Here is a 72,089-nt window from a genome sequence, read left to right on the forward strand (position 1 = left end):
GGGACGAGTCCCAGCCGTGGGCCCCACCATGATGTGTGTGAACATTAAGGCCGTGCATTTGATGGCCCCTCCTTGCCGTGGGGCATCCCAAAAATCAGCCGTACTTGGGAGCTCAGGTGGCTCGCACGGCAAAAAACAGTGATGAATTGAACGTCTGCCATAGGAACTCTGTTCCAGACGTCTTGGAGAAATATAAAATTTATACTTTTATGTCTGTGTGACCGTATCTACAGATGGATGGCAAATAAAAGTTGTGGTGGGCCCTCGGTGGGACCCACCCGTGATGGGGTTGGTTTGGTTAGTGTACCACACATCAACCCTATAGCTGTTGACGTGGCAGGTCATGTGGAGCCCACCTTGGTGACATGTGCACCCAATGTGTGGGACCCTCTTGATGTATGTGTTGTATCCTAACCATCCATCCCATTGGCAAGCCCGTCTTAAGGCTTAGGACTAAAAATAAGACAGGTCAAGGATCACGTGGACCATACTGTAGAAACAGTGGGTTTGAACGTCCACCATTTAAACCCTCGAGCTACCGGGTTTGGACCTAAATGATATTTGTTTTCCCTCTAGATCCAGGCCTTTGTGACCATGAATAGGCTGGATGGGAAATAAACCCTATGATGGGGCCCACTACAATTTAACCGTGGAAAAATCATTATCTCTACTTGTCGCACCCCAAACTCGGTGACCAGATTCACAAGGAACCCGATGGCTGGTTCTGTCCGCAACAGCCTCCATAGTACCCCATTCTCGGTTCCTGAGGTAGGTTCCGATCCTAGGATCTTACAAGGAGGATTTCCATAATAGTATAATCATTCCAATACGAGCATACCCAAGATCACAGCAAGTATATCTGAGAATAATGAAGAGCACACATCACAAAATCCACTAAGAATTTGAACTTTTGCAAGCTTATATTAGGTCTGAAAGGACATACATAAGATAATGGGAAAAGAGAGAAAAGGGTCAACAACACTGGAGTCCTCAAGCTCAACTCTACTCCACGCTCTACTGCTACGTCGCCTGCCTAGAGCTTCCTGCACACATCAATTGTGCATAAGCTTAAGCTTAGAGGGTGGTGAAGGTGTGTGATAATAGTGCACAGAAGAATAATAGGGGATATAGGAAGAAAATATGATCAAAGCCAACACCACCAGTCTTAGCAGGGCTGTTATGAACGCAAGAAGCTATACCAAAGTAGTACAATAATGCAGGAAGTCATACCAAGGCTATATAATGCAATGAGTACTGTAATGCAATGAATACTAGGTGTCATGCTAAGGCTTAACATGAATACTATGCAATATGCAATACGAAGTAATACCAGTGCTTATATCCAATCCACATATCAAGTACATTTCCATCATAGGGAAATCACTGGGGTCCATTACACTGCTAGATGACTGCCGCTCTACAGACCCCGCATAGTCAAACGAGCGTAAGAGACCTCACTACCCGCCTGTGGACAGCCAATCACTAGCAAGGCCTGTCGGTAGCAGACCCATTCATGAGCTGGTCAGACTCAGCCTAGCAATGCCTCCTTCCATCAGGCGAGTAAGGCCACACCCTATCCAACCGACTACACGACAATGAGAGTCGCGGCCTAACAGTATAAGGCCCACATGCGCTCATATATTCCACCCGGTCACGGCGTTGGAGCAGATCCTTGGTACCATGGAAGTTTTGGAAATTTCACCCATGGGCATCCTATGCACCCGGTATGCTCAAGTAACATTTTTGGTATCCAAATATGGTCATCCACGATGTATTTGTGGAGGCTACAGCCCTAATGAAGCAAGGGCAATAATGCTCATATGTTATTCAATGCCAAATGCATGAATCACGCAATCAATCATGCATCAATTTCAAGCACCAACGTGCTCAAGAGGAAATACTACGTCCGTCGGAGAAGGTAACATACAATGCCCAATGACACAATATGACCATACACGCATAATGGTTTAGTGTCAACCAAGCATACAATGATGTACATGGGTCATGAGGATGAATTTAATCACACTATATGGTGATATACAATGTATATTGCATTCCTCCTATCCAAGAAGGAACCAAGACTAGGTACTTAGACAATATCCTTAAGGAATTAATCCAACTTCTAGTGGGGGCCCATTTACCTGGGGTAGCGCATGAGGCTAAGTATACAAGCTACGGGTCTAAGTAATATAACAATGAGCTTAGCAAGAGTCTAAGATGATATCCAATCACTCTTTAATACAACTGGGTCTAGAGGGGTCCATAATGGGGACATTTAACCACCATTCCCCAAAAAGGCTTATCAACCATGAACTATATGGATAAAAGGCCCCAGGCCTACATTTAAGATAAAAATAAAGGTATCCACATACATATATTCCTCATAATAGGCCATAAAAAGATATTGTACCACTTATAATAACATGGGCTTAAGAGGAGAATTAAGGCCCAAGGCTCAATTCCCAATGGCCATAGAATCCATGCATTAAGTTGGACTTTGTGGGTAGCCCGCGTACACAATATACGGCCAGAAAAATAAGTTTAAGTTTGGATGAAATGGGCCCCACTACATCAGCCCAATAACTAGCAATTTAAGTGGGCAACTAAGGGCCCAATATTATCCTTATCTCAGCCCACAAGTCCATCAAAATGGTGGAAGTCGGCCCAATATATGGTTGGGCCAAGCTGGGACGTTCCAACCCACTCTAGACCCATGGGACGCCCCAAAAACCTGATCTAAGATGGGGTCCTCATGTGATCACTAAAGGTGACCCAAAAGAATGCATTGATTAAGCCCAAAGATTGTAATAGAACATAAGCATGCAACACGTACACAAGTTCTCAATATGGTGGGCTCCACAGCCAAATAAAGTTTTAACCATACAATTGTATATTTAAGGACCTTTGATAAACTTTTGACCCGTTTGACCTCGTAGACCTGCTAAGGTCCAGAAATTAGTTAAGTCTGTGAAAATAATCTCATGAAGGCCAACTATACTCACTGGGGGACCCCACCAGATGGAGAGTGTGTATATATCATGAAAAGATCAAGTGGGCCAGCTAATGGTTTGTGAGTCCAGTAGCAGCCCAAGGCAGAGAGTGCTTCCATGATCGGGCGATCCAAGGCTTAAATGGCCTGGACCAACGAACGTTGAGGTAGGCTCCACATACATCCAGATTTAGCCTCAAATAAACGATCCAGGGTCTATGGTGGGCCTTTAACCATCCATAGAGAAACCCATGGGCCTACCTTAGGATCACTCAGGAGGACATTCAACCTCAACTAGGTCCCAAAAGGTAGCCTGTTACGTATACAAAGAAAGGTCCAAGGCACAATCAATCCATGGCCTAGTGGGCAATACACTAAGCCCCATACATAAGCAACCTGGTGGGCCCTTAAGCAAGGTTAGGGTCCAACCATAAGGGTCATGGGTTCACTCATTGTGGTGGGCCTTATGGGAAGCTCATTATCCCAAACATATGGAAATCCTTATTTTTAACACAAGTAAGTTGGGCCTCACATCTCGGCCTAAGTATGGATTTACTATAGTGGGCCAACAAGGGCCCAACTACTTGAGTATTTGGCCCATAAGACCCATCACAATGACATGGTAAATATATGACCCAAGGGTTCAACGGGCCTATCAAAAGTTTCAGCCCAACCAAGGCTATAAGGCCCATACTTAACTAGGAGACTAGCCCAAGAAGAATCTAATTGGAATGGGCCTTGAATCATGCATTAATTAAACCCAAAAATTTAAAATTAAGATGGTAAGATAACTATCTTAGTCCTCCTCAGATCTAATGGGTCATATTGCCCCAAAACAACATCTATAGGCAACAATTATTGGGCTCAATGCTAAATTCCAGCCCACCCAAATTTCTGGGTTGGTTGGAGTCCAACAATAGAAGTATTTCTTAGTATATTTAATCCCTGATGGACCACACACATCATTGTGGTCCCTACCAGATGAGAAAAGATATATAACACATATATCAAGTGGGTCAGGCCGTTGGAATGCAGTCTCGGCAGTAGCCTAAGGCAGGGATGTCCCATGTGTAGGCAACCCTATGGGCCCGAGGTATTTAGCTCAAAAATTCAACTAATGGACCCCAATTGAATACCAAAAAAAGGAGGATGATCAATCTCCTAAGGACCTCACATGGATAGGTGGTGGGATATACAACACATCAAGGTGGGCCCACGAAGTAGGCTGGACGCCCCAGCCTAGGTGTCCCTGCCTAGCGGGCTACTCCCGGCCACACCACGGCCAGCTCAAATGTCCGTTGGGTTTAAAATATTTTAAGGTGACACTTTCATATGTGGGACACACCTTCATAAACTTTCAGGATTTTTGAACACTTATAAATATTTCAATTAATTTAAATGATACAGACTGTCCAGAAAATCGGACTAACCTGGACGTCCCAACGTGGTGGGCCAGTCCGACCCTCGTCACGGTGTGCACAGGGGTCCATTAACCCTGAAATTTGTTTGGTGAGTCCTATCATGAGTGGACCACACTTTTAAAATATTTCAGAATTTTTAAACATTTAGAAATATTTTAATTCATTTAAAGAAATCAATCTGTCCTGAAAATTGGACTGATCTGGACACCATATTATAATGGCCCGGTCCAGCCACCACCATGGTATGTACAGAAATCCATTGGCCCAAAAATTTTGTAGGTGGGTCCTAAAATGAGTGGGTCACTTCTCTGTATATTTTTATAATTTTTAGACACCTAAAAGTATTTTAATAAATTTCAGAATTCCAACCTGTCCAGGGTGGATTGTTGGAATTGTATCTGTCCCTATGTTTGGGACCACATAGGGTGGGCCTGGACCTACCCAAACCCTTGAAAAATTAGGAGAAAAGGTGTACCTACATCTGGACAATAAGTGGGGTCTACTGGAGTGGCCCACTTCTTCCAAAAAGTCAGGTGAATATAGTGTTTTCCTCCATACTGTATTGCTGAACTGTCTAGAAATTTCTGGACAGTTAGCCATCTTTGGCCCAACCCATGGGCCTCAAACTTGGGAGGTAGGGTGTGGACCCCATACCACATAAAAGTGGGGTCCACACACTACAAAAATCCTAAAGAAATTTGAGATAAAAAGGCCTGCAAATACGCCTAAATAGTAACTCAAAATACATGCTCCAACTGGGCCTGAAATCTGGACAGCAACATAGGCTGTCCATATTTCAACCCATGCAAATAAATCAAGGGGTCCATAGCCCTGATTCCTCATGTAGGGTACACCCTAATAGGTTTACAAAATTTCAGACCCATTAGAGCTCTCAAGCCTCCATAAAAATCCATTTTAGAGGTCATCCAAACCATGCATGCATGATTGGGCCTAGACGTCTAATCAAGGTGGGCTTGGACGTCCCATCTTGCTGGGGGCCTAGGATGTTGTTGACCTACGTTGGTGGGCCACACATCATTAGATAATATATAGAAGTAGATAAGGGAAATGAGAGAGAGAAGGAGCAAGATCGGCCATAGGTGGGAGGTCCCGCCACTAGTGGGCCACACACACACAAATCCACACCATCACTACATCATATACTTACATGCAAGCCAAGATACATCAAAATAAGTTGCTGGATGGTAAGGATCCCTTCCCTACATGCATGCAAAGGCCTATGTGGCCCATGTGATGCAAGGATTAAGAGGAAATCATCATAGGAATGGGTTGTGAAGGATCTAGGCCCTTGGCCTTCATCCTAGGAACCATGTAGGACCTCCACCATGGATTGGTGGGTCTTACATGCTTCCATGCATGCAAGGAAAAGAAAGAAAAAAGAAGAAAGAGAGAAGGATCTAAGGAGAGCACACACCTAAATGGATCCTACTCTAAAGTTACATCAATCTACTCTTCATGCTCCAAGGGACAAGTTTCAATGGGTGAGATGGATTATTGAAGGCTATATGGGAGAGGATTTGAGGGAGAAGGGGCTGGAGAAGAGAGGAATATGGAAGAAAAGTTGCTGGAAATTCTAGCAATGGAGGGAAATGAGAGGGAGGGAGAGAATAAAGAGAGAGAAAAATGCCATCATTATTTTGTAAGAGAAGTCATCATAGCATAAGGAGGAGATTACAATGTTTAGGCCTTTAGACTAGGCTTAAATAGTGTTTGTTGAGATGGGTGGTGTTTCCATAGCATTTGTGTGGTGTGTGTGTGTGTGTAGTGTGCATGGGGACTTGTGCCATGGGTGATGTGGTCCACATGCATTTCACCTAGGTGGACCACATGATCAATGGTCATATAATGAAATGTACACAACTTTTGATCTACATATCGAATTTATGCACGAAATGCAGTGTTGGAACCGCGGCGATGATGCGGTCGCAATGGCATAAGTCTCGGGTCAATCTGAGTCGGGTCTATGTGACCGAACTCAAGGATGACCACAAATACTATCCGAGGGTCGCGGGTCACCAAAATTTGACCGGTAGGACTGCGGGACCAAAATGGATAAAGTGCATATATACACGCACACATGCACACATGCGAACTCGGGTCAGGTCTCACACTACTGCTAGTTATTGTATAGTCCAGTTGATCTTTTGATATGATTCATTATATATATATATATATATATATATTGATTTCTAAAAATAGATGAGTTGGGTTCGACCTATTTGAACTCGGCCCATTCGACTTGGCCCATTGTTTCGGCCCATTTGACTAGACCCAATGTGATATACGAGGCCTGACGTTGAGGCCCACATGGATATACATGAGGCCTATGTGATGCAGCCCATTTGATGTATTTGGAGCCCTTGGGTCGAGGCCCAACGAGATGTACATAAGGCCCATTGCAATGTATGATTTCACCATGGGTTATGTAATAATGTTCATGATAGATCATGCCTTGGGAGCAATGATGGTTTGATGCCCACATTGTAAGGATGATGTTGGTTAAATGTCCGCATTGTCACTCGCCCTAGGGCCCATTGATAGGCCCATACTTGTAGTGTGTAGGCCGTCTAGGCCCATCTTCGTTATGAACAGAGCCCATCACCATATAACATGTTTAGTATAGATCCCTGATTCAGGTTCATACACATCATATGTATGCTTGATATGAGGAGTGACTGAGCATAGCATATGCCCTTGGGCAGATTGTTTATGGGCTCCCTGATAGGCGGAGTTGCCTCGCATGAGCGTTCGGTACGCGCAGGATTGTTACATGTCTGATAGTATGATTCATACACTTGCATTTATGTGATTGTGATTATTATATGGCCTAGCAACATCAGGGTCATAGTCTCCATAGACACATCGTGGGTGGCTGGATTGGATACCGAAAATATTGTTACTAAGCATCGGGGCGCCATAGATGTCCCTGGGTGAAAATCTCTAAACCCGATGGTACTAGAGGATGACTCCAATGTCGAGACCGAGTGGAGATATGAGCGCACGAGAGCCGAATACTTGGAGGCCGTGTCTCCCACTGTGTCGTGGTCGATTAGAAAGGAGTGTGGCCTTACTCGCCTGAGAGTAGGGGGCAATACTAGGCTGAGTTTGACCAGCTCGTGAATAGGTCCATTATCGACTTGCCGGATAGGTATTGGCAGACTATTAGCCAGGCGGATAGTGAGGTTTTTTACGCTCACTTGGAATGTGCGGCTAGGAGAGCGGCCGTGCCATTTGGAGTGTATTAAACCCCGGTGATTATTCAAAATGAGAACTGTACTGATATATGATGAGGATTGGCATGCTTGAGTTGCATCTCACATCGCATGGCCGTGTTATGGCCAATAGCATTCATACCTTACACCACATACCTTGGTACGGCTGATTGCATTCATGTACTCATCACCATGATTCCGCATTACTCTGACCTTGCATTCTGAGCACGCTTATATTGCGCACACACTTACACCACCCTCTAAGCTTTCTATAAGCTTATGCATGATCGATGCGTGCAAGTGACGCTAGGACGCAGCCATAGCCTCGTCAGAGTTGGAGCATACAGTCGAGCTTTTGGAGTTTCTGTTATTATCATCATCTTGCATTTCCCTTTCGTACGCATTGTACTCAAAAGTTTTTTATCATAGTAGATTTTGTGATGGTGTTCTTGTGGTTATTGTTCGTGGGTTATGCTTATGGTTATGCTTGTACAGAATCAAAATCATGTTTGAAATCCTCCTTATAGGATCCCAGGATCGGAACCTGGTGTATGGGTGCCAGGAGCCGAGAATGGGGTACTATGGAGGCTGTCGACGCTGGATTCGACGATCGAGAATTTTGTGAGCCCGGTTTTCGAGTTTGGGGCGTGACAAGGTGTAAGTTTAGGTTAAGGAGTTGAGATTAGGATTAAGTGTAGGTTAAGGTTTAGGGAATTGAGAATAGGTTTAGATTAAGGTTATAAGTTTAGGTTTAGGAAATCGGGTTTGGGTTCGGGTTTAGGTTTGGGTTTTCAAGTTTAGGTTTAGGTTTAGGTTATGGAGTTGAGATTACGATTAGGTGTAGGTTTAGGTTTAGGGATTTGAGAATACGTTAAGGTTTAGGAAATCGGGTTCGGGTTCGAGATCGGGTTTACGTTTGGGTTTTAGGTTTAGGTTTAGGTTATAGGTTATAAGTGTAGGTTTATGTTTAGGTTTTAGGTTTAGGTTATAGGTTATAGCATTCGGTTAGAGGTTTAGGTTTAGGTTTAGGTTATAAGTTTTGGGATTTGAGAATAGGTTTAGGTTATAAGAATAGGTTTAGGTTTAGGTTTTATGTTTATGTTAAGGTTATAGGTTTAAGTTATATGTTTAGGTTTAAGTTATAAGTGTAGGTTATAGGTTTAGGTTTAGGTTAGATTATAGGTTAAGGTTTAGGGAATTGAGTTTAGGTTTTAGGTTTAGGTTATAGGTTAAGGTTTAGGTTTAAGTTTAGGTTATAGGTTTTGTGATTTGAGAATAGGTTTAGGTGAAGGTTATAAGTTTAGGTTTAGGAAATTGAGTTCGGGTTCGGGATCGGGTTTAGGTTTGGGTTTTCAAGTTTAGGTTTAGGTTTAGGTTAGGGAGTTGAGATTAGGATTAGGTCTGGGTTAAGGTTTAGGAAATTGAGAATATGTTTAGGTTAAGGTTTTAAGTTTAGGTTTAGGAAATCGGGTTCGGGTTCGGGTTTAGGTTTGGGTTTTCAAGTTTACGTTTAGGTTAAGGAGTTGAGATTAGGATTAGGTGTATGTTTAGGTTTAAGGATTTGAGAATACATTTAGGTTTTAGGTTTAGGTTTAGGTTTTAGGTTTAGGTTAAGGTTAGCTTATAGGTTATAAGTTTTGGTTATAAGTTATAGGTTATAGGTTAAGGTTTAGGTTATAGGTTTTGGTTTAGGTTAAGGTTATAGGTTTAAATTTAGGTTAATGTTGTAGGTTATAGGTTTAGGTTATAAGTTTATGTTAATGTTGTAGGTTATAGGTTTAGGTTTAGGTTTAGGTTTAAGGATTTGAGAATACATTTACTTTTGAGGTTGAGGTTTAGGTTTTACGTTTAGGTTAAGGTTACAGGTTTAGGTTTAGGTTTAGGTTTAGGTTATAAGTGTAGGTATTAGGTTTAGGTTTAGGTTACGTTATAGGTTAAGGTTTAGGGAATTGAGTTTAGGTTATAGGTTATAGGTTATAGGTTAAGGTTTAGGTTATAGGTTAAGGTTTAAGTTTAGGTTATAGGTTTAGGTTTAGGTCATAGGTTTATGTTTAGGTTATAAGTTTAGGTCATAGGTTTAGGTTTAGTTTATAGGTTTAGGTTTAGGTTTAAGTTATAGGTTTAAGTTTAGGTTTAGGGAATCAGGTTCAGTTTCGGATCGGGTTTAGGTATTCTCTAGTATTATCTATTATTGAACCTAGTATTATCTACTACATACTAGTAACATACAACCAATATTGGGGCACCATACCATAAGCATCAAGAATTTCATGTCCCCCTAAACAAGATATCCTACATTGATAACATATATATATATATATATATATATATATATATATTATAAGTTCTTTATTTTCATTTACATTCGCAAATACATTCATCATCCATCGAAGAAAATTGAAACAAGTATTGTCACTTTATGACTAACGGTTGAAAAGGAAAATCATGCATCTTATCTTACCGTCGCAATTGACGGCACGTCAGACTAGCCTGGGGAACCATGATACATCCATCCCCAGGATGATTGTGGGAACTCCAAAAATCGAGGGAATGGAAAGTGAGCGTTCAACTACAAGTAAAGAATTCATTCCACCAAGCTGTTGAAAAGAAAGGAAATGAGGTCGTCAGCTAGACAGAGAGATCACACCTGAAAGTCCATAGGGAAGGGACATGATATTTCAGTGACAGTTCACCTTGGCATTTATCTTCAAAAGAACATTTGTCAGGCATTGGTCATTGACTCTTTGAGGTGCAATGCATTGAATGACAATACCCAATTTTGGCAGGTTCTTTTTCTTCCATGGACCTTCAGAAATGGCACAAACTCATACATTAAATGTAAAGTTTAGGTTATAGGTTTAGGTTTAGGTTAGGTTATAGGTTAAGGTTTAGGGAATTGAGTTTAGGTTATATGTTATAGGTTATAGGTTATAGGTTAAGGTTTAGGTTATAGGTTATAGGTTTAGGTTAAGGTTTAGGTTTAGGTTATAGGTTTTGGGATTTGAGGATAGATTTAGGTTAATGTTGTAGTTTATAGGTTTAGGTTATAAGTTTATGTTAATGTTGTAGGTTATAGGTTTAGTTTATAGGTTTAGATTTAGGTTTAGGTTTAAGGATTTGAGAATACATTTAGATTTTAGGTTTAGGTTTAGGTTTTACGTTTAGGTTAAGATTACAGGTTTAGGTTATAGGTTTAGGTTTAGGTTATAAGTGTAGGTTATATGTTTATGTTTAGGTTAGCTTATAGGTTAAGGTTTAGGGAATTGAGAATAGGTTGAGTTTTAGGTTTAGGAAATTAGGTTCGGGTTCGGGTTCGGGTTTGGGTTTGGGTTTTCAAGTTTAGGTTTAGGTTAAGGAGTTGAAATTAGGATTATGTGTAGGTTTAGGTTTAAGGGAATTGAAAATACATTTAGGTTTTAGCTTTAGGTTTAGGTTATAGGTTTAGGTTTAGGTTAGGTTATAGGTTAAGTTTTAGGGAATTGAGAATAGGTTAAGGTTTAGGTTTAGGAAAATCAGGTTCCTGAATTTCTTCAACTATCTGTTTTGGTCTAGATGGTATTCTCACAATCCATCTCTAACACCAACTCCACCACCACCACCACATGGTTCTCAGGGGGAAGGAGAATCGCACTACAGGTTCACCTCTTCAAAGCATGTTGGAGTTGACAATATACCTTAGAAAACATTATCTTGTCTTTTGATGATTTTTCCCCTCAACTTATCTTGACTACTTTGTAATTATAAAAGAAAAGATAGAAAGAAAGAAAAGTAAAGTAAAGAAAGAAAGAAATATCATGTTGGTCGTGTGGGGCCCACTTTAGTGGCAATGCCAGGTTTAGAAACATAAAAACAACAAGGAGAACTGATAAAGAGTACTTCAAGGTGCATGAAAACATAAAAACCATGTAGACTAAAAACAACAAGGAGAACTTCTCACCATGCACTGATCAAGGATATTTGAAAGTGATCCACCTTCAGTAATCTTGGGGAGCATGGTCTTCAAAGTGTTCAGGTGAGAAGTAATTTGATGCATAGCCTAACTAAAAAGAAGGCCACCATCATAGTTCTCTTCACTTCCAGATGTATCACGGAGAATATGGCTCTATATTGATTAACAACATCAAAAAGATGCATCCTATGACAATTCACCATTCCTTTTAAGTACTCATAAACATTTCTTTGTCCAAGTCATCAAGAATGCTTACAAGCCACATCTCTCACACACATGCAAGCACACATACACGACACCAAGGACATTGCTCATTAAAAAACGCGCATGTAAAGGATAAGGTGTTGAGGATCAGATGACACCAAGAGCATAGTTGATTAAAGAATGCACGCCCACACACAATCATCATAGCTAATTGAAAAAAAAAAAAAAAAGATTACAAGGCACAATCAAGAACAAGAAAATCAAAATTGATGATGGTAGATTAGTGAAGTAGAGGCATATTGAGAAGAACTCAAATGAGCCTGATTAACTTGATTCTGATATCAACAGAGTCATCCATAAGGGACCTCAAACACCATCAATACTGGTTGCTCATATTTCTTCTGTACTACAGAAAGGAATATATCTAGACTTGCAGGTGCTCTGGATGGCTCATATGACAACATGGCTCACCTATGTAAGATCCAATCCATTCATCAGGCAGGACCCACCCCAAGAACCATCCACACCCATAAGTTGGAAATGGGTCATCAGCAATCATTTCTAACAATCCATTGCCATCACACGCGCATGGACACCCAATGAAGGAAGAATGGCCCATGCTATTTTTAGACCAGAGCATCTGCACGTTGTGGCCCACTGATGAACAGTTCAGATTCCGTACACATGTGACACATTGGCAGGTGCCCCGTGAGTGCAGCTGCGAGTAGGACGTGCCAGTTAAAAGTCCCAATCCATCCAACACAAAATTACCAATTTCCAGTCTGAAACCGATAATCATATTTCACAAAATAGCATAATAAACAGACAACTACAAATCACAATCCAACATATATAGAAAATGACATTCTGCATTTCTACCCATTAGAAGCACTGCCATAGCAGAAGATGCTCGGAAAGATTATCCCGCATTAGTCAAACACCCATCGAAACCCAACAGCATCAGCTTGTATAATCTCAAAAATCCCAAAAATAAAGAGAGAACTAAGAAGAAGAAAAAAACCCAACAACAGAAATAACAAGAAAGCAAACAGAACAAACCCAACAAGAAAAATAGTTCTTCTTCATCTTCAACATACAAAAGCAGGATTGAGAGGGAATGGGAAAAGAGAAGCTTACGTTGCTCGATGGAAGGCTGAAGACGCTGCCAATGGAAGATGACTTGCTCAATGGAAGGTTGAAGACGCTGCTCGATGGAAGAGGCCACTGCCAATTGAAGGTTGAAGACGCGCTCGATGTAAGGTTGAACTCCCGCTCGATGAAAATGGGAAAATAGGAAACGACGCTCAACATTTTGGCATTCCTCTTCTAAATCACGTAAACGTTTCAAATCTGAACAAGTGTTAGTTTACCATTGTTTATAACAAACAACTTGATAACAACCGTACATGCAAGAAGGACCATTTTCTGGATAGTTAAGATGTATTAATAATAAAATTATAAATATTAAACATTTATAACTAGACGAATTATTTGAATGGTCTGGATAACTCTATATGATTTCCACTAATTTCATAAACAAGTCACCACCATTTTATATTCTGTACAAAACTCGCAGTTTTTTTAAAGGAGAAAAAATGGTAAAAATAGCTTTGGAAATGGGAGGGCTTTATGAGCCCCACCATGATGGATATGTTTCATCCATGTCGTCCATCCATTTCTCTACATCATTTTAGGATAGATTCCCGAAATTAAGCCTTAATTAAGTCTCAGGTGGACCACAAAAGGAGAATATGTTGGACGGTTGGACGTCCACCATTCAAATATCATCTTGATATAAAACTTTTATTGCCTTTAGAAGTTTTTAATGGTGGGCACATCACTGTCCCACTGTTTTTTGTGCTAGGGTCCACTGGAGCTTTGGATTTAACTCGTTCTTTGGATATTGCCCTAAAATGATCTCTCTAAATGGATGGAAGGTGTGGATATAAAACATACATCATGGTGGGGCCCAAAAATGAGAGGTATATAAATATCAGGTGGACCACACCACATGAAAACAATAGTGATTGGATATCCATCATTTAAATCCTTGTAAGGCCCCTCATCCAAGTGGGACACACATAATGCGTGGGCTGGATATGTGAATCACATTTAGGTGGGCCCAATATATGATTATGAATGTTTTAAGGAAACCCCTCTCTAATACAGTTAGGTGTGTTACTCAGTACCCTCAGCATACTGAGTAAACTCTATGGGGTCCACCATTATTTAATTTATCCACTCCGTTCATCCATGTTAACAGATAATTTTAGGTCTAGATAACAAAAAGGAAGCATATCGAAAGCTCAAGTGGACCACACCACAAGAAATAGTGTGATTGAACCTCTACCATTGAAAATTTCTTGGAGGCCACAGAAGTTTTGGATCAAGCTGATGTTTGTGTTTTCTTTTCATCCATATCTTTTTGATATTATGAATAGGTTGGATGACAAATAAACATTACTATGGGCCTAAGGAAGGTATCAACGGTGGAAATCATTATTCCACACAATTTCATGTGGCATCGTCACTTCAGTAACGAGCCTGACTACTCAACCTGTCAGTAGCTAATCCGCGTCCCTCTCTCAAGTGTTTTGAGGACTGGTTAGGGCGCCGACCCTAACCAGTGCCTATTTCAACCTCTCTCTCTCTCTCTCTCTCTCTCTCTCTCTCTCTCCCTCTTGATCTCCCTCTCGATCTCGATCAGTCTCCCTCTCTCCCTCTCCCTCTCCAACTCGGAGCTCGACGAAGAGAGCCTCAACGAGCACAACCAGGTAATTCTTGGTCTGCGTCTTCTAGGATTTTTTTTCCACCTGTTTCTCTCTTGGTAAAACCCTCTATAGCGAAAATGGTGAAAGGGCACAAGGGCGAGCATGTTAGGTTGTACGTGAGAGGAACAAGTACCCATTGACATCTCTGGTTCAGATCGAGGGTGTGAATACAATGGAGGAGGTGGCCTGGTATTGCGGCATGAGGATGTCATACATCTACAAGGCCAAGGTCAAGAAGGATGAAAACCCTCTCAATCCTCTCGATCCCTCTACCCATCTGTCTCCCACTCCCTCACTGTCGATCGCCCGATCTCTCTTTCTCTCTCACTCTCTCTATTCCCCTCTCTCTCTCTCTCTACATATGAGAAAGATATTGGGCAAACAAGATTGATCAACAATTTCAATGAAATTTGATTTAAACATCTAAGTTATTTACTCTTCAATCTGAACTGATTAGATTGTCTAAAAACAATTAAAGGTTCCATTAGTGGATGTGCCTAATAATTTAGTAATTTTATTTTTTGTCTCATGCCATAAGCTAATCTTTAAAAATAGATGGACAGCATGGATTAAACACATACATCATGGTGGGGCCCATACAGCACCAACCACCAGCCATTAGATGGTGTAGGGGGAGGAGTTGATCTGTTCCCCTTATTTGTGGTGTGGTCCATTTATAATCTTTGGATATGATTCATTTTTTGGATAATTCTATAAAATGATCACGAAAAATGGATGAACGATGTGGGTTTATCCTAAATTTTCGGTAAATCCCAAACTCAAGTGGAGCATGCTACACAAAACAGTGTGGAATAATGATTTCCACCGTTGATATGTACCTTCCTTGGGCCCACAGTAATGTTTATTTGTCATCCAACATGTTCATAATATCAAAAAGATATGAATGAAAGGAAAACACAAACATCAACCTAAATGTGGGCCACACCACATAATATAATGGAGAGGGGTTTCCTTAAAACATTCATAATCATATATTGGGCCTGCCTAAATGCGATTCATATATCCAACCCACTCATTATGTGTGTCCCACTTGGTTGAGGCGTTAGACCAAGTTTCAACCGCATCCAAAACTCATGTCGGCCCCACCAAGTGCTTTTATATTTTTTTAGGATGTCTTCAATTAGTTTTAGATGGTATGGCCCACTTGAGTTTCATTTACCAATGATTTTTGAGATATCTCATAACCTAAAGGGGACACATCAAATCCACGGTGTTGATGTTTGACACACATCATGATGAGGCCCACAAAACTTACTAACATCAATTCTTAGGTTCTCACGAGGTCAATAAGTTGGGTCACAATTTTGACCAGAATATTTGACCCATTTTACATGTCTGGTCCATTCACTCTATTTTACTGATCACTACCCTCAATTTGACTAGTTACTCACCCCGATCATGCTACATATGAGAAAGATATTGGGCAAACAAAATTGATCAACAATTTGAGTGAATTTTGATTTAAACATCTGAAGTTATTTACTCTTCAATCTAGACTGATCAGATTGTCCAAAAACAATTAAAGGTTCAATTAGTAGATGTGCATAATAATTTAGTAATTTTATTTTTCACAGATAAATTTCAATTTCCTTTTAAAAATAACAATTTTTCTTTTCAAAATGTATATTTTTTCTCTTTTAACAAAATATCATTTTTATTAACAAATATTTCAAAAAATATTTAAAATGCAAATTCTGAATTTTTTTTTCAAAATCTCAAAAATTTTCTCATATTTTAATTTTTTATCAAAAATTTCAAATTGCCGATTTTTTTCTTCGAAAGCATCATTTTGTTCTCAAAATTTTTCTCAAACATTGTTAAAATTTCTAAACTTCTCAATATTTTTTTTCATGTGATATTACAAATCAGTTAAATATTACATTTTAATTATATATATATACAAAAATTTTCAAAAATTAAAACATTTTTACATTATTATCGACAGTTTTCAGCCGTCGGGAAAAAGATTTAGGAAAAACATTTCCCAACGAACATTTCCATCGGTAAAAGTCTTACCACAAACATTTCCAAGACAGCACGAAATTTTTTTTGTGAAAATTCAAAACACCCTTTAGTGAACATTTTCGTCGCTAAAGGTGGCTTTTAGCTACGAAATTAATTTCGTCGGTAAAATTAAAATTCTCAACTTTTGTCTTTTCAAAAATTCAAAACACTCTTTAGAGACGAATATTTTCGTCACTAAAAGCACCTTTAGCTACGAAATTAATTTCGTCGCTGAAAGGAAACTTCTCGACTTTTTTATCTTATTAAAAATTCAAAACACCCTTTAGCGACGAAAAATTTCATCGCTAAAGGTGGTTTTTAGCTACGAAATTTATTTCTTCGCTAAAAGGAAACTTCTTAACTTATTTGTTTTTTTGAAAAATTCAAAACACCTTTTAGCGACGAAAATTTTCGTCGCTAAAGGTGGCTTTTAGCCACGAAATTAATTTCGTCGCTAAAAGGAAACTTCTCGACTTTTTTTATCTTTTCAAAAATTCAAAACACCCTTTAGCGACGAAAATGTTTGTCGCTAAAGGTGTCTTTTAGCTACGAAATTTATTTCGTCGCTAAAAGGAAACTTCTCGACTTTTTTGTTTTTTTCAAAAATTCAAAACACCCTTTAACGACGATAATTTTCGTCGCTAAATGTGGCTTTTGGGTACAAAATTAATTTCGTCGCTAAAAGGAAATATCTCGACTTTTTTATTTTTTCAAAAATTCAAAACACCCTTTAGCGAAGAAAATTTTCGTCACTAAAAGCCACCTTTAGCTACGAAAATAATTTCGTCGCTAAAAGGAAACTTCTCGACTTTTTGTTTTTTTTTTCAAAAATTCAAAACACCCTTTAGCGATGAAAATTTTCATTGCTAAAGGTGGTTTTTAGCTACGAAATTAATTTCGTCACTAAAAGGAAGCTTCTCGACTTTTTCATCTTTTCAAAAATTCAAAACACCCTTTAGCGACGAATATTTTCGTCACTAAAAGCCACCTTTAGCTATGCTAAAAGGAAACTTCTCGACTTTTTATTTTTTTCAAAAATTCAAAACACCCTTTAGCAATGAAAATTTTCATCGCTAAAAGTCAATTTTAGTGATGAAAAAAATTTCATCGCTAAAAGTTTCGTGGGTAAAAACCCTCTTTTTTGTAGTGTATGTTTTATATCCGCACTGTCCATCAGTCTTGTCTGCTCATTTTACAGAAGGAGTCCAAACAGAAAGTAGATCTGACACTCAAGTGGACCATACTGTGGGAAACAGTGGGGAGGATGACACCCACTGTTGAAACATTCTCAAGGCCCCCCATAATGGTTTTTGTTTTTTTTTTGTTTTTTTTTTGTTTTTTTTTTTTGTTTTTTTTTCATCGAACCCATTGATAAGATCACATAATGGATGAAGGGAATGCACAAATATCAACTCGATTCAAAATTGTGGCCCTCAAGAAGTTTTTAATGGTGGGTGTTCAATCTCCACTGTTTCATGTAGTGTGGTTTACTTGAGCTTTTGATCTGCTTATTTTTGGGTTCATGCCCTAAATGATGAAAAAAGGATGGATGGTGTGGATAAAAGACATACATCATGGTGGGCCCACAGCACTCAACACCACCTAGCTGAGTCACCACCCAATCCGCTTTCATGAAGTGTGTCGTGATGTTCCTGTCCGCACCAGTAAGGCCCGTGAGTATGGTCTGACCCAGGTTTTAAAAACTGTTGCCGTATCGATCACTGCCCAAACCAGGCAAAATCGGTGGAATATGAGCCACTGTACTTTATTCCATCCAAATCAGATGGCTATTATTTTTTATAACTGTAACCTATATCATCCACCACTTGTCCCACTATTTAGACAGTTTGGATGTGCCATTGATGAGAAGGATGAATCATCAACATGGTTTGACGGTCCTGATTAAACAAACTAATATCTATGAATCAGATTTTAGGATTCTTCAGTGAATCTGATTTTGGACTGGTAATCAGCAAAGGTGGTTTCCACATATTAGTTGGTTTGATTTGGGACAATCTACGTCCACAATTTTTGAATGCCTTTGTATCAAATGTCATGCTGTGTTAAAGCACCGAAACATGAGGGCCTAAATATTTCGCTATGTTTGTGGGCTCATATTGATGCACGTGTTTATACCACTATAGATATACAATTATCACAAAAAACAAGCTATCTAGAACTGCAATGGACCACACAATGGAAATGGTGCAAAAACTCCCGTTAAACATCCAAAATTCAAGTGGTCTGAACCACCGAGCCTTGCATCAGCCTTATATTTCCGGCATTTCTTAGTCTTGATAAGGCATGCCTGATAATTAGGTTTGTAAGGTGTAATCTATATTATCCACCACTGTGTCCCACTATTTAGACGGTTTGGATGTGCCATCGATGAGAAGGATAAATCATTACCAAGGTTTGATGGTCCTAATTAAACTAACTAGTATCTATGAATCAGATGTTAGGATTTTTCAGTAAATCTGATTTTGGACTGTTACTCAGCAAAGGTGGGTTCCACAGATTAGTTGATTTGATTTGAGATATTCCACGTGTACAATTTTTTAATGCCTGTGTATCAAATGTCATGCTGTGTTTAAGTAATGAAACATGAGGACCTAAATATACACCATGTTTGTGGGCTCATATTGATGCACGTGTTTATGCCGACCTTAGATATACAATTATCACAAAAAATAAGTTAATCTAAAATTGCCGTGGACCATGCAACAGGAACGGTGTAAAAACTCTCATCAAACATCCAAAATTCAAGTCGTTTGAACCACCGAGCCTTGCATCAGCCTTATATTTCCAGCATTCCTTAGTCTTGATAGGGCATGCCTGATAATTGGGTTTGAAAGGTATAAAGTAATCTATATTATCCACCACGAGTCCCACTATTTAGATGGTTTGGATGTGTCATCGATGAGAAGGATGAATCATCACCATGGTTTGATGGTCCTAATTAAACGAACTAGTATCTATGAATCAGATGTTAGGATTCTTCAGTAAATCTGATTTTGGATTGTTACTCAGCAAAGGTGGGTTCCACAAATTAGCTGGTTTGATTTGAGATATTCCCCGTGTACAATTTTTGAATGCTGGTGTATCAAATGCCATGCTGTGTTAAAGTAATGAAACGTGAGGGCCTAAATATACACCATGTTTGTGGGCTCATATTGATGCATGTGTTTATGCCGACCGTAGATATACAATTATCACAGAAAACAAGCTGATCTAAAACTGCGATGGACCACACAATGGAAACGGTGTAAAAACTCCCAATAAACATCCAAAATTCAAGTGATCTAAACCACCGAGCCTTGCATCAGCCTTATATTTCTGGCATTCCTTAGTCATGATAGGGCATGCCTGATAATTGGGTTTGAAAAGTGTAAAGTAATCTATATTATCCATCATGTGTCCCACTATTTAGACGGTTTAGATGTGCCATCGATGAGAAGGATGAATTATCACCATGGTTTGACGGTCCTAATTAAATGAACTAATATCTATGAATCAGATGTTAGGATTCTTTAGTGAATCTGATTTTGGACTGTTACTCAGCAAAGGTGGGTTCCACAAATTAGTTGGTTTGATTTGAGATATTCCACGTGTACAATTTTTTAATGCTTGTGTATCAAATGTCATGCTTTGTTAAAGCACCGAAACATGAGGACCTAAATATACACCATGTTTGTGGGCTCATATTGATGCACGTGTTTATACTGACCGTAGAGATACAATTATCACAAAAAAACAAGCTGATTTAAAACTGTGATGGACTACACAATGGAAACGGTGTAAAAAATACCATTAAACATCCAAAATTCAAGTGGTCTGAACCATCGAGCCTTGCATCAACCTTATATTTCCGGCATTCTTTAGTCTTGATAGGGCATGCTTGATAATTGGGTTTGAAAGGTTTAAACACTGTATCTTGGTTTCACAAGTTGATAAGAGCATGCTATAAACCCTAAAACCCAACCAAAATGCATCCAAAGTTCAAGCCCAAGTGTAAGCTCATTTCAAGCCCAAGCCTAAGCCATTAATCTTTAGGACTATGATAAGACAAATTTGAGTAGATAAGAGAAAATTATCACCCAATAGGGGGTTCTCATAGAAAATAGGACCCACCATGTGGCATGATGCGCCACCCACCTCGTAGAATCCTACAATATTTGATTATGGGATTAGATGGGGTATGACAAAGCAAGCATGCGTTGAGCATCTCCCCGAAGCTCGAAAAACTCCTATGCCCTCACTTTTGCCTAAATTATACTATTTGCCACTGTCCCATCCATCCATCCACATTATGTCTCATGGTGCTCACATTTTAGTAACCAATTCCAACCCTTAGAGCTATTTTACCCCTAAACTTTATAGAAATAACTATTCGACCAGGGGCATTTTAACTCGACTCGACTCAACTTGGCTCGATTAATAAATTTTATATATATATATATATATATATATATATATATATATATATATATATATATATATATATATATATATATATATATATATATATATAAAAGTTTTAAGTTTAAACTTAAAAATAAAAAAATAAAAAACAAACCTTAGAGTCTCTATCCGACTGCACGCACCCCCTTCCCTTTCCCTTTCTTCTCTTTCTCTCCCACTGCCAACCACACGCCCGCCCCGACCACCACCACCAGTTTTCATTTCAGCTCCACAATAGTATGATTTCAATATCTTAAGATATACTTCTTGGGCTAGAAATCCAAGAAATCTGAGATGAGTTCTTCTCAGATTTGTTAAAGCTTTAAGGAAATCCAATGATCTGATTGGCTAGAGCTCTTTACTTGGATTTCTAATCTGTGTTATGCTCTATTTCTTTTTTAGCACTTGGATTTCTGCTAGCGGAAGAAGATCAAGAACAGATCGGTTCTTACAGGTTTTCTCATCTGATTCAAAGCTTTGTTTGATTTTTTTTCATTGGGTTTTGCTTTGATTCTCTTAAGTTTTTTGAATTTTTCATCAATGGAGGAGGATCAAGAACAGAATCCGTTACTCTATCACCCAACATGCTCGAGCTTAACTCGAACTCAACTCGGCTTTTGACAAAGCAAGCATGCGTTGAGCATCTCCCCGAAGCTCGAAAAACTCCTATGCCCTCACTTTTGCCTAAATTATACTATTTGCCACTGTCCCATCCATCCATCCACATTATGTCTCATGGTGCTCACATTTTAGTAACCAATTCCAACCCTTAGAGCTATTTTACCCCTAAACTTTATAGAAATAACTATAAAGTTACTCCAAAACCCTATAAATATCCCTTCCCATTTTATGTTTAACCATCTCTTATCATTCACCATTCACTAAGAAAGCTTAAGGGAGAGAAGAGTGAGAGAAGAAGAGTGAAATCTACCTCATCCATCCATGAAAGACAATAAGACTACAAGAGAGGAAGCCCTTCTAACATTAGGTCAACTTAGTCAAACCCCTAACCTTCACCACTTGAGCCATCAAAAAGCTGATCTAGTCTGCCCAAGTCAATCCTTGCAACAAACGCATTCACCCACTCGCCCAACTGTAATCAACTTTATCCATACTTGCATTCGCACTGTGGATCATTATCTCTACTCTCAACCCACCTGCTCATCTAGTCGGCCCAAGTGTATGCTCTGTGGCTCACCAATATACCAAATCTTGCTTATCAAAACTTTACATCGACTAAGTTTCGACCTCTTTCCAAGTAAGTGAGTCCGGGTAGACTTGTCTAAGCCAATCCATTGCTTACAGTAGCATTGCATCACCACACTACATTCCACACACATTGGCATCATTTGTTCAGAAGAACTGATTCAATCCCTGATATTTTGTCATATCCTATGAAGTAGAAACCTTACGCTTGTAGGACAAAGAGAGTGCCCATCACCTTCTCCCTTTATAACCATGGTCCCTTACCTACAATTCCGAGCGCACCGAGTTGCATTGTCTTTGGATCCTTTGGATGGTCCAAATGCAGCCCACAACTGAGAACTTAAGGAAAAGCGAGTCTTCCTCTGAGACTCTCGATTTAAAAAGTCTCCACACATGTGTCTTTGGCCCGAAATGAATGTATGTGGTTTATCCACGCCATCCATCCATTTTTCCAACTCATTTTATAGGTTGACCCCAAAATTGAAGCATATCCAAGCTTAAGTGGAGCACACCACAGGAAAAAGTGTGAATTGAATGTCCACCTCTGAAAATTTCTTTGGGCCATAGAAATTTTGGCACAAGCTAATATTTGTGTTTTCCATTCATCCATGTTTGTGTAATGTTATTTAGTAAAATGGATGGCGGAGTGGATAAAATAGGTAAATCATGGTGAGCCCCACAGAGTTTACTCAGTACCGTAAGCATACTTAGCTGCTCAATACGCTTACAGTCCTCATGGGAAGCAGATTGGCTTGTGTTCCACACACCAACGATGTGGCTAGTGTGTTGACGTTACCCAGTTCTGTGGGTCCCATCATGAGGTATGAATTATATCCAAACCATCCATCCACTTGGTAAACTCGTCATGGGGCTTGAACTGAAAATAAGACATATCCGAAAATTAAGTGGACCACATTGTAAAAGGCAGTGGGGGATTGAACGCCTGCCATTGAAAACCTTTTGGGGGTTAACAGAAATTTTGGATTAAAATGATATATATATATATATATATATATTTTCTCTTCATCCATGTCTGTGTGACCTGATGAAAAGATTGGATGGAAAGTAAACACTATAATGGGCCCTACGAATGTTTTAACGGTGAGAATCATTGGCCCCACTGCTATTTGTAGTGTGGTCCACTTGAGCCTTGGAAATTACTCATTTTTGGGAGAAGGATCTAAAATGATCCCACCAAATGGGTGATGAACGGTGAGATATGATAAATACATCATTGTGGGGAAATGTAACTTTGATCTCCTTGAACCGTTCATGCAACTCGGCGTACCCACACCAGCTGGATTGGTGGTGTGTGGTACACCAACCAATCCGCCCATCCTGATGGGGGTGGTACCGGACGCGGATTCCCTAAGAAAGCCTTTCGCAGGAACTTCCTGTGTTGGGATGCTACGTGGGGCCACGATGTTTATGAGAAATCTACACCATACATCCGTTATTTCAAATCATTTTAGGACATTAGAACAAAAATTAGGTGGATCCAAACCTCAAGTGGGTCGCAGGAGAAGAAACAATGGAGATTCCATGACCACTATTTAAACATTTGTATGGCTACAAAAGTTTAGGAAAAGGCTAATGGTTTTGCGTTTTCACTTCATCCCACTGGCAATGAACTCAAGAACAGTTTGGATGGCATGTAAACATCAAGGTGGAGCCCAGTAATGTAAGCCTTTAATTTTGGATCCACCTAATTTTTGGTATCATCTCCTAAAATGACATGAAAAATGGATGAACAGGTAGATATTTCATAAACATCATGGTGGCCCCATGTAGCATCCTAGCGCAGGGACTTCCTAGGAAAGGCTTTCGCTAGAAATCCACATCCGGGTGGTACCCATGCATCCAAGGGACACGGATTGCCTCGTGATGCTGCTAGTCACCAGGTGGCTACCGCAAAGAATACTATGGGCCCCACCATAATGTATGTGTTTAATCCACACTGTCCATCCATTTTGAATGATTATTTTAAAGGATGAGCTAAAAATGAGGTGTAGAACTAAATCTCAAATGGACCACACCACAGGAAAAATCGGTGATTCAATGCCCACCATTAAAAACTTCTTGAGCTCCACAAGTTTTGGATAAATTGGGTATTTTTATTTTCTTATCATCCAAGTCTGTGTGACCTAACAAACAGGTTGGATGGCAAATGAACATTATAGTGGGCCTTATGAAGTTTTTAACTATGGGTGTTCAATCACCATTGTTTTCCTGTGATGTAGTCCATTTGAGATTTAGATCTACCTTGTTTTTGGGTTCATGTTCGAAAATGATATGAAAAATTAGATGAACAGCATGGATAAAACACATACATCATGATCGATGCACAAAGCACTGTCCAATAGCTACCTAGTTACCGGCATCGTGCAATCCCCGTGAGCATGCTGGAGTCTCTCCTCAAGTTATTATTTTTCAAGAGTCATTCTCAATGCTATTGAATCTCAGCTGTGAGTGTAATATTATATATATGTGTGTGTGTGTGTGTGTGTGTGTGTGATGTTAAACTCTCTATCATACACAAATTAATGCACTCAAAATCTATGTATGTGCAGTTTGATCCCAAATAATAGACTTTTAAATTTGCTAATCTCGATCCAATGCAAATACAAGAATCCTCCAAATTCATGAATTTGAAAAGAATGCGTATTTGGTAAAACCATAAAGAATTGAAGTTAGATGGGCCACAACAATGGAAACAATGGGGGAGAAGGCCCACCATGAAGTAATATCCAATTGTTTTTTTTTTTTTTTTTTTTCATTTTGAAAGCTTCACTATAAGATATATTTGTTAAGTACTACCTCATTTAAGTGGTTATTAGATGGTGCTTTGTGGGTGCCACCATGTTAATATGATGTTCTGAGTTGTTGCCTCTTATGCTCCTAGCATGAGCTTGATGTGCTCTGTTAGAATCCCCTCCACTTGCGAGTCTACCAAATATGGTGTGGATCTCCCCTGTCGGTTCATTATCGTTCCGATGACTTTTCTGCTCAGCCCTTTGATCTGGTCGCTCTTCCCTCCTCCTATGGACGTATTCCCACAAATGTCCATTATGGATTAGAGCTTCAATTTCTTTCTTGAGGTCGAAGCAATCGCTGGTGGCATGGCCATAGTCGCAATGGAAGTAACAATACTTCCTCTTATCTCACTTCTCAGCATCGGTCTTCATCCTGTTCGGCCACCTCAGGATCCTTTTGCCACGAACTTCCATAAGGACCTGCTCCGTGGTGGCGTTTAAAGGAGTGTAAGACTTGCTTTAGTTCAGGCATTGGCTCTTGCTCGAGTCCTCATCCCTTCTTCTCTTGTTGTTGACAGCCTGCAGCTGCACCTCTTTACGTTTCTTATCCTTAGCCGAACTCCAGGCACTCTGGGCAGCCTTTTGCGAGCTGAAAAGCTCCTCAGCGTTAGAGTAGTTCTGGGCCCGGTTGAGGAGGTCGGCTAAGGTCGTTGAACGGTTTTTGTCGATCGAGAAGAAAACCCTTCCTTCTCAAAAACCGGCTATCATTGCGGCCAGAGCTATCTAGTCTAAGTAACCTTTTACTTGCATCGCTTCCGGGTTGAACTGTGCAATGTAGTCTTTCAACAGTTCGTTCTCCCTTTGGGTAATAGTGAGGAGATGAGTCGTTCGTTTTCGCATGTCCTTCCCACCAATAAACTGCATGATGAAGGTTTTACTGAGAATTACGGACGAGCTTATAGACTTCGGTTTCAGTTGTCGATACCACCTTCGCACTGCTCCTAACAAGGTTAGGGAGAAAAATCGGCACATAACCGAGCTCGAAGCAAAATAGAGCTCCATTCAAACCCTAAATGATTCGAAGTACCCGGCAGGATTGCCAGTCCCAGAGTAGGAGGTGATCTATGAATTCCAGAATCTAGGCGAGAGTTGGCTCCCATGATATCATCAGTGAACGGAGGCTTGGTCTCTTCCAGCATGGCTTTGATGGAGGTCAAGACTTCTACGCAGTAGGCCTAGCGGATGTCACCGATTTGACCTTGTATTTCAGTTGAGTGTGAAATATTACATCTTTCCCCCTATTTATACCTTGGTTTTATAAACATGATAGTACTTAATCAATCTAATTATGCATATTTCATTTATGAGGTGATTTCAAGAGTTTAAGGTAAAAGTGATGCCAAAAGAAAGATTTATACTCAAAAGATTACTAAATGAATATTTAGATATTTGAAAGTCATTAATGAAGAATTCACATACCAAAGATTGAAGGAAACCAAGTGAGGGATGAAGAGAATCGAAGATTTGAAGTGAAGAAAAGGAATCCTGAAAATTGTCCTGGAAAAAGAAAATTACTGAAAAATGTCCAGAAAAAATATATTCTAGAATTCTGAGTCTAAAGTAGAATTTTCTTGAAACAGACTTTTGGTTTGACCGAAGTGTAATTTCGATCCAACCGAAATCGGACAAAACAGTCCAGCGAGAAATAGAATTTTTAGCCTTAATTCAGTCCAACCGAAATCGCGCAAATATGTTCAGCAAGAAAGTGTAATTTTTAACTTTATTTCGGTCCGACCGAACCCAATTTCGGTCGTAACTTTTTTCATAAATTTGAAACGGTTTCAAAGTCGGTCCAAGTAAATACTATAAATATGGGTCTCTTAATTATTTCTAAGCACGAATTAGGGTTGGAAGAGTGGAGCAAAGTGTTGGAGAACTTCAAGGAGTCATTCATTTTTCCTCAATCTTCTTCTTCTAGTTAGTTTTTATGCTTTGTTTAAGAGTTTTTAGTTCAATCATGTCTTTGGTTGCTAAATCTCTTAGCTAGGGCTAAGAGGTGAAGCTTGGAACGTGTTTGGATGTTTATTTTACTCTGATTCTTGTTTATGTTAAATTTCATTGACTTATAGTTTGAATTTAAGAAATATTTTCAATTTTTTATGATTTATTGTGACTTAAATTATAATAAATATTGTGACAGTTTGAGTATCTTCTTTTCCATTTTAAAATTGTGAGATTGATAAATAATTTTGTTCACCATCATCTCCTGGGCATGGTAGGGTGATGGAATCCCTTCCAATCTTCACAATTCTCCTCTATTGAGAATTAGGTCAATGAAAAGTTCAAATTTGATTTAAATTGCTTTATCTTCCAATTGGATATGATAAGACTCCAATTTGATTTGTGTTTATTGAATATAGCAAGGCAGCATCTTAATAGCTACAAGTGGATCTTTGGCACCCTAGTTCTCACATTTAATTGATAGTTTAAACATTATTCATAATTACTTTCTTTTATTCCAAAATTCAGTTTTAGATCCTCGTCTAGTTCTAGTTCTTTTCAGAATACATACAAGTTTAGTCCATGTGGATTCGACTTCATTCTCATAAGTTATTACTACATCGTAATCCTACACTTGGGGTTGTGAACAATTTCCTTGAGCTTAGCCTCCCAGGGGATCTCATTCTCTCCTGTCTTGGAGAGTATCTCGTGGGCCTTCCCTCATCTCTAATTTTTCAACATATGGCGTATATCAGAGTCGTCGAGCCTGATAGTCTTCGCGGTCCTGGCTAACGCTTGGTTGTGCCCTATTTGTGTCCTAGATCCACAAGGGTTCTGGGGAACTCGAAGTGGCCGGGACTGCACGGTAGTAGCGCTGACCTTTGCCCCATGGCCAGGAGGAAGATCTTCCCTTTCCAGAATTTGCATTAATCGGTTCATGTTGCCATTTAAGGACTAGACCTAGTTCTCCAGAGAGATGAGTTGACCACTCTGGCTACGGGACTTCGGAGTAGGTGCTATGGGGGCAGATCCTGCCTAATGTTGAGATGGTGCATTTCGAATGTCGACTGAAGCCTATGCAGGTACTGCAGTAGCGGCCAAGACCTTCTTCTTTCCTTTTTCCATTGTAAGTGAACTGGTGATGAGAACGGCTTTGCTATCGTTTCCCACAAACAGCACCAACTGTTGATGTTGAAATATGATTGTCCTGGCCATGCCTTTAAGGATTGCACAAGTAGAACTCCAATGGAGACCCTGGCTAAGACAAAGGACCCTCCAATGGCTAAGTTAGATAGGGAATATGGGTCTATATGTGTGTTAGGGTTTAAGAGCGTACCTTTCTCTATAGAGTGGACCTCTATTTATAGTCATGGGACACCCTCCTTAGATGGAAGGCTCCCTTACTTGACAAGTAGCTGTCCTCCGAGATCCTCGGCATGGATCTTGGGACAACCTTAGCGATAAGACCAACAGGTCGGAGCCCAAAGGGGATTACACTAGATAGTCGAAGTCGACTAGACAATACCAACCTTAAGGTTGAAAGTCTGAGGCCGTCCTAAGATAGATGTTGGATCATAATTGAGATCAGCCTCAATGCGTACCAACCAACCAATGTATTAGTTCATCGGCTAGTCCGAGCTTGGTAGGAGCTCAGATTTCTTCACCGATAATCGAAGTATTAGGGCTTGGGTCTAGCGGTCGGAGCTGAACTCTTCCTCTAAGGGCATTGTAGTTCATCTCACACAAGTCACCCCAGTCGATCGCTTTTTATCCATAACACAAATGATTTGGAAAAACATTAAGAGAATGAATTAATCAAGCAATTAAACAGGATCAATATTCATCAATAATCAATAGTTTCAAGCAATGCACTGTCATCCAATGCTACTTCAAATGCCATGGAATTGTCACAGTAGAAGAACTTTCACACTCAAAATCCTCAAATCAAATTACTAAAACCCTCAAATGCAAAAGGCCTAAATCAAATGCACATGTTGTAACTTGATCGATATAAGAGAAGAAGAAATAGATCCGATCTAATAAGGAAAATAACCAAAAATCAATCGGAAAGAGAGAAGAGGGTTTTCGATCCGATCCGTGCCCGGATCTGGGTCACATGATTCGGACAGATCCGATGCATGGTTTTCGTGACTCGAACAGTGTCCGACTCGGTTAGGAAAACCAAGTCAGATCGGGTTAGGTAGAATTCGGATATATAAATTTAATTAAATTGTTTCATGTGGTATGATCTACTTTAACCTTTAATATACTTACTTTTTGTACTCAATGATTAAAATAATATGTAAAAATTGATGAATGGCTTAGATAAAACATACACATCAAGGTGGGCCCCACATGGGTATGAAAGAACTTCCAATCTAACGTATACAGCGTTTTTATTGAATCTTTGACGTGCAGTGCACGAAAATCAAACTACTTGCCTTTCACGCAAGCAGAGCTGAACAGGGTGATTTTTTAATCCAAGTGAGTAAGGTCTGTAGATCTAATCATAGGGTATGTGTTATATCAAAACCGTTCATCCATTTTCCAAGCTTGTCTTAAGGCTTAAGATGAAAAATAAGACAAATCTAACTATCGAGTGGACCACACGAATAGTTTAACAGTGAAAATCATTCTCTGCTACTATTTGTGGTGTGGGCCACGTGATCTTTGGATATTATTTATTTTTTTGCATAAAACTCTATAATTATCTCTAAAAGTATATGAACGGTGCAGATATGATAAATACATCACTGTGGGGCCCATAACTTTGATCTCCTTTGAACTGTCCGTACAGCACGGAGCTCGAGGAGCGCCTGCAGCTCGAGGCGGCCAGACGTATTACAGCTGGAAACGGACTGGCTACTCCCCTGGACACCGGACATCCGTGCTCTATGGGCCCCACCATGATGTATGTGTTTCATCCATGCCCTCCATCTATTTTTATAGATCTTTTTAAGTCATTAGAAAAAAAAACTCAGTATATTGAAATCTCAAGTGGACCACATTATAAAAAACAGTGTTGAATGAATTTTGACCATTAAAAACGTTATGTAAGCCATAAAACTTTTCGATCAAGCTGATATTTATTTTTTCCCTTCATCTGGGTCCTCATGACTTGATCAACATAATTTATGCAATCTATATGTTTTATCCACATCGTCCATCCATTTTTAGGAAAATTAGGGTAAAAAATAAAAAATATACTTTACACTACCCACTCGCCTATCGGTTCGGGTCTGTTTGGTGCAGTTCGAGTCCCATCGGTTCGGGTATCCGGGTCAAGATGGTCCGGACAGAGGTTTATCCGGACCCGACCCGAAAAAAAATTGGATTTGAAAACCCTCAAATGCAAAAGGCCTAAATCAAATGCACATGTTGTAACTTGATCGATATAAGAGAAGAAGAAATAGATCCGATCTAATAAGGAAAATAACCAAAAATCAATCGGAAAGAGAGAAGAGGGTTTTCGTTTCCCTCTCTCTCTCTATACGGAAAAAATGGAAGCCAATTGCGTCCTGCCCCCGCCAGGCAGCGTTCTGCGAGACCCACCATGATGTCTGGCTTTCATCCACGCCGTCCATCCATTCTGTAATATCATTTTAAGGTATAAACCCAAAAATGAGGTAGATAAAAGGCTCAATTGTACCATAACATAAGAAGTAGAGGTGACAAAGAGGCTTACCATTGAAACCTTCTTAGGGCCCGCTGTGCTTTTTATTTATCATCCAACCTGTTAAAAAGGTAACATAGACCTGGATGAAGGGAAATCATAAATATCAGCTTGATCCAAACTTCCGTGGCTCCTAAGAATTTTTTAACTGTGACCCTTCAATCTCCACACTTTGGTCCACATGAGCCTTGGATCTAACCTCATTTTTGGTTTCATATCCTAAAATGATCTAAAACAATGGGTGGACGGCATGGATGAAAGCCAAACATCATGATGGGCCATGCAGAGCCATGCCCGGATGGATTAGCGTGGATGCGGGTGATGACACAATCTGCTTATGGGAATACGATGGCAATGGGCATGTGTTAACCAACTAACGTTTTAGCGGGTGTTACTCTTACTGTGTCGGGGGCATACCATGATCATTTTTTCTTATATCCATGCCGTCCATTCATTTTTCAGCTCATTATAGGACCTGCCGGCATAACTTAAGAAAATCCAAATCTCAAGTGAACCCACCACTGAAAACAATGGTGAATAACCATTAAAAACCATTTGGGCCTAAAAGAAATCTACGCAGGGTATGGATGGAAAATTAATATTATTGTTGGCATTACAGTCTGGTGGACCTTATCAACAGGTTGGATGGCAAATAAATATTACTGTCTGCGTTACTGTGGGCCTTATGAAGATTGAGTGAAGGATACCTCGTTTCAACAATGAGGTCTTGGTAATGATTCCCTAGTGGGGGTGGCTAACTGTGAACTGACAGTGGAGTGTACTAACAAGATAACAAAAAAAAAAAACCGTTGGCCTTGTGAAGATTTTAACTGTAAGCGTTCAATCCTGATGGTTTCCTATGGTGTGGTTCACCTAAGGTTTGAATCTACCTAATTTTTAAGACCATATTCTAAAATAGGCCGGAAAAATAATGGACAGCATGAATATACATCAAATCATCAAGGTGGACCCTAAGGTAAGGGTAATATATGGTTTTGTCACCGACGACTTTTCCGACTGCTAAAAGCTGTCAAGGAAACCACCACGATTTTCAGTGTCCAATCATCCATCTGGACTGTCCATTAAGTGCGGGACACTTCCATGGGGGTTATCAGCCAAAAATTAGACCGATAGGGTGTTCCAATACATCCTTTCTGTGTAAAAGATCCTGACCGTTAATATTAAATGCAAGGATCAGTGACAAGGCGTCTATCTTGACGTGGACGGTTAAGATCATACGCCTACGTCTATAAATGACAAGCGCTTACATTGTAACTTGGTCACTCATCTATCTCAAGAAAAATGACTAAAGCATCGACCCTGCTTGCTTTGATGAAATTTGTCCTGATGATGCTCCTACTGCTTGGGCGACCAGCCGCCCAAGCACAAACACCCCGTGCGCCATTCCGTCCGCCGCCTAGTCCGAGACCATCGCTTGGTCCGAGAACACCACCATGCTGTAGCTCAAAAGAAAAAGGCGAGTAGAGTAGAGAGAGAGGGAGTGAGGTGGGGAATGAAAACTCTAGGTTTTGTGTGGTTTTTAATTTTATTTTCTTTATGTTCTTGTAAGAAAATATATTAGTTAAATGTTTGCAATGAAAACTCATTTTCCCTCTCAATCTCTCTTCTTTATCTACTTCTCTATTATTTATTTATTTTTTTTAAAAGAATGAGGTGATGCTTACCACCAGTTATAGGAAAAATGGGTTAACCAATAAAAGGTCAGGTCGGAGGAGTTAAGCAAGTCCAATCAAACAGTTGACTCGGTTTAAGATCACTTCCGACTGAAGAACCAGCTCGAACTTGGCTCCACAACCACCATCAAGGGTGAGTCGGGGAGCCTAAGGTCGACTAAGCATCGCCCGCCCTTCGCAAAGCAACCAGGTCGGCACAACATCGTCCTCAAAGGTTTCAACCTTACTCCAACTGGACTTACCTGACATCCTAACCGAAGATCTCAGGAGACTACCGCAACACGGATCTCTCCGAGATCTTGGAGAATATCTACGACGTACTCGGGATTCGAATCCCTCTACAGTACGTCCCTACTAAATAAGGAGATCTCCTCCACATCACCGCCTCTCCTCAACTATAAATAGGAGCATCTCTAATGATGAAAAGTACATACCATTTCTAATCCAAAACTCTTTACTCAACCAGACCCAGATTCCTTATCTGACTTACGCATTGAAGGTCTCTTGCACTAGCAAGGGTATCCTTTGTCCGTCTCTCGTTCAGCCACGCGAAGGTCCAAAGAATGCTAGCCAGATTTTTACGTCAACACTATCATCCCATGTTTTTGTATCCTATCACTGTCAAGATTTCTAGAGTTTACAGGAGCCTTATGTTGCGGTTGTGATCAGACAAATAATGGAAATCCCAAACAAGAAAACTAATATACCACGTACGTTCTTGTCAGAACGCCATAGCATTATAACAAAGCAAAAATGAAAATCGTTGTTATTTTCCCCCTATCTTTTCAGAAAGTAGAATCATCTACAAAACAGTGCTCTGTCCACTTTTCGATATGCGGTGTATTCGTTTTCCAGTTGCACTACCTGCAGTAAGCACACTTGTTTTTTTTAATTTTGAGACAAATTCACCCATTACTACTATTGTGTTGATCCGATGGGGTAAACACATGGGGCTAACAATGGTGTTTGTGAGAAATGCACGTGTATGTGTTTTATCCATGCGGTTCATCTTTTTTTCTAGATAATTTTAGAACATGAACCCAAAATTGAGTCAGATCCAAATCTCGGGCAGACCACACCACAGGAAAACAGTGGTGATTGAATGTCAACCATTAAAGACTTCCTATAGCCCATATTTTTTCCAATCCAACCTGTTGATCAGTTCACACAGACCTGGAGGAAGGGAAAATACATGTTAATAAAAACTTTTGTAGCCCCCAAGAAGTTTTTAATGGTGGGCATTCAATCACCACTGTTTCCTATTGTGTGGTCCACATGGATTTGGATCTGCCTCATTTTTGGGCCCATTCCCTAAAATGATCTGGAATATGGATGGACGGAATACTTAAAACACATACATCATGGTGGGCCCCACAGAGCACGCGCTTCGATCCAAGCCATTCTTCAAGTATGATACACTGCATGCATGGGACAATGCACGTGTGCCACACTTGATCATTGTACTACCATGCTTTTTAGTATATGTTCACTATCCCCAACCTGACGAATGGCCTGGATCTCTAACTAGGGCAGTTCATGAGTCGAGCTAGCTCGAAAAGCTCGATCAACTCAACACGAGTCAGCTCGGATTGACTCAGCTTGAAAGGTTGACTCTGGGCAAGTCGAGCTTATTTTCTAAAACTCGAGTTGAGTTCGAGCTGAGTTCAACCATGGCGCATTTCAACTCAACTCGACTAGACTCAAAGAATATATTTTAATATTGAAATGACAAAAATGCCATTAAAGGCTGCACACATCCCATTTGCAAGGGTAGAATTAGAGCCGTACATGAGCCGAATTGAGCTTGGCCCAGCTCGGCTAGCAGGCTAACCCAAAATTCAGGCCGGTTGCTCATCAAATGGGCATGCGCCTGTGTGAGAAATGCCGCTAGAAAAATGGCACACCATCCATGTTCAACACTAAAAACAGACCTGATTACTGAAGCAGCCTGATTTTCAGGCCATTTGTGATGGGTCCACAATCATTTGGGATCTCAAACGTACTCCATGGGCACCTGTGCACCAATCATGTTGAAATTTCCCACTTATAATAGGCTCACATCCACAAGTCACTCCTATGCTTCCATCACAGAGATACTTATGATAGAAAACAGAGAAATGCATGACGAGTGGGCCAGCCTAACATTTTTTAGCCTGGTATATACACATCACGGACCACCTGATGAACAGCTAAGATCTTGCACATGTGCACTGCACTGGCATGTGACCCCAAGTAACCTCTGCATTCCACCACAACAGATTTCTTGAAAGGAATGGAAGATTTAAAAGAATAAATACATGAGCATGGAAATTCAATGTCTTAAACAGTCCATATCTTCATGTGTACAGACAATAATTACAGCTGCATCTCCTGATGCCAAAGCCTTGTAATTAACAAAAATAGCCATATAGCTCTGGCCCATCTACATCAGGTTTGCACATAACATCTTCAGTTTCACTTCTCCAAAATAGCTGAGAATTCATTCTAGTGGTAGTCTAAAGATATTTTAGGTGCATTTTTTTTTCAGTCTCCCAGAACCAACACTCATGTGAAAACTCTGTAAACAAAGTCATTCTCGTGGTATGTGGGAAGCTAAAGCCCAGACATGGGCAGTTGGAAAGAGCTACCAGCGCACCAGATGAATCGTCTGGTCCACATGATCGATGGCTCAATATCGTCTTGATGAAAATATCCTCAGCAGTCGCATGTTTTGTTCAGGTAGACCAATCTGTGGGCCAAAGTGCTATGTATCAATATCGCACCATGTATCGCATAACGAACTGTAGTCAGAGGGAAGGATAGGGGAAATGTTAAGAAAATTGTGGAATTTTTCAATGCAACTTGAGAGACGTTAAAAGACATTGATTACACACTTAAAACATAAAGAAAAATAAACTAAGGTGTAGTAGTTTTCCATTTTTTAAAGGGACAGAACTCGGCGTTATCTGCCATAAGTGATGCAATTACATCAAAATAATTAATATTTTTAATAACACAAATATGTAATGGTCTCCCCTTTTACATATTTATCGTATTAATGAGAATTATTAATATTCTCAATTTTTTTCAAAAATATTTTTAATTAATAAATATGTGCACTATTTTTTTTTAAAATAAAAATATTCAATTATTTAAGAAAATGATATGACTGCATCATTGTCATCATCATCGTCTAAAGCCTTATCCCAACTAATTGGGGTTGCAAAAAACTTGTTCATTCCACTCTATCAAGGACCATGTCCTTGGTAAAACCATTGGTCAGTCATCAAGTCTTTTCTTACTACCTCCCCCTAGACTTTTCTTAATAATTTATTCACTTCATATATCTATTTACGTATAAAAATATTTTAAATACATTTTAATTGAAAGATATATATATATATTTTTTTCCAAAAAAGAGAGTAGTGAACATGATATGCCCCGTTACGAGGTCGTAAAGGCCATTACGTAAAGGCAACAACGGCAACCGTTACATGCTATGGGGTTGTAATGGCCATAACAATCATTTTGGAGAAAAAAAAAAAGGGGGACCCGTAACAACCTGTTACGCCCTCCATAAAGGCCGTAACGGCCCCATAACGGTCCATTACGGAACCGGTATAGGTTTTTTGGATTTTTTCTTTAAAAAAAAAAAAAGAAAAACTGTAATGGCCCATTACAAGCCGTATCGTAAAGGTAATGGTGGTGGCCATTACGGCCGCCATTACCATTATGGAATACCTTGGTAATGAATCTGTATGACTCATCAACATATATCTTTTCTACACCAATATTATAATTTAAAGAATGAAAAGGGAGGAAATTCAGATTTCCCCAATTCCTCCATTTTCCTTATTCAAAATTGAAATTTCTTGCTTCAAATCCATGTCAATGCATGAAACTCATGCATATATATGGATTTACACTTCTTTTTTTCTTAATATATATTCAAAAAATGAATTTAAACAACTAAAATAAAATAAAAAATCACCTATTGGGTTCTGACCAGATTCTGCTCTCGGATCATGATTTCTCCACCAAAATCATGTTATGATGAAAAACAACTCACCTGAGTGGAGTTCTCAAGACATGCCCAGAAACAATTTCCACCAAAAAATCTGACATTTTTCTTCAATTTCCCACAATATAAGTGTGTATCAGTTTGGACTTTTATAAAGGTGAGATGAACAATACATATGTTACATGCAATATGTGTGAGAAAGCGTGTGATGCATGCAATACATTGACCAACTTGGGGGACTTCTGTGAATATACCTGAGTTTTGAATCACACCTGATATTGATAACATCAGTGGATATATCAGCCAATGTCATTGAAACATTGATCATGGGTTGACCATGCATGTAGTAGGGCTTAGCATTCTCTGCGAGTGTCACTTTTAGCCTTACAGGAGAAAGGTAGATGTTCCACCAAGGCATCCAAAAGTGGGTCCACCCAATCTCCAGCATCCATGAGAGAACAGAATCCATTGTGGATTGACTGATTGGATCACGCTTTCAATCTGACCCATTGCACTACAAATGATGGTTGAAAGAAAAGAGACCTGGTTCATTGCATGATACCACTGAGGTTAGGATCATTCAACTAGTATGAATTTTGCAATGTGACCAATTGACAGTGAGGCACACCAGATGGGAAATTAGATAATTGGACCATTCACCCACATGCAATGCTGATGGACAAACAGAATATGCTGTCTTACTGGGATGGTAGATATAAAGAAGAGGAATTATAGGATCCTTGCGAATCTAAATGGGAATGGTGTCAAAATGAGATTCCCCAAAAATCTCCCTAATCAAAGGTTCTAGGAAAATGGCCAAGGATTGGAGGTCATCATCCATTTGCTGCAGGTACCACAAGACCTGCAGCCCGAATCGCTAAACCATGAAAATTGCTTGGCACAAAATGAGTGCACCATGAAATTATTCACTTTTTCATGCATCAACAGTATAAAATTCCTCTGAAAAACGTATCCAAGACTCCTGTTAACTATCTCAGTCAGTTAAGCTGTAGACTATCCATGACTCAAGAGCCTTAATTTTGCAAACTGCCCCCAGCTCATTGATATAAAATGTTAATAGTGTTTTCTGTTACAGTTTTTGAAATGTAGCATAATTTAAATAATTTTCAAATTTTCCAGATTTTAATTAATCCTAATTCTAAGAATCCCCATCTAGATATCATCTAGTTTCTATAAAGAAAAAACCAAAATAAAGGCTACAATTTGGTTGTAGATTGCCGCCAGTCACTTTTGTGTAAATTGTTGCAGTCGATCCTTTAATCAAGAAGGCTTTCACCCAGACCTATCCTAGATAAGAGAGAAGAAGAGCCAACACCCCACTCCCTAGAGCAAGGCTAGGGCAGCACGCGAGAGCCGTCCAAAATGGACCCTGTGCGTGGATGTGTGGATGGAATCAAAGTAGAGAGAACATTGATTCTCTCTATTCACTCTCTCTTTCTCGCTTTTCACTCTCAATGCTCTATACAATGAGGTTGGAACATCAAGAGCTCTCTCTCCAATCCCCTCTAGCATAGGATCTGTTTATAAGAAGGAATTTGACTTACAAGGAGAGACACCAGTACAGTGCTCCACCACCATGTAGACTTTGGAATGCCCTCTGCCCTATTGCATATAAAGTTTATAATTTTGCCTAACAATGTACCTAAATTGACCCAATCCCTCCACTTATCATCGTCATCCACCCTTGATCTAATACCCATGCAAACCAAGTGGTGGACCATAAGATCTCAACTGTAGGAATTACCATAAAGTGCGATTAAACTTTTTAGTAGTTAAAACAAAATATCAATGGTTAAAAAGATTTTAAAAACCATTTAAAACCTTTTTGGGTGCTGGCACCAATGAAAAACCACTCCATGGATGGTCTGATCTACCAAATCTTAGTCATAAGAATGTTCCTAGGTACAATGGATCCCTTATTGGATAATATGGTCATTAACTGTATCCTAATGCATGAACCTGACAACACCCACAAATGAGCCACTACAATTGACTCCCTAAGGTGGGCCAAAGTACATTACATCAGGAACTTGAACTCCAAATACGTCCTTATGTCTAAGGATTAGCCAAAGCTAGTACATACATGAGTCAATCTAGACCAAGCATAATGGGTCTCACAATCCAGAGACTTGAAGTGATCCTCTAATGCAACTATCCAACAAGTCTAATAACAAGATCCCATATCCAAGAATACTAACACTCCCAAGTGGGATAGGACAAAGGCACCGACTCATCGTTAAACCCGATGGTAGAGACCTTCCATCCCGATTGACATTGGTTACCTCACACAGGATGACTGCATAAAACAACCATAGGTTCGTCCTAAAACGTGCTAGGTAGTTACGGAACACATCTCTCCCTTGACCAATGGTTGTCGTGCCCAAACTGAAGTTGCAAAGTATAATAGAAGAAACCCTCCATTAACCCATCCATATACACATGATTAGGATGTACCCACACATTAGCTATGAAATTAATACCATGTCCACATAGGAACCATGGTCACCATGATCTATGATCAAGATCATCAATTCAATGGATAAGATCATCAAATTGGCTTTTCAAGGCACAACAAACATTTTCCTTGCATCCGACTCTGGTTCATCAACATGATGATGTCGGTATGAGTTTGATCCACTTCAATTGTCTCATTTACAGTTTCATGAAATGTATGCTCTTTACATCATAGTTCAAAACCCAAAAAACTCGACTCGACTCAATATTTAATAATTATGATCTACAAATATTAGTAATAGTAACAAATATTTAACATAGATTAGAATTTCTACTTATAATATAAAATAGAAAAATTGCTTGCTTGAAGATGCACTGATTAAGTGCATCTCTTCCTTTACGTACGGTTGAGGGTTTGATTCCATCCCTCACGTCTTCACATTTTATTACACAGACTCACTAAGTAACTCGATTTGAGTCACCACGAGTGATGTTGATTTAACAAAGTGGTTGAGTCGACTCAACAAATCTTCTCGAGTCCCGATTGAGTCCAATATAATTCTAATTTTCCCAATGATCTGACTCAAAATCTCGCTAGTTCGAGTTGACTCAGCCAAGTTTCATGTCAACTTAGCGAGTTCTACAATAATGTCAGTCATAGCTACACCATTAACGATCAATGCATTTGTGAAGTATGAATGTATTATGAGACATTATTTTAGGAGGCAATATATCATGCTCCCTGCGTCAACATTACAGCGAGTTTTCAGCAATCCAAGACTTTGATGTAATTGGCCCCACAGTGGATGGAAATCTCATTGATGGAAAAATCCTAACCAAGGCATTCAATAACAGTAATGGAGGACATAACAGCCAGCCTTATGGTCGTAACGGTACCTAACGTAGAGGCCATTATGGCCCTGTAACAGTCAACATTTTTAAAGAAAGAAAATGCATTGACCCCATATGAGCCCTTCATGGTCTTGTAATGGTGTTATTGGGCATTCAGAATGGCCATTACAGCCCCATATCGCATAATGGCTCCCACCATTCCCATTACATAATGGCCTTTTACTACCATAATCCTAACCCTTCAATAGGTGGCCGACAAATCGATTAGTGAAAAAATACAACAACAGTTCAAAACAAACAAAAGAAAAGGCCAAAGATTCAATCACTAGGAACTTATGATTTTAGTGTCTGGGTGATCATCCATGTTGGCACCATCATATCAACAGCATGGATCATTGAACCATGGTTTCCACTTGTACAAACTTAAATCATGAGCATACTATAGAAACTCACAAGCCGAGCGTTATATAATAGCTCGTGTATGACTTTTAAGATAGATTTGTCATTTGAAGAGACTAGAACCGTAGAAATCCTCTTCTATAAAAAGATCTAGAGATCTCATACTTGTGTAGCACTTCATGAGCAGATCAGCCTAACTCTGGGGCAAGAGCATCTACTGATACAGGACATGAAAATTAAATATGATATGTAAGATTTCAGGCTTTAGATCATACTAATTTAGAAACAATCACATAAAAATTTCACATCCCACACAAAAGTTCCAGCACTCAAAAAACAAGGGGAATCTTATGCGGATCCAGGCCTACACATGCTAGGGCCGGATCAATCAAAATTATAGACCAAATGAGAATCAAAGAAAGGTAAATTCATCCACACATGCGCAGAAATAATTCCCCCAATCCAAGGGATTCAGAAATTTCAATTCGGGGAACCCTAAGGTTGAAGAAATGGCATAAAATTGGGGATTTGAGTAATTTAGGGTTAGGTTTAGGGATTTTGGGTGAAAGAGGAGTGAAAGAGAGGAGAAAGACGAACCAGAGAAGTACTGCACGTGTGGACAGCAGCAACGGCCCAGACGCACGTGCGTGTGATCCCGGCCGCACATGTGTGGGGCCCACTATTTAGAAAAAGGTCACTTTGGCCCCAGTCGTACAGGGATGGACTCCAAAACTCCCGAATCTCAACTCGATCCGACGCATGGTTTGTGCGTGGTGCTCCGCCGAAGTTTCAGCCCTCCTGCAAGGCCAGATTTTGGAAATCTGCTGTAGAAAGAAAAACGCCGGCAAATATTGATGGATTTGCACATCGAATGCTTTTAAGAGGAGAAATATGGATGAAAGAAGATGAGGGCGAGTCGGGATAGGTGTGGCTTCGCACCACGGTAGTCGGCCCTTCGAGGAAGGGAGGGTTTCGCACCAAATTGAATCTCCAGAACTCAGAAATTTAAAGGAGAAGAAAAATGCAGCAATTTTATTAATCTTCATTGATTTAAAAAGACTACAAGGGGTGCCTATTTATAATAAAACCCTATATCCCAGTGCGTAACCTATTACTTGGCGACGAAGTAATAATCAAAGCAATCTAAACCGTCCATGATACTCCTAATAACAATAATAAGCAAAACACAAAGTACTAAATTAATTGGAATAGTGGGCAATGATCATGAGAACCCATGGTGGGATTCATATGACTATCGGGTCCACTCCAATTAACCAAAACGCAGCCCTCTAACTAGGAGGCCCTCCCTGGACGTCGTCATTGATCCAGATCGATGGTGGGGCCCTCCTCCTCCTTGCATACGTGCATAGGGGGGCATGCGTGTGCACGTGATGTCCCCATCATCTACACAATGAGTTCCATCGTATAGACAGATTGAATCTCACGCATGAGTCACATTAGCACATAAGGTGTGTGGATATCCACCATTGAATTGGATTGCAATAACTGCTCTCATGAAGTGGAAATTACCGAAAAGTAATGAGTTCTCACACATAGAACTAGGCTCCAAGTTGGAGACGAAAGTAATGCTACTACAATTAGGGGTGCAACTCAGGCAGGTTAGCTGACCTAGAAGCCAAGACAAGCCCAACCTCAAGAGGACCAAACCCGCAACACAACCCGACCGAAATTCCAACCGAGCATCCGCAACCCAAAGTCCTCCATACTTGATCTATAGTTGCACGAAGCGTGAGGCAAAGCAACAACGAATTCAAATGCAGGAGTGGGGAAGCGTCTCTTTCAAAATGTAAACAAATAAAATAGGTGGAAAGCAGGAACAACAACGAGAGTCCAAAATGGGGATTTGAAGCGGGAGTGAGTGGCACCTAATCAGAAGGATCATGCAACTAAGACCTGACCCAAACCAATCGGTTTCAAACCAACCTGACCAAAATGACCAAACCTGAACCGAATTTGCTTAATCGAACCCAACCTGAATTTGAATCAGGTTGGAGATTTCCAACCCTAACCCAACCAAGAACCTTAACAACACAACACGACCCGACCCAAACTCGAATTGCATCAATCATGTTCAGGTTGACCCAAACTCAAGTTGCAGGCCTAACTGCAATTTGAGAGCTACTAATAAATTTGTAATGAATACTCGGGGATATCACTAATTTTGGTTACTACCTCTTACTAAACCAAGCGATCGCAATTGAATTCACTTGTTCATCCAAAGGCAACCTTAAGTGAATTCTCGAATGAAGATGGTCAGGCAATTCAAATGTAACAATAAAATCATATGCAAAAAACACTATGAATAAGAATCAAGAAATACGTGTAGTCAGAATTGGTTGCACATACAAAAGTAAGATCTCAGGACTTCTTTCACCACTCCCATTGATCTCTAGGCTGATTGCAAGATCTTTCTCTCTTCCAGTGTGAGTCTTTTGTGGAGGCCCTGTAGATGCTGACAGAACTCCATGAACAATTCACTTAACTGCTTCCCCTTCTCATACTCAATAGTTCCCTTATGCACAACCTTTATTTTGTCAACATGGTCTTCATTTTTGTTCTGTGGTTTCTTCTGCATGTACCACACAAGATTTAGTCATGATTTCATCAATAGTAGACCATTAATGCTAACCAGTCAAAGGTTCCAAGTCTGACTGATCATAAGTGGACTTCAGGCCTTAATTTTTAGGGCCGTGGGTGGGGGCTAGTCCTGAATTTCATGCCTAATTGGCAAATGTGTGGATCCAAGCCAAATTTTGAAAACCATTTTCAATTGACGCCCACTCTAGTCCAGGCCCATGCCTACTTATGATAGATTTAGGTCAACCAAGGCCCTAAATTCAGGTCCAGTTAATAGTGGGCATGGCCCAAACCTGACTCTTAGGCCTGATTAGTAAATTATTTGATCTAGCTTCGCATTACAAATCCGAGGATAGACCAACAATATTGTGCTTTAATTTAAATTAGAGGATGGACGGTTGAGATAAAAGCTCATATGCTGACACCAGGCAAGGATCAAAAGCATGTCTAACTCCAACTCCACTCACCTCAAAAGAGTAGAAGAAGAAGAAGAATGCTGACACCAGGCAGGGATCAAAAGCATGTCTAACTCCAACTCCAACTTCACTCACCTCAAAGAAGAAGGGGTGCATGAATGGTACATAAAGAAAAAGGGGGGCATGAACTAACCACAGTTGAAGCATTGGATGGACACCAAGTAGTTGATATTATACCTCCAGGACCAGAACTAATTGTTTCAGAGGGTGAATCTATCAAGCTTGATCAACCATTAATGTGTAATCCCAATGTAGGTGGATTTGGTCAGGGAGATGCAGAAAGTTTTTTTTTTTTTTTCCTTTTGGTTTTGTTTTTTATACCTACAAATAGTTCGATATCAGAATGCAACCATGAAAACTAACCTTGGGTTGGTGCATCAAGCCTTCAAATTTGCCTAGTCTCCATTCCTTCTCAACTATCACCCATGGTCTACAAACAATGAAAACAAGTTGTTTTTACAATCAAAATATGAACATTAAAACCTTGTAAACATTTTTTTAAGGCACTTGTAGTTGCCAAATTGCAAATGAGATACAAAATGCTACTTAATGTTACAGGTACATTTGGAAATTCATAGGAATTTTCAAAACCAAACACAGTTTTGGGATTATCTATCAAAATATGGACCTGCCTTCAAAGTTGTTTTCAAACTACTACTTTTTATAAATTGAAAAAGCATTTCTGACCAAAACTTTACGATTGGCATAGTGGCTAGGAAAGGGGTTTTTACTGCCAAAGATCATTTAGGTCTTAGACTCTCAATGGGTTATGGTGCTGCTCGGGAACCTTTGGCGCACTTTGCACTTGGTTTACAAATTCCAACAACCTTTCTCTCATTGAAAGTTTTGTTTTCAAATGCCCCGATTTTGCTCACATTTCCTGATGCCATTTTCATTGTTTTGAGGCTCTTCTTTTGTCCATGTAGAAATATAATAGTCATATCATTTTCTAATCTCGTCCATTGTTAGAAGTGTTTGGGTCAATTAACCAACACTGCTTGCTAAAGATCAATGACCGAGATGGGCTCTCGCGTTTCATGGGTATGAATTTCTAGTGACCCAAATTGCGTACTCGAAATTTCACCCACAGTGGAGGCTAGCAACGTGGGAACCAATGGTAGTGGGAATATTTTCCACTAATCAAACGAATATTTCATTTCCATTGCAAATACTAGTCGTGTAAGCTAGAGTGTGGGACCACATTTGAGCTGAAAGTTTAGGGGTTTGATAGATCTTGATTTTAGACGATTTGTCATTATTTTTTGAAAATTTTTAAGACCTTTTTTATGGTGTTTTGGCCAAAATTGAGAGATTCGAAAACCGAGCCCCAATCAGATTTTCTTCGATTTATGTCAAATCGGTTAGTGTTTCTCCAGTTTATTTTCTCAAGATGGATTGAAATCTTCCTCCCAGGCTAATCATGGAGGAGGTTTTAGTTAGGATTGATGTTTGAGTGGGTTTTACCCCCAAATAGACATGCGACCATGTCGTTTTTGGCTTGTTTGAGTCAAATCTGACTGCATTGTGTGTTGGTTTAGAGGATTGTTTTTTGTTTGGGGTTTGTGTTCCATTTCCTTAAAGGATTGAGTGAGACGAAGTTAGTTAAAGAGTTTTAAAAAAATAAAAAAATTTGGAGCCCTTCTATGGATGACAATGAGCCCTCGTCTTTTGGCATGGGCTCTCCGAAATCCAACCCCCTGCAGATCACTTCCATTAAGTTGAATGGTGACAACTATCTTCAATGGCCGCAATCTGTAAAAGTGTTCTTGGGAGCCCATAAGAAACTGTCGTATATTTTGGATGATCCTCCAAGCTCTACAGATGCCACCTACAAGTATTGGACAAATGAGAACAATAAAGTTATTGCATGGTTGTTGAATAGTATGGATTCTTCAGTTAGTCACTCAGTGAAGTTTTTATACTCAACTAAAGACATTTGCGATACACTTCATGATATGTTCTCCGAGTCTCAAAAATTTTCACAGGTATTCCAACTTATTCAAGAAATTGGTCGATTCCAACGAGACTCAAAATCATTTAAAGATTACTATTCGACACTTCGAGGCATGTGGGATGAGCTGGAACTGTATCAACCTCTTCCTTCCAAATGTAAATGCGGTCATGAACATGCACGTAAGCAGCGGGATGACACTCGCATCATGCAGTTCCTAGTCGGGTTGAACTCTGATTACCTCAGTGTTCGAAGTCTGGTTGTTGTGAAGGATCCTCTTCTCCCGTTGACGACAGTCTATGCCATGTGTCAGCGCGCTACTATCTCCGCTCTTCCTTCACATTCATTTATGCCACCAGAGCGTTCGGTGCACCTTGTTGGTGATCAATCTTCTCTTCTTCCTGGCCTTCGGTCACCATCTTTGAGTTCGGAGCACGCTTTTGGTTATGGTGGTCGTGGTTGAGGCCGCGAGGGAGATCACAGTAGAGGCGGTCGTAATCTTCATGGTCGTGATGGACATGAATGAGGAGGTGATGATTCCTGCATTTATTCACATTACAGTGGAACCAATCACACTATTGACTATTGTTGGCAGCTCCATGGTCGTCCAATGTGTACCGCCACTTCTGTTACTGTCATAACTGCTCCTGAGGGACAACCTTCCACCCTTGCATTTGAGTAGCCTTCCTTAGGGGAGTTTCTTATCATTTCTCGAGCTACATATGATGCACTGATGCGGCTTCATGTTCGTGATGTTGCTGAGCCTTCTCATGCAGCTTCAGCTCAGTTAAGTACCACTCTTCTTGCATCTTCCTCTCCTACCTCTTGGGCCATAAACTCTGGAGCATACTCCCACATGACTGGTGAGTCACAACTTTTTTCCTCTTATTCTCCTTCTCACCACTCTCAGTATGTCATTATTGCAGATGAAACCCAAACTCCCATTTGTGGAATTGGTTCCATCTCTCTATCCTTCCTTACCATTGTCCCCAGTCTTGCATGTGCCTCATTTTCCATTAAACTTATTGTATGTTAGCTCTCTTAGGGCCTATTTGTTTTTGCGGGTAGGGTGAAATCACCGCGAAATGGGTATTTATGATCATTTCGCGCGTTTGATTGATAGACGGGCGGCGTGCAGATAGCAGGGGTGATTTCACGTTTCCAAGACGAGGGATTCGCTAGGAAATCTCAGCGATTCGGGCGATATTTGTTTCAAGACTACAAGATTGGACGGAAGGGAGGGTGGTCCGCGAGAGCACGTAACACCTCGGGCTCATCTCCATCTATATATCAGTGTCCCCGCCCAAACCGCATATCCATCTCTCGCAACCCTCCCTCACAGGTACGTCTTCCTAGAAACCTCATCTCGCATGTACTCCCGCTCCGCTCCGACTTCGCATTTGCAATCCAGCCTGACCTATCGTCTTCCTCTAGACAGGTTGCCGTGCTTGGGCGGGAACAAGGCCGGTCGCAACACTGTGTGCTTAGAATTGAGGGAGAGAGAATGTGATAGCAGAATCCCACAGAGCAGAGCAGAGGTGAGGAGAAAATCTCTTGAAGATTCCTATTCTCATTGGGAAATCAAAGCTTCAAAAACAGCAGGTTGGTTTTTGAAACTTCGTTTTTTTCTATTTCTAATTTTTTATTTGTTTTCTCCTCTATGGTGGGTGGGAGAGTATGGAAATTATGCTCGTTTTTAGTTGTTGCTTTGCATCTCTCTCTCTCCATTTCTATTCATTTTGGTTTTGTTGCTATGAATTTTGAATTGAGATTCTAGATGGTTTTTTTTTCTTTTTCTTTTTGTTTTGTTTTGTTTTGAAGAGAAGGATTGCATGGAAATTGTGGTTTTATAGATGTCGGTTTTCAGTTTTCTGTTTTATTTTCTTTTCTGAGATGGGCTGTGTTATGGAAAATGGTGCATTGGTCTGGTTATTTTGTTTTTCAGATTCTGTTACTCTTATTTATTTATTTAATTTATTTTCTGCATTCTAGAATTTTCTGGGGTATTTGGAGCATTTCTGATGTGGGGTTTTCTTTTTATACTCATTGCTTTTCCAAGTGCTTATTATTAGTAAAATCTTATCTGTGGTTTAGAAAAATCTTATCTGTGGTTTAGTTATTAAATATCTGTGGTTTAGTAAAATTGAGTCTTTGAGTTCACCCAACCTAACTGGATATCAAGTCCAGTTTTTAAACTATGTTGTTGTGTTGTCCCTACCTAAACATCATATTCAAAAGGGTAGAAGATGCCATATATGGCCTAGTCATTATCCATGGAGAAGTGGGCAGAGTTCAGTAATGGAGCAGATCATTAGTCAATGGAAAGGTCAGTTGCCAGTTTGTTCTGGCCCATTCTACAAAATCCATGCATTGTATCAGGTTCCTATCTTGACCCAGTTATTTGCTAATTTAGTGGATGTTGGCAACTACAAAATCCATGCATTGTATCAGGTTCCTATTTTTTTTTTTTTTTTTTTATTTGAGTAATTTGGGTTCTTGTATTGGTGGATTACTACAACTTTTTGCTTCTGATTGCTGTTGGGTTTTGTCGTGCTATTCAGGTTTTTCTTTTTCTTTTTCAGGTGGGTGTTTTGAAAATTTGGGATTACCACAACTTTTTGCTTCTGATTGCCTTTTCTTTTTCTTTTCTCCATCTCTTCAAATTATTATTAGTGTTTTGCAAAGTGCCTTGACTCACTCAAGCGATCCTTTCGTTATACCCAGTGGTAAAACCCATGGACATCAAATACTCTGATGGCTTTATAACATCAAACGAATAAGAATTGATATTGATCAAAAATTATTTTTAAAATGTAAGTAAATACTACGTAGTTGATGCAGGATATGCGCACTCACCTGGTTTCATGGCCCCATATCGCGGTGTACGTTACCATCTCAATGAGTATCGTACCGGTCGGAAACCATCCAATGCTCGGGAGTTATTCAATTATCGCCATGCACAACTGAGGAATATAATAGAAAGATGTTTTGGAGTTTTGAAAGCCAGGTTCCCAATTCTGAAGACTGCTCCACAATATCCGATACAAACTCAAGTAAAGATAATGCTAGCTTGTTGTGTGTTACACAACTTCATAAGAATATCTAGAGACGATGACATGTTTGAGGTTGAGGAGTTGTCAAGTTGTGGTGCCGATGGTGTGATCCCATCACCTACAGAAGTATCCGTCCTCGATGAAGGTCGTGTGCTGTTGAATGTCACTCCACATGAAAGAGAGGAGTGGGCCAGAAAACACGATGAAATAGCTTCCAGAATGTGGAACCAAGCTCATCTAGTGAGTCAAACAAATTAAATGCATTGTAATGAGACGTACATCAAAGATGGTTTAACTTAGTATCATTCAAGACTGTCAAATTAGATCACTATTTTCTGTTTGACATTTTGTTTTATTTAATATGCAAGCTTTTTTGGACTTCATATTATTTACTCATGCGGTAGAATAATTTTTTTAACTTGTTGTCGCATCATTTATCTTCTCATAGATTGAGGTAGACCAAAGTGGCTCCATGTCATCGAATAGAGACTCTGTACTATCTACTCCGACGAAATATCACGTGGGATCACCTACTAGTACCCCATGGAGATCGCCCAGGAAACATACACTGAACAATGGAACTGAGGACCAGTCCTATGGAGGTGTCCTTCATTAGACGGACGACATGGACGACATCCTAATTGACGAATTAATGGAGTTAGTCATTGCTGGAAGATGAAGTGGTGCTGGATTTAAAATAGAACCATTTACAGGAATCGTTGAAAATATGATGTTGAAGTTACGCCTCAAGATCACTAATGCGAACGTAAAAAATCGCATCCGCACAGTGAAAAAAAACTTCTTCACTGTCAAAGATCTACGGAGTGTGTCTGGTTTTAGATGGGACCCAGACCTACAAATTGTCGTCGCATCAGATGAAGTGTGGATGGACTACGTTAAGGTGTAGTTTCTTTAACAGTTACATCATATCTCATCATACAAAGTGCAATGTTAATGACTGGTTCTTTTTTTTGTGTTATGTCTAGTCTTATCCAGATGCTGCCCAGTTTCGCGGCAAACCCATGCCCAGATATGATGATCTTGAGTTCATTTTCGGAAACGACAGGGCTACTGGTAAAGCATCTGCCACTGGTAACTTCCCTCCCTGTGCAACCACTCCTCGATGGAGAGATACAGATGTGTCGACTAACCACACTGTTGATCTGAAGGATGATATTAACATAATATCTTCTGAAGAACGTGGCGATGATGCACCGCATATCCATTGGTCTGACGACAGCCCTGGAGGCGACAACATTCCTCGTCCGAGTCCGACACAGCATGGGAATGCCTCCCGCAACACGAATTCCATGGTTAACTCTAAAAAGAGACCGAGGGTGGAGCGACCTGAACATCAGATTGGCACCGGGATGGTCGATATTGAGGGTGCCATGAAGTCAATTGCCATTTCCATCGACAGGGGTCCGAACTTTGGTCGGATGGCACAAATTATACTGGCTTTGGAAGAGTTGGAGGGACTGACGGCTGATGAGGTCTTATGGGCAACGAAGTTGCTATCAAAAGAAGAAGCGTATGGGGCCTCCTTCCTTAACTTTGCCAAAGAGAAGAGAATTTCATTCATAAGAATGTTGCTGAATGAGGGTGGACCGCACGTATGAGAGAACATTTTCCCTAGTTTGACTGGCTGGAAGCAATCATTCGTAGGCTTTGCCTTTAAGACAAGTCATTAACTATATTATTTTTTGGACTTGTAAAACTTAATTTTGGATATTTCTACTTGTTTCTTGTTGCACTTTTGGATAACACATCACTTGTTATTAATACTTGAACACAACACGTGCATTGATAGAGATTATTGTTATTAAATTGAACTATATGCAGGCTTTTGTTTCGCGCAAGTTATGGTGACACTTGCATCACTGACATATTACCCAGTAGGTAATTGGTTATAATTATGAATACTATAAAGATCATTAATGACTTGTGCCAATTAATGATATGTCAATGCAGATGGGCAAGGAGAAGTATTACGTCGTGCTGGTGGGACGTAGGCCTGGAATATGTCTTGGGACGACGCGAGGTTGGAGGTGGAGGGATTTTATGGAGCAAGACACCGCGCATTCAAGAACTGGAAGGAGGCAGTTGCATACTGGGACGGTCACTTCAGTAAGGCATGTGCACCGTCGAGACCTTGCACGGATTCTCATACAGTTCAGTATGCTGCATTTTCTGATGACCTGGACATCCGTCATTGTACGTCGTCGTCCATCCGATAGACGATACAGACAACACCGGCGACCCCGGCCATGGTTTCCAGGGACATGTCGACTGATGATCTTCACCCAACAGACAGAGAGATATTCTGTGCCCTTGTAGTTGGCGTCGGTGTCCTTTTTCTTGCCTTGTTATTTTTAAATTATAGGATGATTGTATATCTTTATCCGCCACTTGTTTCTTTTCTATTCCATCTGATCTCGCACAACTTATGATAGACATTGTCTTTTGCTTCTCATGTTTTCATATATTTGGACATTTTCGACTGGCGTACATCTGTTATGACATACCTATATCACACCACCATGTCTGATGCAGTCCATGCGGATATACGGCTATGTTCTATGGTGACAGTGATATTGACCACAATGCATCCATCCATCCATTGAATTAGTTTACTTTCATGACTGTTCATTTTCCAAAGCATCCACGGTATAGTTACCATCCACATTCCACACAGCAGTCGAATTGCCAACAAGAAACACGTGTACAAGATCCGAGCTTTCCAAATGGTTGGACATAATGCTTAGATCTTTTGCTTCAAAAATCAGGCCATTTCACACCTTAGGTGGGCCACACTATTCAAAATAAATGGATACATACTGAAAATTATTAACAATCAGTTTGAAATGTATGTTCAAATTGATGGCTGAAATTTCTGAAAATTTCCAAACAGTGTGCCCTACCTAATGGAAAGGTCAGATCTCACACGTGTTTCAAATTGACACGTGACATCCTTGCGTAACAATTCAAATGGTCTAAATCATGAGCCACAATGTGGATGGAACAGATCCCTAGTCCATCAATCCCTTGCAGTCTAATCGATGACAATGAAACTATGAGATTAGTAGGACGGTACACCGCAGTGGGCTAGATAGATGAACGATCTGGATTACTGAAAGGACGGTTGCTAGGACGCGAGAACCCTGCCCATCTACACAAGCACACGTTTCCTGTAATGTGGTCCACTTGAGATTGAGATATGATTGCATTTTTTTCTCATATCATATAATAATATATATAAATAGATGGACGGCATGGATGACACACATACATCATGGTGGGCCCCACAGAGAACCGACCAGCCGCAAAATGGCTGGTGTCAGGGTGGAGTAGCCAATCCGTTCCCACTCATTTTCCTTGCCTCAGCAAACGCGGGAATTGCCATTTCTCTCCTTTTTAGAAAATTTTCAAATACGTGAAATCCAAATGATGGCTTCCGCCACTTCACTGCATTTACCTAAGCAAGTAATAAATGCTCAAGGAAAATGCATTTACCAGCGCATTGAAAAAACAAACAGGCCCTTAGTAAATCATTTAATTGTTCCATTACCTTCTTCCATTCTCATTGTCTTTTTTCAGGATCTACAGACGAAGAGAATGATTGGTGGGGGCATGAGTGAGGAGGCATTTATCTTCTCAATGATACACCTGTTATCGCTTCTACTACCCTTTTTCTAGATCGAGAGTCCATAACACAATGGCACTATCACTTAAGCCATCCATCATTAGCTAGATTGAGACTTTTATTTCCCTCCTTTGTCACTAAACCTTTATGTTGTGATATTTGTGAATTGTCTAAACATCATCGCACTACGTTTTCTCATAGCTCTCCTGAGAGGAAACCTCACCCTTTTGAACTGGTACACTCGGATGTTTAGGGACCAGCCCTAGTTACTTCCACTTTTGGATTTAAATATTTTGTCATCTTTATTGATGATTATTCACGCATGACTTGGGTTTATCTTTTAAAACCTAAGAGTTAAGTGTCTGATGAGTTTAATGTGACATGAAGTGTGAACTCAATTTCAAAGCTCAATCAAAACCCTTCATTCTGATACATGTCCACTGCTTTTGTGTCCTTCTTGCAAGAGCATGGTATTTTCTCTTAGACATCGTGTGTTCGCACACCTCAACAAAATAATATCACAGAACGAAAGAATTGTCATCTTCTTGAAGTTGCTCGTACTCTTCTCCTTGGTATGCATCTACATAAACATTTTTTGGGTGATGCTCTTCTAACTGCCACTTTCCTTATTAATCGTATACCCTCAAGTATCTTGTCTTATAAATCTTCATTTACTATGTTGTATTCTCATAACAATCCATTTCCTCCACCTCTTAAAAGTTTTTTGTTACATATGCTTCGTTCAAATTTTGGATGGTAGTAATGATAAGCTTAGCCTTAGGGCAACTACATGTATCTTCTTAGGGTACACTCTTTGTCAAAAAGGATATAAGTGTTATGACCCCTCGACTCATAAGAAATATGTCTCTGCTAATATTCTTTGAGGATGTTTCATTTTTCTCAACTCAAGGTTGATCCCTCTGTGATACCCTTGCGAGTCAGGTGGAACATAACAGTTATCCTCTTCCTCTTACCACTAGTGATTATGGGGAGACATCTCCCCACCGTTCCACATCCTATAGGTGATTTGAGTGACCTTAAGCCTCTGCAAGTGCATCATCGTTAAGATAAATCTGCACACACTTAGTCGTCCACCCTTCCACTCACTTTGGATGTTGGCTCAAGTGATTCTCCTACCTTGAGTCTGGATCTCCCCATTGCCTTGCGCAAAGGGTCACGATATTATACTCGGCACCCCATTAGCAATTTCGTTTCATATGTTAATTTTTCATCGTCCTTTCAGTCATTTGCAGCTTCCATTTCGTCACAGACTATTCCTCAATCTTTCTCGCATGCTCTTCCAAGTCCTGACTAGACAAAGGCGATGATGGAAAAAATGTCTGCTCTTGAGAAGATTCATACTTGGGAGTTAGTTTCTCTTCCTCCGAGGCACAAACATGTTGGATGTTGACGGGCTTACACGATCAAGTTCCTTCCAAATGGGCTCCATTGATCGTTATAAAGCCTGGCTTGTTGCTAGGGGCTACACGCAGACTCATGGCATGGATTACTTCGAGACATTCTCTCCGATGGCTAAGCTTAATTCTATTCATGTTATGATCTCCTTGACCGTCAATTGATCATGGCCCTTGTTTCAACTCGATGTTAAGAATACATTTCTTCATGGGGATCTCGCAGAGGAAGTGTACATGCATCAACCCCCTGGTTTTGTTGCTTCTCACAATCTTACACTTGTACATCGGTTGAAGAATGCTCTTTATAGACTCAAACCGTCCCCGCGTGCATGGTTTGTAAAATTTAATCAGGCTCTAATAGAATTTGGCTTTATTTATAGTCATGACGACCATTCCTCTTTATATGTCATCGATCGACAGGCATCATGGTTCTCGTTGTGTATGTGGATGATATTTTACTATCCAACAGTGATTCGATTGGAATGGGGGATGTCAAAGAATTTTTAAAGACCAAGTTTGAGGGTCCTCTTCACTACTTCCTAGGAATTAAGGTTGGTCGCTCCACATCTAGGGTAGTCTTGTCATAACGAAAATATGCTTTTAATCTTCTCAAGGAGATGAGCATGTTAGGATGCAAACTTGCTAACACCCATATGGATACTTCACAGAAGCTTCAGCTAGATGATGGTACTCTCTTTTCTGATCCTGGGATGTATCGACGCCTTGTAGGTCGGCTCATTTACTTGACTATTACTCAACCAGATCTCTCCTTTGCGGTGGGCGTTGTTAGCCAATTCATGCAAGCTGCCCGTTCTTCGCAACTCATGACTATTCTACCGCATACTCTGGAATCTTAAATCAACCCCAGGTCTTGGCCTTCGCTTTCAGTCACATGGTCATCTTCATCTTTTTGGCTATTTCGATGCCGATTGTTCAGGTAGTATCTATAATCATCGCTCTATGTTCGGCTTATGTACCTTCTTAGGTGGCAATCTTGTCACATGGAAGAGTAAAAAGCAACCGGTTGTTGCTCGGTCCTCGATTGAAGCAGAATATTGTGATATGGCTCATGCGACGTGTGAGCTCATAACCCTGTTTTCCATGAGCACACCAAACATAGAGGTTGACTGTCACTTTATTTGGGAGAAAGTTGCTTCTAAGGAAATATCACCCCTTTTGTTCGATCCAGGGATCAACTTGTTGATGTTCTTACAAAGTGTTTAAGTCGAGATGCTCTTCATCGTGTTCGTGACAAGTTGGCCATGATCAACATCTATGTTCCAACTTGAGGGGGAGTCTAAAGAGTATTAGTGTATAATGTGTGTGTGTGTGTGTGTTAAGTGGCTCATTTAATGGTAAGTGCATGTGCACAACATTTTCCCAAAACTCCCTTCTCTTCTCTCTCACTCTTCTCCACACCCTAGTCATCAAATCATCTCCTACTTTCATACTCTCTCTCTCTGGACATCATGAAGAATGCTCCTTTGCCGACAGGCAACAGGTACTAACAGTGTTCTTACTCGTTTGCCTACTTATACTAATCCATATTTAGACTCTTCCTTAGATGTACCTGTTACTGATAAAAAATTGAAAAGACTGTGTACTTTCTCATCACATTCAATGTTTTCTTTCCTATCACTCTGTCTCCTCAACACAGGTCATTTGTTTCTACTCTTGAGTGTTCTTCCTCCACTTCCTAAAGATATTAAAGAAAGTCTTATTTCTCCTCTATGGCAACATGCTATGAAGGAAAATATGGTAGGTTTTGAAAAAGAATAAAAATCATGCATGTGAGATAACTGAGTTACCAGTTGGGAAGAATCTTGTGACTTGTCGTTGGGTATATACTCTAAGGTAAAATCCTAATGGCAGTAAAGCTCGACATAAAGCCTGCGTTATAGCTAAGAGATTTATACAACTTTAGATGAGGATTACTCTGAGACATTTACTCATGTTGCTAAGATGAACTTTGCATGTGTGATCATTTCTCTTCCTAAGAATCTACATTGGCCCCCATATCAGTTAGATATTAAGAATGTTATTTTAAATTGTTATTTTACTAAAGAGATCTATATGCTTCCTTCTCTTGGATTTGCTCGAAAGCGAAAGTAAATGACGGTATGTCATCTTAAAAAGGTAATATATGGATTGAAGCGGGCCCCTCAAACTTAGTTTGAGAAGTTTAATGGGGCCTTGATTCGTGTTGGATACATTCATATTCACTCTGATCATTTTGTTTTTTGAAGTGTGTGCAAAGGACCATTTTTAAGAGGCATGTGTAGATGATATCTTTGTTATAGGAGATGTTGATAGTATTTCTAAGGTAAAATTATATCTGAGCAAGGTGTTTGACATCAAAGATTTGAAACCACTCAAATCTTTTCTTAGAAATGAAGTCTTTCATTCTAAGAAGGGCATTAGTTTGGTTTTAATGAAAATATGCAATTGATTTGTTAACTTCAACTGGTAATCTTGGTGTCAAACCTATTAATTCCCCATTGAAAGTTAATAAGAAGCTCAGAACAAATTATGGGAACTTCTTGATGATCCTCGCATGTACCAGCGGTTGGTTGGAAGATTGATATATTTGACGATTACTCGCTCAGATCTATCTCATGTAGTGAGTTTGATTAGTTAGTTCATGCAAGCTCCCTGTTATGGTCACCTTGAAGCAGTTCGTTGCATTATGCACTTCACTAAAACATCTCCGACACGTGGCATCTTATTTAGTTGTCATAATAATCTTGATATTGAAGGATACTCTTATGTAGATTGGGCAAGTTCACAAGACGATTGACGATCTACAATAGGCTATTATACTTTTTTCCTCGGTAATTTAGTTACCTGGAACACCAAGAAGCAAATAGTTGTTGTTTGATTTAGTGTTAAGGCAAAGTACTGTGCTATAGCAAATATGTTACATGAAATTATGTGGTTGAAAAGCTTTGTTATTGAATTGGGATTTCCTATGGAGACACATAAGCCAATATATTGCAACAATTAAGATGTCATTCACATAACTTCTAATCCAGTTTTTTATGAGCGAAAAAAACATATTGACGCTAATTGTCACTTTATTCATAAGAAGGTTGTTGTTGACATTATTTCAACTCCTTTTGTTCCATCCTCTACACAAATGGCGGATATCTTCACTAAGGCTCTTATTGTTGAAGTTAGACCAAGTGTTCTTGGCAAGCTAGGCATGATCGATATCTATGCCTTAGCATGAGGGGAGTATAGGTGTGTGTGCATGTGGGCCCTATTAAGCCTATGAGCTATCTGCTATAGTCCTTGTCTTTTAGGCTTTAATAGTTTATTTCTTATTTCCTTATTTGCCCTCTCGTCCCCCTTTAACCTCTCGTCTTAAGGGCATAGATGTAATTGTACCACGGACGTCCAACCCTAGGTACTCTTTTCTTCTCTCTCAAATTCTTTTCTTCTTTAAGAAAGAAAAAGCCAGAAAACCCTCATTCTCTTTTTCTTTCACAAATACCATCTCCTTTTGGTTCCATAAGAATTGCCCTAATTACCTTCTTTAAAAGAGTAAGCGTGTCTCTATTCTCTGTAGTCATAATATCATGGGTTAAATCATGTAAAGAGGTGTGTCTGTGCATGAGTTTTATAGTCATATAGAGTACAACACTCATGACTACAGAAACTCATGGGCGCAAACATAACGCATATACCTATGTACACTCCCATGCATGTTATAACCGAACTTGGAGCATTTAATTGCATTAGCCCTTGAGAGAAAATCTTATAAAAGCCTAATAGTCATCTCCATATTGAAAGGTTACTGGGCTGCAGATTGGGCTAGATCTCCATCTGAAATGTGATCTAAAATTCAATGCGGTACATTTGTGGTGGAATTAGCCACATGGAAAAGTAAAAAAAGATAAGTATTGTGGAGTGGTCTTATGCAGAAGAAAAGTACAAGACGTCAAGGCCATGGCACTATTTGTGAGCTAGAGTGGTTGAGAATCATGTGGCATCAAATATTTCCAGTATTAAGTGAAAGAAACAACCATAACGAGGTTGACTTTCACTTCATCAGTAAGGTCTCCAACAACAAAATTTCGACTCATATCTTAAATCTCAAGATCAACTTGTAGATATGTTCACCAAAGAATTTGGATGCAAATCAATTTGATCAAGTTTACTACAAGCAGGACATCAATGATATCTACACACCAGCTTTAGCGTAAGTGTTAAAGTTGACGTATTATGGGTCATACAGCTATATGACAAGTTTGGTGAGCAATGTGGAACATATGGTCCACACTATGTATAGCTGAGCATTTTGTATTATGGGGGAAGTTTTGCCATTATGTATTTTATTAATAAAGCATGGGAGTGGGACCATGTGACCTAACTAATCACACTTTCCCTTCTTTTCGTCTCACTTTCTTCCTTTCTCTTCCCTTTCTCTATGTCATGATCTCTATAGACTACTAGCAATTGACCATTTCCATTGGATGGCTAGGATCATCTGATAAGGGAGGAATATAGTATGCTTCATTCGGTCATGGACCCAGCCAAATCAGCAACTTATTCCCCCACAAGGTGAGTCCCACTTGTACCATTACAAAAAAAATAAAAATAAAAAAATTTTGCTGCTTCCTTCAACCCAATCATATAGTAACTCATTATTAATACTGCAAAGGAAACCTTAGGCAGAACAAGATAATACCTTCCTCTTGAGGACATGATGAGATGAGCCGGATTGTGTAAAAACCTAGATAACTTCTCAAGCTTCTCTTGACCATCCAAAAAGATAGTTCCCCGTGTATATGATTCTGATAATAAGCTGGGGGTTACATAGGCGTGTGATGAAACAGAAGTTTGTTGATATATGAAATCCACAATGACCGACGATGGTAAATCTGTTTCCATGTTCTCAATCAAGATATAATGGTAATTTCTGGTTTCCTTGAGACTCTTTGTAAAAAAATATTCACCACCTCCCAAGTCCATATCCTGTCCAATCTTTTTCCGAACATTCCTATACCCTGCATCGTGAAAATTTAAACAGAAAAAAAAAAAGGGCGCGTTAGGACAGATCTCGCCTTCTTGTACTTGAGACAATTTTAACTGCAAATAGAAGATAACCTTTAAATGTTTGCGTTACATGGCCCTGCCTAGGATTTTTCTTTTCCTACAAAGACATAAGAGACCGCATGAGGCAATTATCACTTGATCACATGAAGAAACTCCAGAAACTTAATTCTCAAGCTGCTAGACAAAGACAACCATATGATGTGCCATTTAATTCTAGAGGACTAGACAACTATGTGTTATCTCCCGCCATTTTCTAAATGGTGGTGACTCATCCAACATACATGCAGTGCATGTGCAAGTCAATACCAACCATCCAAATCATATGCCCCACTGTGCATGGACCATATCCAGTATCTTGACAATTTAGTATCAGGCTTACAATTTGGACAGTGACCATTCTCTTGTAACTCTTCATTTGAGGCCACCAATTGGATAGTGAGGATCACTCGATTAGTAAGTCGTCCCCAGTTAAGAAATGGTGCAAAACCAAGTATTCCCATCTTATTTCCAGATATATCTACGTTATTCTGGAAAAATGCAGAAGAATAAGTCCATGATTGTGTGGAAATTCTAGAGAAACCTACCTTAGAATTGAATGTTTGAGGTTTGTAAGGCATGTTGGGCTCACATTTGACAGCAGATCCACAGGTTTCATTAAAACATGCAGCACATGCATTTGCTGAAATTTCATGTTCAGTGACGAAAGAAGCACGATGTGAACCCAATTCAAGTTTCTTTCTTGATATTTCCAAAAAGAAACCCAGATTTGGATCATTTTGTGCACTTCCAGGCTGTATTAGGCAAATGTGTTCAATACTCGTTAACGTCTTTGTCCCCGCAATTGGACCATGTTGCCAGAAAAGAACAAACTCGCACAAACACTGTTCTTCTCCTTTGTCAAATGTATGTTCTGAATAGTATACCTGAGATAACAGACCCATCAGAACAGTTGAATATCCAGCACAGAGAAGCTAGATATGGCCACCATATACAGAAGAATTCTTCTAAGCCCACATGCACCAGTACACATGCCCACACATGTCAACAAGGCAAATGTGGCATGGGAGTGTTCAGGAGGTGGGCCAACCATATAGATGACCTTGACCAGAAATCAGACCTGCCAACTCATCTGGTGGGCCACATCTGTACATTGACTGTGGAGAGTTGGCTCTTTTTTTTTTTTCTAAATATGTCCCTTGTCTTCATAAACATGAGGCTCACCTGATGAGCTGACTGGCCTTATTTTTCACGCCAGGTCATCCACACATTTCAGCCCATCTGATCAACAGATTGTATGTCTGCCAAACATTCCAGAGCCACAAATAGAGGCACATGTGGGCTTAGCAAGGTTCTCTAAATAAAGACTTTTACGCCTATCAGAATCATCCAGTAATGTCCAGAAAGATGACAAAGAAAATTGAAAAGCACTCAACTTTTACAAGCCAAGCCAATTATCAATGTAGCAGAATGATGTGTTTGTAGAGGGAGAAGGCAGCCATTTTCAAAAAATTGGAAGTGAATGTGCATGTGTTAATAGTTTTTGTGACCATTTTTTAATGTTTACAAGGAGTTTGACCATTAATGTTGTTATAAAAAATTATTAAAAAAAAAAAAAAAAAACTTTCTCCACCAGACAATCTTAATTGCTGCAATTCCAAACACTGGTACTGTTACAGGTGATGCAGGTAATGGGGATAGAACTACCCATTTACCAAAGTCAAATATGCAGATATGATTGTTTGTACCGCTTGTAACATGTTATTTAGGTTGACTTTTAAACTTGAATGATTTTACTCAAAATAATATGTCAATATTATTATGTTTTAGTTTTATTAATGTTTTTTCAGGTCGTTCTAGCAGGATATATTTTTATAATCATCAAGGCCTCATCCCAACTAATTGGGATCAGCTACACAAATCCTGTTTCACCATTCCACTCTATCACAGACCATATCCTCAATTAAACCATGAGTCCTTGAGTATTTTCTTACATACCTCCACCCAAGTCCTTTTGGGCCTTCCCTTTGCCCTTCTAGAGCCCTCAACTTGAGCCAACTCACTTCGAGGTGGCCCCACGCGGCTCGTCCAAGCTTGAGCCAACTCACTATTTCTAACCGGTGCAGTTCTTGGTCTCCTCTGAATATGGACAAACCATCTAAAGTTATGTTCCCTCATCTTATTACCTATTTGTGATACTCCTAAGTTCCCTCAAATGCATTCATTCCAAATTCTATCCGTCTTTGTCTTACCAATCATCCATCTCAGCATACTCATTTCCGCTTCACTCATACTGTGAACATGTTGTTCCTTGGCTGCCCAACATTTTGTCCTATAAAGCATAGCTGGTATTATAGCCATCCTATAAAATTGTCTTCAATTTTATTGGTTTGCAGCGATTACATAAAACTCCAGAGGCACATCTCCACTTCAGCCACCCAGCTTTAATTCTATGATCAACATCTGGTAGAGACAGTGTAGTGTGTGTGACTGATCCAAGGTCCACCATCTCCTGTATAGCATTGACAATGGTACGCTGAGCATATGAGAGTGTCTAGACCAGTGTTTTCAGTAGCGCTAGCATAGCATAGCGAAAATGCTACATAACGTACGCGAGTAGCATAATTCCCTAGTAGCGTAAGCTACAGTGCATGTAACGTACGCTACATGTAGTGCAGTGTAGTGTAGTGTGTAGCGTGTATAGCGTAAGCTACCTAAAATCTCTTCTTCTTTTTTTTAAGTGTTTTTTCTATGTTAGTTTAACACGTATTTTAAAATGGTGATGACTTATACCTATGACACATGGCACTACATTAAACTAATCCGGACCATCCAAATTGTGGTCCATATCATAGATAGAGCAGTTGGATCAATCCGGACCATCCAAATTGTGGTCTATATCATGAATTTGTGGTGTTTCAATAAATAAATAAAAAGAAGTCACACTTAGAAATATCTAAAGGCGGAGAGAGAGAGAGAGAGAGAGAGAGAGAGATTTTGCATGGAATAAGTGGTTGATGATCCAGATTCGTAGTCAAGAACTCATAGAAATTATGCATTTTGTAAAATTTATCATATTTTCTATTATTTTAATTAAAAATATTAAGGATTGTGTAGCTCACGCTACACGCTATGGAGGGCCAAACGCCACACTATATGCTACACACTATTTAAAACACTAGTCTATAAAAGACCCACCGAGAAAACAGATCTAATAATATATATGACTATGATTCTCTCAGTAAGGTCATCTCCTACAATCCTTCCAAAATGAGAGATCTTCCCAAAGACGTTCGAAGAACCAGCAGTATTCGAGAAGATTCCAAATACCAGGAGATCGGACCAATGTTCAACCCAATCCGACTTTGGTTCGAACCCCAAGTCAGGAGGGACGAACACATTGGCTCACGCAGGTCTAGCCTTCCGTACATTAATCGGAATTAAAAGAATGGGAGAGCTGGATGAGAAGGCACGTCCGTCCGATAACAAATCAGTATCGGACATATTCGGACCATCCTACGCTGCAGAGATCAGAAAAGACAGAAGGATTACCCAGACATCCCAAGGCAAGCTTTAATCGGGATTAAGATATTGCGAGATGAGGATCTGGTGATCCGGTGCATCTATCCCCACTAGCATTCCAAACCATCAAGGAACGGGACCTCTTAAAGTCAACAAGGTGGGTCGTTAAGAGACGTTGAGTGGCCATGATCGACCTAGATCAACCCTTGAGGTTCCCAGATTTTTAGCCTAGTTGTCTTCATTACAGGAATCTTTGGTGGTCCCAGGCTAGATCTTTAGTGGGCCACGAACATCTCTATAGTGGGACTAGCTAATGGAAGAAGATCCGAGAAGCCAACAAGCCCAGATCTAACTGGAGTCCTTCCTTTCCAATGTAAGTTGGCAGTTCTAGATCAATCAAGGAAATACCCATATTCGTAAATGCAAAGTGAGTAAGAAGGACCTAGAAGCAGCAAGGAAGCCTAGCGAGGGGTTTTCACCGCCTCAGCAAGCTATAAAAGGAGCACACAGATGAGATCGAGACCCCACGCCAAACACATCTATCTACATTTTATCTTTCTTTTATCTTAGTTTAGCCTAGCCTAGTTCTAACATAGATAGCTACTGCATAGCGACTCCCGCTACAGTACCATAGAAGTAGAGTAAATATCATCAACCTGAAGTCGTAGGATCATGATCTTCTAAGTTCTGATTTAGTTGATCATACCAATCCGGTCATATCCTGCTGACCACCTGCCTTGATCGTCTGTTCTGATATATGCATCAAGTATTTATCTTTCCTGTTTTTGGTTATTTTTTTGGTTATTAATTGTTCCGTCGATTGTAATGGGCCATACATTCAAACATTAATAAAGTCGGCAGTTATTAGCCTTTCTTTCAATTTATCTGTACACTCTTGTTCATTTGAGATATACAAAAACCTAAAGATTGGTGGAAGAAAAAGTCCTTAAGGTTGTAAACACACGTCTATTGTCACAAGGCAAAAGGAACTTATTCGGTAGGGCTAAACCCTACCCTTTCACAAATAGCTTGAACGGGGAGCAATACCAGTGGTCGAGAGGACTCTAGATCCTGTCCAATCTCCAACTTGTCCGTCTCGGCACAGGGGACACCAGCAATTCAGTCAAACCCTTGAATCGAGTAGGTTCTAGCACACCCAAGCAATCATACCCACACACGACTTCCAAATACAAGCCCTCAATCACACATGTGGCCTTGTTTGATTGAATTGGCAGCAAGAACGACGTAATGGGTATTTTTGCTTTTGTTATTAATGGCGTTCTTGTAAATATTGACAATTGTGTTAATAGACTCAAAAGAAGTGAGGACGTGTGACCCTAATCCTCATTCTCTCTCTTCTCTTCTATGTCTTCTCTTTCCTCCTTTCTCAATCTATCCACAGTATCCTACCCTTTTAGAGTTTCATAACATGTTGGTTCATATGGATTAAAAGGAACATATCGGGTTATGCATCATTGTAATGGATAGTATCAATGCATCCAATGGTCTAAGGGGCAAATGCTCAACACACAAAAGCACCAACATGACCTTAAAGCAAGTAGAGATAGAACCATCCATACATGCTGACATATAGCACTTTGGTAAAAACTTAGTTAAATTGTATGAACTAGGAAACTATAGACTATGCAAACAAATAAATAAATAATGTGTAGGGTATCAACTGTCTACACTCCAAATCCTGGATTCACACAATCTGCCACAATGTCTGGCTTACTCTGCTATGCAAAAAGAGAAATACAGCCACGAGAGAACCTCACAATGTAGGAACTGATGATTGGGGTCAACCCATTTGGAGCAATGGCATATGCAATGCGGAGCTTGCCAATCATAAGTTTTTAAAATTGTTAACCAGCTAATCCCACCAAACAAAGCTCAAGGGATTGATTGGCACAAATTTTCAAAATTTCAAATGAAACATTGGTATGTGTGAAGAGAGTAGCCATCCAAATACGCTGCTTTGTATTGCCCATGTCTCCCAAATAATTACCAATCTCAGTTTATGACCACTGAACAGACAATCCTAGATCAGTTGTAACAGCAGAGGTCTAACCATCCATCTAAATTGTTCATCTTGTGTGCCCCACAATGTCTCTCAGGAGTCACATTGACCAGCCAATGCTAATCATTCAGTAAATGGCAGCAAAACCCAACCATGATTGAAACTAGCTTCGACGCAATCCACAATTTGCAAATCCCCAAATCTGTACTTTGCAACTGAGAGAGCGCTGTGCATTTCCAAACAAAACTGCAAAAGGGAATCTTTTAGGTTTGCACATCAAATAGAGTAAAATGAAGTTAAAAATCCATCCAAGCATATTCTAAGGGCCTGATTGGTAAATGCCTAAAAATGAGTTCATCTCCTATAAGTTAATCATAACTATGTATTAGAGATCATGATTGTTGGTTATCAAGAGTATTTTCAATCTTTACCAAAAAGAAAAATCATCTCTAATCCAATATACCGAATTCTCCTAACAATTAGGTAGTGGCTATTCGAATAGAGATGTATTCTGCAAAGTAATGATTACCCTTATGCAGAATCATGATTCTTGTGTGTTGGGGGACCACAGAAGCAAACTCCGAATTTGAATCCAAGACGCAAAAGACAAACACAACAAAGCATGCACAGGAACACACGAATTTTACGTGGAAAACCCTCACGGGAAAAAACCATGGTACAAAGCGATAGCAAAATCCACTATGAAACGATACTACAAGAGATAAATCTACATACAGATATGAAACCCTTCAAAAAACCCTAGTTTCCCTTCAAAACTGTTTTAGAAATGTTTAAGCTATTCCCTCGTTACTCTAACCTCATATTACACCCATATTTATAGTAAAACACCCAGAATAAAAAATTAATCACGTGATTATGCAAAATTGCGTGCGTTATCGATCTAAGCATCGATCGATTGACATCGATCAAGCAACCCTCGATCGATCAACAGCCAAATGTTCGAACACTCGAACATGCTTAAAAGTGTCCAAAGAGTTGACAAGTATTTTCCAAATTTCCTCGATCAATCAACCCGACCTGTAGATCAATCGATCATGTCCAAAATTGTCCAGAGACCAATCTATATAATCTGGGGCTCACTCATTCGATCAATCAACCTAGTCGATCGCTCGAGACCCCTATTTCATGTACAGATTGAAAACATCAGACAACATTGTGTTTATTGTTAGGTAATTAATCTGAGATTTCCACTTGCTATATAAACAGAACCCATAAAATGGAATCCATTTTTCTACAATTTTGACAAGAGTAATAATTAAATAATAATTACCTTTTCCATATCCGCACCTTAGATTCCCTATATTCAAATATGATGGAGAAAGCTCATGTCCTACCCGAGTGCTTTTAAACAAGAGCACAATCAACAATCTAGGCCATCTAATAAGTTCCCACACCATTCATGGACTGCCGCGAATAACTCATGTTGATTAGAGGATGCTTACCTTCCAAACAACTCCTTTTTTTTTTCATAATTGTTGATTCTCCAAGCATGATAAGCCAAACAGTTACATAACGGCCATAATGGTAATGGTGAAACCATTACGAGCTACAGGGCCAAAATACAGTTATAGAAAAAATGGCCCATACCATCCCGTACAGTCTGAAACCATTTTTTTTGAAAGGCAATAACTGCCACACAACCGTTATGGAACAACTAGTTTCCAAGACACAAATGGTATGGTCATGGTCATGCTACCAAAATGGCACCTTGGTTATTCAGAGTGCAATCTCTCGAATGAACTATTTATAATGATTTTCAGAACTATGATCCAACCGTCCATATTTATATGACACTGATCAGATGGAAAAATTCCTCTAATTGGGGCCAACCTGGTGGATTGTTCAGGACTTCAGGTTGACTACTCGACGGTCCACGTATCTAAAAACATATGGCAGGGTAAAAAAGAAGGAAAATAAGATGTTGACACCAATCATAACAATGCCATTTTCTTGTTCTTCCTTTCTCAACCAAAGTGAGAAGAGGTATCAATGCATGCGTTCCAGTAGCGCATTCTAGATCGAATGAATCAATCCAGACCGTCCATATGATGGACCCATGGTGGATGAGGCATGCTGCTAGAAAAGCATATCTGTCCATTACGTGGCCATCAAACGTCAAAATAGGAAAAAATTATTAAAGGTACAATTTCTACCAGTCGAATTCAACTGCAAGAATCATTGTGCTTTTGGGGCCATCCAGAATAGGACCCTGAATTGGACGGTATGGATCTAGTAAGGTTATGCCAAACCGCATCATTGGACGGCACAAGCATATCATCCAACCTAATCCGCAGAGTATGGTACCATATTATCCCATTTTGAAACTTCCAAAAAAGAGGGACGCGGATTGCACGGGATCTGCAGCCATAAGCTCTGTGGGGTCCACCGCAATGTACGTGTTATATCCCCTCCGCTCATTTTTTGCACGTGGGAAAGCCGGTTTGGCTGGTGACCCCGACACCAGCCAGCTAGCTGGTGTCAAAGCTGTGGGCCCCACCACGATGAGTTTGTTTTATCCACTGCGTGGATACATATTACCAGCTCGTGCATATTTGCCAATATCAGGTGGACGACATTCCATGAAACAGTGGTGATTGAATTCCCACCATTAAAAACATCCTAGGGCCTACTGTAATGTTTAATCCAGCGCGTTGATTAGGTGGGATGAGGACAAAACACAAATATAAGCTTGATCCAAAACTTCCGTGGCCCTGAGAAGTTTTCAATGCTAAGCGTTCAATCCCACTGTAACATATGGTGTGGTCCACATGAGCTTTGAATCTAACTGATTTTGTACTTATGCCTTGAAATGAGCTGACAAAATGGACCGACGGCATGGATAAAACACATACATCAAGGTGTGGCCCACAGAGCTTTGACACCAGTTAGGTTGCTGGTGATCCCGCGCCCATGGGGAAGATACAAAGCTCAAGTGGACCCCACCAACCGTGAGAATTGAACGCCCACCATTAAAAGCTTCTTTGAGGCCACATAGGTTTTGAATCGAGCTTACACATGTGTTTTCCCTTCATCCAGATCAGAATCATCTTACCAATGAGTTGGATTGTATATAAAAACCACGGTGGGCCCTACGACAGTTTCAACGGTGGGGCCCACCGCCATGTTTGTGAGAAATCTACCCCGTTCATCCGCTTTGCGAGCTCATTTTAGGCTATTCGACCAAAAATGAGGTGGATACAAAACTCAAGTGGGCCACACGAGAGGAAACAGTGGGGATTCAGTGAGAACTGTTGAAACATATAAAAGCTCTGTGTTTTTACGTATTTTCACTTCGTCCTTTGGTAATGACCTTGTAAACGGTTTGTATGGCACATAAACATCAAGGTAGAGCCTAAGAAGATTTCAACCGTAATTATTTCTTTCCCCAATTTTCGCTCTCGTGTAGCCCACTTGAGTTTTGGATCCACCTCATTTTTACTCGCTTCTCCTAAAATGAGCTCGCCAAACGGATGAACGGGGTAGATTTCCCACAAACATGGCGGTGGGCCCCACCCAGCATCCTTGCGAATGAAATCCGCATCCTCTTTCCGGTGATGTAGTCACGTGAGCTTTGAATCTGCCCCGTGCGAAATGAGCTAATGAAACAGATGGACGGAGTGGATATAACACATACATCACAGTGGCCCCACAGATCTAAGGGCCGCATGAATCCGCGACCGAAAAAAGCAGCTGTCATTTCAGAAATTCAAATTTCCAAAAATTAAAAAAAAAAAAGAAGAAGAAGAAGAAGAAGAAACGGAAAACTCGCCGTTTCAACGACGGCGTCGTAGAACCTAACGTCGTTATCTCCGAACGTGTGCGAAGCGCAGACGGTCTTCCCTTCGATCACTCTCCGGCACTCCCCGTCCTGTAACTGTACAGATGTCGGCCGAAACCGTTCCGCGAAATCGTCCAACGCTTTCGGGTCCTCGAAATCGGACGGCCCCAATCGCTTGTCGGACTCGTCTCCGAAGTCTAAGAACTTCACCGTCAACGTCTCGCCCTCCAGGACGAGACGGACGCCGTACCATGCGTCGTCGTCGTACTCTCGGAAATCCAGAACGGAGGGAGGGAGATCGGCGGTAATATCGGGCGGTTTGGAGGACATTTTCTGGTGTACGAAGAAGAAGATGAGGAGTTTCGGGCGGGAAGGGTTGCATTGAAGCGACGAAGGAAGAGTAATTATCTGGAGAAATACTATGATATTCTGGCAGACTGTGATGGATGATACACAGGCGGTTAGAAACTGAAATTGCATGGTTCAAACTGAACCGTCCAGATTATAGGCTCCGGTTTAGATGTGTTATGAACCGAAATCTACGCTTATTTGATTATCCAACTATTAGATCGCTGGACGTTTATTGGACGGTTAAAAATGAACAATAACCAAGACCCAACTAGAGGCGGCTGATCTTGTGAGGGGACGCGGATGAGCTACTGACAAGTTAGAGCAGCGAGTCTCCCTACTGAAGTGAGCCCCATCACGTACATTCGGAGAGATCCAGCTGTTGGAATATTTAGTTGAATTAAATAGACTATTAAAAATCGAGAACCAAAAAAGGAAAATAAATTTTGAGAAAGAAGAACTTATTGAATGAGTCGAGGCGTGACTGAGTCACTCGGCTTGAAATCGAATTTGCTCCCCTTGGACAGCGTCCCAAGTGCAACAGGTTTCCAGAGCAATCGACCTCCAGGATACAACGACTATGACCCGGTCCCTGTACACGGGCTCGAACCACTTGCAGTTTAATCCGAAAGTGCTGAGTTGACTCAGCGATGAACTCAGTAAAATTCTTAAAATTATATCAGAGAGAGTTTTATAAGAGAGATAATAATTTCGTATATTTAAAACTGGAATCGGTAGTCTTTATATAGACTCTGAAGTGGTGCATAAGCACCCTTTACAAAAGGTTAGGTCCGTTGGGTTTAAACCCAACAGGGGCGACCAACCGGAAGGGATGCATCTCTCTGGTTTAAAACGAAAAGGCGCAAGTGCGAGTACACTCCCGCACATACAGTCCTGCGAGTACCCATACACACACCCACGCGAGTATACACACACCGCACCCGCACCCGCGCCCAGCCCAGCCCGTCCCGTCCCGTCGCGCACGCGCACACGGACTCGGCTCGGCTCGGCGCGCGCGCGCGTGTGTGGTCAATGGCATAGATTAGAGCTATTGGCATAGCCCCCCCACAGGACCAAATTCACATGCCCCCTGAAAGGGGCTCAAGCCCTAAGCAAAAATACTATCTTATATACAAGATAGTTTACCTTTTCAAATCCGATGTGGGACAAAACCCACAACACAAAAATACTACAACTTTTCAAAATTGGAGGGAAATTACCGAAAATTTGAAAATTCAAATTTTAATGCTATTTTAAAACAAAATGCAACACCAGCAAGATCCAAAGAAAGGGTTAAATCCAAAGCTCCAGTGGACTAGTAGACTCCTGCAGAAAAAACAGTGAGGCCAGTGCTCCCGTGTCTTTTTTAACTTTTGGATAGGTTGGATTTCAAATGAACATCGTGGCTCACCGTAGGATAGTTTCAACGGTGGAAATCACTCTCCCAGTCGGAGTCCACTGCATATTTATATCTACCTCATTATTTGTATAATGACCTAAAATAATATTTTAAAATGAATGAACAGCATGGATACAAATTTGTATAATGACCTAAAATAATATTTTAAAATGAATGAACAGTATGGATATAACCCATACTAGTTAATCCACGTCGCTTGTGTGTGCTCTGTGCCGTCCGATGCAGATCAGCGACTCTCAGGTTGAGTGGCGAAAATAGTGGAGAGAGTGAGGCTTACCATTAAAAACTTCAAAGGGCTATAAAAGCTTTCGATCAAGCTGATATTTGTTAACTTATGAACTAGTTGAATCTCAAATAAACTTCATGACGGGCCTTACGAAAGTTTCAACGGTGGGTGTTATTCTCTCTAGCTTTTTTTGTAACAGAGTTTATTATAACTGTAGATTTGTCTCTTTTTTTTTATTATGTACTAAAATAATCTTAACAAATGTATAAACACTGTAGATATAACAAATATGTCATGGTGGGACCTATAGGACTCGGTGAGGACCGTCATATTTAAATATTATAGTAGAACTTATGAAGTTTTTAATGGTGAAATGTTCAACCACCATTGTCTCCTTTAACACGTTCCATCTCACATTTGGATCTGCTTTGTTAATGACCTGGAAAAAACGGATAAACATCGTAGATATAGAATAGATTCGGTGGGCGGCACCGTAAGAGCCGTACCAATGTCACCCGGCCAAGTGCCTTCGCGACGTACGTTCGTATCACGCGAAATTGATATTTTCGTCAGATGGAAGAGCTTTTTTGAAAGGCAGACGACCGTGCAGTGCGCTGCTCAGTCACGCAGACGTCCACGTGTAGCGTAGTCAGGCTGTGGTGTACCTAAATCGACTAAAATTTGACACGTGTCATGCAACGTCGTTATACTCCAAGCATGACGTGACTGCTAGGCTTGAGAGACGAAACGATAGACGATCCTCCCACTGCCATCCACGTGGCTCGATACGTATGGAATTAGGGACGTTCATCCGATGAGAACAACCGTGGATGGTCCATGTTCGGAGATAATAACCGTTGGATCTGACCACATGCTACTGGTTTCTATCCGGTACCTTCAGTTTGAAGGCCACTGATCAAATGGCTAGAATTAGTCGATCAGAGTAATTTCCGAAGATCACTAATCCGACACATTGGTCTCTTGGGCTCCACCGTCAATAGACCATGTCCCTGGAACCAGATGATCCAACTGAAATATTTGGGTTCTTTTCAGTTTAACGTTGACGGTTGCTGTATCTCTCTTCCTAACCGTTTATTTGTAGGCCATAAAGCGAAAGGTTAGATGGTCCTTTGGACGAGAAATTTCGAAAATGGTTCGCCCTCGGTGGTGCAGACATGGATTTGCTGGTGACCCCTGCATCAGCCAACTAGTTGCTGGATAAGCTCCGTGGCCCCACCATGATGTGTGTTTTATCTATACCGTTTTGTTCATCCATTTCACCAGTTCATTTCATCGCATGATCTGATTAGTGAGGCAGACCCAAAGTAAAAGTAGACCACACCACGGTTGAAAACTTATCATGGGGCCACGAAAGTTCTGGATAAGCCCATATTTGGCCTAGGGGTAGGTGACTTTATGAACCGATTGCATGGCAAATAAACATTGGTGGGCTCTAATAAGTTTCAACGTATAAGCGTTCAACGAGGCCCCACCTAAGCTTTTGATCTGCCTCATTTTTATCCTCGTTCTAAAATAAGCTGCCAAAATAACGGTGGGAGCCCACATAGCTTTTCCACGAGCCAAACCTCGTTCCAGTGGCGTGCAACATACCAATGATATGGAAGCGGATTGGCTGGTGTACCACACACCTAGGGCTGTGCACGAACCAAGTTAGCTCGGTTAGTTCGCTCAACTCGACTTGACTGGAAAAAGCTCAATTTGGCTCAGTTTAGAAATGTGTTAGAGTTGACTTAAGCTGATTTTTTTAGCTTGAAAAAATTCCGAACGGAGTTCGAGCTTGCCCGAGCTCAACTCAGATTGAACTAGTTCGGTGACTTTGGTTACTTTAATATTGATGTTGCTCACCAAGTGTTTGATGAGATGACTCAACAAAGTGTCGGTTGGTTGCAAGGAAGGTATGTATATGAAACAAATATATATTTTTCTTGATTTTGATGTTGCCTACAAGGCATTTGATGAAAACCTGTAAAACTGTTGCTGTAGTTTTACCTACAATGAGAATTTGAATGTGCAGTTCATGTGTTTATGAAAATGCTACAAAGGCAAACTCAGCTCGATCTTGGCTCGAACTCGGCTCGAAGTGGCCTGAGCTGTTGATCGAATTCAGCCGAGCTAGCCCGTCAAGCTCGAGGACCGAGCTAAGTTCAAGCTGAGGTCAGCTAGTGGTCGAGCCGAGTTGAGCTGTGCCATGCTCGACTCGATTCGACTCGTGTACACCTCTACGCACACCAGCAAACTAGCCAGTGTGAGTACATGTCGTGCGAAGAGGAGCGATGACGGTCCTCGAGATCTGAGTTTTACAAACAACGACTCAAAGGAGATCAAAGTTACATTGACCCATAATGATGTATTTATCATATCTACACCGTTCTTCCATTTGGCGAGATTATTTTAGATCTTTATTTAAAAAAGGAGTAATTTCCAAGGTTCAATTGG

At 40.2% G+C, this 72,089-nt stretch overlaps 3 protein-coding genes across 3 annotated transcripts; 1 reads left to right on the forward strand and 2 right to left on the reverse strand.

The window, feature by feature from the left end:
• Positions 1–34,678: 34,678 nt before the first annotated feature.
• LOC131258178 (uncharacterized) lies at positions 34,679–59,717 on the reverse strand. The gene is made up of 6 exons (XM_058259291.1): positions 58,885–59,717; positions 58,352–58,397; positions 57,933–58,251; positions 43,544–43,610; positions 42,448–42,696; positions 34,679–35,160 (listed from the first exon to the last, which is right to left on the reverse strand). Exons 1-5 carry the CDS (start codon positions 59,239–59,241, stop codon positions 42,517–42,519), a joined length of 969 nt encoding a protein of 322 aa, XP_058115274.1. The 5' UTR covers positions 59,242–59,717; the 3' UTR covers positions 34,679–35,160; positions 42,448–42,516.
• On the forward strand, positions 48,874–49,995 carry LOC131258179 (uncharacterized protein At2g29880-like). The gene is made up of 2 exons (XM_058259292.1): positions 48,874–49,085; positions 49,171–49,995. Exons 1-2 carry the CDS (start codon positions 48,912–48,914, stop codon positions 49,801–49,803), a joined length of 807 nt encoding a protein of 268 aa, XP_058115275.1. The 5' UTR covers positions 48,874–48,911; the 3' UTR covers positions 49,804–49,995.
• A 7,879-nt stretch (positions 59,718–67,596) lies between the features above and the next one.
• LOC131217434 (uncharacterized) lies at positions 67,597–68,118 on the reverse strand (the record flags this gene model as incomplete). The annotated part of the gene is made up of 1 exon (XM_058212355.1): positions 67,597–68,118. A coding segment is annotated over exon 1 (522 nt), but the record flags the coding sequence as incomplete, so codon positions are not given.
• Positions 68,119–72,089: the final 3,971 nt, after the last annotated feature.

This window comes from Magnolia sinica, chromosome 10, assembly GCF_029962835.1.
Source record: "Magnolia sinica isolate HGM2019 chromosome 10, MsV1, whole genome shotgun sequence".
NCBI classification, from domain to species: Eukaryota; Viridiplantae; Streptophyta; class Magnoliopsida; order Magnoliales; family Magnoliaceae; genus Magnolia; species Magnolia sinica.

What these genes read in the sequence shown, in the direction of transcription:
- LOC131258179 (XM_058259292.1), top strand. Translation starts at nt 48,912, where the DNA reads ATGATGTTGAAGTTACGCCTCAAGATCACTAATGCGAACGTAAAAAAT. An exon ending in TGTGGATGGACTACGTTAAG is followed by an intron (nt 49,086 to 49,170) that starts GTGTAGTTTCTT and finishes TGTTATGTCTAG; the next exon opens with TCTTATCCAGATGCTGCCCA.
- LOC131258178 (XM_058259291.1), bottom strand. Translation starts at nt 59,241, where the DNA reads ATGGGTCTGTTATCTCAGGTATACTATTCAGAACATACATTTGACAAA. An exon ending in CTCAAACATTCAATTCTAAG is followed by an intron (nt 58,398 to 58,884) that starts GTAGGTTTCTCT and finishes ATGTCTTTGTAG; the next exon opens with GAAAAGAAAAATCCTAGGCA. An exon ending in ATCATGTCCTCAAGAGGAAG is followed by an intron (nt 43,611 to 57,932) that starts GTATTATCTTGT and finishes CATTGTTTGTAG; the next exon opens with ACCATGGGTGATAGTTGAGA.